The sequence below is a fragment of the Mustela putorius genome, unplaced genomic scaffold, assembly GCF_011764305.1.
Source record: "Mustela putorius furo isolate JIRA1106 unplaced genomic scaffold, ASM1176430v1.1 tig00000145_pilon_pilon_pilon, whole genome shotgun sequence".
Lineage (NCBI taxonomy): Eukaryota > Metazoa > Chordata > Mammalia > Carnivora > Mustelidae > Mustela > Mustela putorius.
In genome coordinates, this window is record NW_025421294.1 from 35,546,689 (window position 1) to 35,618,537 (window position 71,849).

Below are 71,849 nucleotides of genomic sequence, written 5' to 3' on the forward strand. Positions count from 1 at the left end.
ATGTGGTGACATCAGTGAAAATGGTGCAACAGGGAACCCCAAAAAGTGTATCCTTTCAGAAAAGTAGCAATAAACTGATGAAAAACAAAACAAAACAAAGTCAGAATCAAATTTATTAGAACTCTGAAAACAAATCAACAGTTTATAGCAAATAAGTGAGTGTTTGAGGAAGACAAAAACAGCTACTCTTGGTAAGACAGCTTTATGACATTTTAACTCACTCTGGCCCATCCCCTCTCCCAGCTCAGTAGTGACCGTGAAGACAATAGCATAATTATTATAGGGTCCTGGTACCAGAGTAGGCAGGATAGACCCTATTTCTAGTCAACCAACGGTGGTTTTGACCTGTCTGTTGGCTCCCTGAAGGACAGCTCAGAGGGTTATCTTTTACTTCACCTATCACAGAACTCCCCAAGCTGAGGTGACCACAGAGTGGGGGAGGGATGTTTTCCAGAAGTCTTTAAAGGCAAGGATAGCCACAGCCACCCAGGGCAAGGGATAACAATTGAGACAAACCAAATGATAAACTAACTAAAAAGTTTGGGAAGAAAGGCTGAGAAAAGAAATGCTTTGGGGAATAGGGACTTGGAAAATGTACTACAGGTACCTGGAAATCTAGAAGGTTAGATGCATGCCTAGGGCCAGACACCTGCTAGGAAAAGACAAGCTAACCTTCAGGCTTTCACAATCATGAAGAGAAAGCTAAGGCAGAAATGAAAAATCTTGGTTGAGTGCCAGAGGTGCCCACTGACAGACAGACAGACACACACACACACACACCCCGCTGGCCAAGGCTGGGAATTTTGTTTTGTTGGTTCCAGACATTCAGAGAAATTTCTGTTAAATCACTAGTCAACCACAAGTTAATGGAACATAGACTTCAATGGCCACACATAACAAAGAATACAGACTGCAAAATTAGTTCAGGAAATTTCAGGAAAATTAGTTCAGGAAATTCACTAAACAAACCATAACGAGCAGCCACAACAAAGGCCAGGGAGGAAAGAGAAACTGATTTCCAGAATCGCTATATTGAAGTATTCAAATTTTCCATTTTTCAACAAAAAAATTATGAGGCATGCCAATGAACAGGAATGTATGGCCCCACAACATTAAAAAAAAAAAAGGAAAGAAAAAAATTAATAGAAAGTATTGCTAGGAAGCCCAGACATCGGACTTACTAAACAAAGACTTTAAATCAACGAGAATATGCTCAAAGAAGAAACCAAGAGCTGAATTAACTAAAGAACTAAAGTAAACCATGACGATGGTATCTTGTCAAATAGACATTTTCAATAAAGAGAAAGAGATTACTGAATGGAACCAAAAAGAAATGATAAAGTTGAAAAAGACCAATAATTCAAATGACCACGGATGAAATTCTTCAAACAAATGGCACAGGTTAGGGCGATGGTTAGGGAGTGGTGATAGTTGCGCAACTTCTTTGGTGTACTAAAAGAATACTGAATTGTACACTCTTAAAAATGATTAAAGTGGTAATTTTACATTTTGTGAATTTCAGCTCAGATTTTTAAAGTCGTATATGGTCATGGTGAAAATTGTTTAAAATATAGAATAATAGAAATTAAAAGTGAACATTATTCTCCCATTACCCATGGGAATACTCCTATTACCCATGGGAACTGATAAACATGAATGACTTTCTGTGTGTCCTTCTAGACCTTTCTACTACATGCACATGTGTATGAAGATAAACGTTGAGGTTTTGTAAAATGGGAACATAATCATAACCTATGTCTGCAATTGACCTTATTCATTTTCCATGGACAGAAGGAGAAGCTGAGCTCGGATTGCTCATGAATATCTATCTTCAGCAGCCCAGGACCTCACATTCTCTTTTTACCATTTACTTAAGTCTCTGTAGAGTGGAGGTACTATCATTTTTTCTAACTATTGTTCTACAGATAGACACTTAGAATGCACAAGGTTTTCACTGTTACACCAATGGTGCAACTAACAACTCGTGCATATATCTTGGCTTACTTGAAGAGATAACTCTGAAGGATGGGTTGATTACATTTAAATTTTTGATGGTATATATTGTTAGTAGTATATATTGTATGTTCCACAAGGAGTGTTCTGGAAGCCTGGAAGAACCAACTGGCACCTTTCTTTGACACTCCAGTGGCACCTTGGGCAGTCCTGGCAAGAACCTTGAGGGCTGCCGCTATCAGAGAAACAGGACTATGCGGTAAAAAGAACTCAGAACTTGGAGCTGACACCTTCTAGAACTGTGACACCAGCACCAATCAGGGCTTCCATTTTCTAATTCACAAAAATCTAATGATATCAGCACTTAATCACAGAGGTACATCTGGGAAAAGGGACAAACAGTGGCTAGAATTAGAAATACATGTGAAAGCAATGATAATCTAGGGCCCTGGAAAAGGGAAAACTCAGCAACATGCCACTTGCTTCCTTATTTAACTTCAGAGATCTTTTTCAATGTTTTCTAACTTAAACCCTATCTTGTATCTACAAGAATTTAGATGCCTCAGTTCTTCCAACTTCTCTATTTGCCTGCACAAATCCCACCCACCTTTTCAAGCCTGGATGCATGGATGCTAGAACAATGTGAATGCTAACAGGGAATGAACTAGACCCTGAATCCACAGAGTCTCAACCCCAAAGCATAGATACACAGAATTATGGGGTTCCCATAACTGATCAAATGACAGTTGATGAACTAAATTAGAACTTGAGTTTCAGGAATGTTGAATCCCCACTGCTGGCTTTGGGTTTCAACTATCAGTGAGGAAATGACCAGGTTCAGAGAGAGCAGGTGTCCAGACACTCCAGAGTACACCTGATTTCCGAAGTTCAGCAGTAATTCTATTTCATCATTGACCTTGGACCTCACGCTCTGGAAACATGTTGAGGGAAAGAGACCTGCATGGAATCTGACAGACAAGGATTGTAAACCTCACTTTGTCAGGTTAAGAAAAATTATCCAGGACCCCTGGGTGGCTCAGTTGGTTGGGCCACTGCCTTCAGCTCAGGTCATGATCCTGGAGTCCTGGGATTGAGGACCCACATAGGGCTCCCTGCTCAGCAGGGAGTCTGCTTCTCACTCTGACCCTCTCCCATCTCATACTCTCTCTCTCTGTCTCATTCTCTTTCTCTCTCTCAAATAAATAAATAAATAAATCTTTTAAAAAATGTTAAGAAAAACAATCCAAAACATGAAAAAATGCAAAAAGATGGCTATCTAATGAGCTCACCCAATTATTTAGTTTAGTAATAGTAAGAATTATTTAATTCTCTGGGGAATGTTCCTTTGTTTGATTTGCTATTTACTATTTAAGGCTCAAGCTCTGTGAAGTTGTGTGCTAACCTCTAGAACTTTACGCAACAGGCATGCACAATGCCAGTTGCGTTGTCCAGGTTGTTGACTCTGAGACAGAAGCGTACGTGAGGACACTCCGTAGGGGGTGCTCTCAGAATCACCACTGGTGAAAGAAGAAAGAGAAGCAGAATGGAAAGAAGGAGAAGCTGAGCTCGGATTGCTCATGATGCAAATGATTTCCATCTGGAAGAGAGGTAGGTACCCGCAAAAGTTAGGATTGCATTGCCCTATAGGACACAAAGTGGCTTTGTCTCTAACCGAGCAAATTTTTCTCGTCATGCCTTTCTTGAGGGACAGATGGTATCTCAGTTCCTCAAATGTTCTATCATCCTGCTGGTTTCCTCGTTATGTGGGCTCACTATAATATTGGAATAAGAGTCGTGTTTTTAACTATTTTAAAAATTATTTTCCGATGGTGACTTCCTGCTTCAAAGCCTTGGTGGCTTTCCAGGGCTCATAGAATAAAATCCAAACTCCTTCTTGCAGCCCCTGTCTCCCTACCTCCTCCCTGCCGGTCACTCACACCAGTCACAGTACCTTGACATTCCCTAAGTGTGCCCACTCCATCCCTCCCATCTCGGAGCCTCTGAATGAGCTGTTACTTCTGCCCAAATACCCGTTTCCCAAATTATCCCCAATTCCCACTTCCCCATCACTCAGGTCTCAGCTCACAGCCCATCTCCTCGTGGGATGTAATCTGACCGCTAGAGCTACATGTGAGCCCCATCTGCCCACCCCCTCTCCTGCCCCAGCCAGTCTCCAGGACCTCACCCTTCTTCTGCATAGAACTGAGTCATTTCTGATATGATCTTGATCATTTATTTGCCTATTTAAATATCGTCTATCTCCCTGTCAACGTCAGGAGGCCCAAAGACTGCTAGAAAAACCTGTTGATCAGGCAAAGCTGAGTTTATTAGGAGCACTGTGGTCAGGTAGGGCACTGCCTGGACAGAGTCTCTAGAATGTTCTGAAAAGGGAAATTGAGAGGAAGGTCTCTGCAAGGTTTTAGGTCTTCAGTGTCTGATTTTTAAGGCACGTCTTGCAAGATGGAGGCTGGTTGAGACTAGACAGAGTTTATGACGTAACAGCTTTCATGAGTAAGCTGTTAGTTTTCTTCCTTTCTTTTAAAAAATGGAGATATACTTGACATATAACATTGTATTCATTTTAGGTGTACAACATAATGATTGGCTAGATGTATATGTTATGAAATGATCACCACAACGTTATTTAACACCCATCAACACACCTAGCTTTAAAAAAATTTCTTTTTCTTGCAGAAAGTTGTAAGATCTACCCTCTTTGCAACTTTCAAATACACAATACGGTATTGTTAACTGTAGTCACCATGCTGTGTGTCCCATCTCCAGGACCTAAACTTATCTCTTTTTTTTTTAAGATTTTATTTATTTATTTGACAGAGAGAGAGATCACAAGTAGGCAGAGAGGCCGGCAGAGAGAGAAGGGGAAGCAGGCTCCCCGCTGAGCAGAGAGCCCAATGCAGGGCTTGATCCCAGGATCCTGAGATCATGACCTGTCCCAAAGGCAGAGACTTAACCCACTGAGCCATCCAGGTGCCCAGGACTTTCTTCTTTTTATGGCAGAATGACATTCCATTTTGTGTGTGTGTGTGTGTGTGTGTGTGTGTGTGTCCATTTGTCCACTGATGGACACTTTGGTCATTTCCATGTCTCACCTATTGTAAATAATGTTGCAATAAACATGGAAGTACAGGAATCTTTTTGAGACTGTGATTTCATTTTCTTCGTATAAGTACGCAGAAGTAGAATTGCTAGATCTGTTAGTTTTCATGAATAAGCTGATCAGCTTAGTTCACCATCTTCCCTTCCAGAAGCAAATATGTTCTGGACCTTGCCACTATATTTGTTTTGCTGGGGCCCAGCATTGTTTAATGCAGGAACAGGGCGCTCTGTTGGTTTCAACTCTCTTCCCACAAATTGACCAGAAGCTACATGAGAGCAGGAACCTCACCCTTCGTGTTTATCCTACTTGCTTTTGTATGCCCAGACCCTAGCACAGAGCCCACCGTGTAGTAGGTGTTGAATAAATACTTGTTGATTAAAAATTATTACTTTGTCATTAAGGGCTGATTGTGACTGTGGAAAGCCACTTTCCTTCTGCAAAACAAAGATAAATTTACTTTTTTGTCGGAGTACCCATCATGTGCCAGACGCCGTCCTAAGTGCTGCAGACTCAGGGGCGAAGCTAATCAGGTTTCCAGCTTTGCGTGGCTAGTACTCCAGAGCAGAAAGACAGGCAATAAGGAAGCCTACGAATGAATAAACAAAAGAATTGCAGATTGTGTAAGTCCATACTTATGTGCAATTCTTGTTAGAAAGCCAGATGTATTTTCTTGAGAATGAATCCAGAGAAAAGCTACACTCCACTGAAAATCATAATGAAGACAGTTTGCATAAATTATATTTCAGTATTGTTATTATTACAAAAGGAATCTGTGCTTGTTGCATAAGTGAAATAATTTTTGAAGTATACGAAGAAAAACATGAGAAAATCTACCACCAGCACCTCCGAGCATCTGCCTGGTGGAAGCTGTTCCGCATATTTTTCCAGGATTATACAGAAATAAATAAAGATATATACACATATACCAAGTTCAGTGTCATAAAGTTTGAGTATGTGTGTGTGTGTCTGTGTCTGTGTCTGTGTGTTATTCAGTTTGTTGTCAATAAATGAAACCAAGGGCGCCGGGGTGGCTCAGTTGGTTAAGTGTCTGCTTTCAGCTTTGGTCATGATCCCGGGACCCTGGATCAAATCCCGTATTGGCCTCCTTGCTCAGCGGGAAGCCTGCTTCTCCCTCTGCTGCTTCCTCAGCTTGTCTGTGCGCGCGCCCTCTCTCTCTGTCAAATAAATAAATAAATCTGTGATAAATAAATAAATAAATAAATGAACTCGTGCTTTATACATAGTACCATCTTGGTTTTTGCTCCTAAGGATCCATCATGACATTCACTCCAGCCAGTAGATAAAGATCTTCCTTGATCTTTTGAACAGCAATGTGATGGTCCAAAGGGTGCAAGCCGCAGCCCAGGCTCAACCCGTCTTTATTGGGAGTATTAATGCCCCAGCTCAACAAAATCTGAAGCAATCAGTCATAGCATTTCAATCAATCATAACATTTGCCTTCTGTGAGACAGAGCAGGGCCAACAATCTTACTCAGGTGATCACACTCAAATAGCTGGTTTTAGCTATAAGACTTCTGACATGAAAAGTAAGCCCAGAGGCTAACATTGGATCAAAATCTTTTATCATTTAAATTCCATTTTCTTTTTTTAATTTGTTTAAATTCTATTTTCTTTTGATTTGAATTCTAGCTTCAAGAATTAAAAATGTAGCACAAGCATGAGTTAGCTATGATACTATATTTACATTAATGGTTCTGATATGTGTCTGACACCTTCCTTGGAAATCTTGATGTTTAAATATTTTTGAGACATTTGCCTTTTGAACTGGATGGAAAAACAGTAATACCTGCAAGTGGAGATAAATAAAGGGAATTTTTGTTCTGGGCTTTTGAGACTTAGACTGTAGTGCGAATTTAATCAAGAAAAGGGATTTTGTTTGTTTGTTCCTTTCAAGAAAATGCTGACCAAATGTTATTCTTTCTCAATGATTTGTAATATTCATTGTTTTGTCTGGACCTTTTTCTAAATCTTCTTGGGTTACTCTTCACCTTGCCCTGTCTGAGAGCTTTTAAAAGACTCCTTGACTCCTTCAGATTTCTAGGTACTCTGGCTCTTGGTGTGCCAGTGGGAGGAAGCACTAATATCTTCTTCACTTCCTCGTGGGCACCATTAGTGACCAACAGCACAAGGGTGAGCTCAGTTGTTGGTATGGAGTCCAAGCTTGACTCCTGATCCCGCCTTCTCCTAACAGAAACCCTGGACAAGTTCCTTAGCTCTTCTGAATCTCGATTTCCTCTTTAGTAAAATGGATGGGACAAGGAAGCAATGCATGTTGAGGGGGGAGGACACTTTCCGTGTTGTGGGCTTACAATGAGATAATGTCTCTGGAGTGTCTGAACTTACCCATAATTCGTAGCTTTACAAATTTATGTAGTCTTTATTATGAGTAAAACATAATCCCTGAACTCCAGAGCTTACACTCTTTAGGAAAGAGATGTGTAAACAAAAAAATACCATGAATGGATGAGCAAAACTACAGAAGAAAGAAAGACCCATGAAATCTCAACAGAGATATCCAGAGGACGGATATTCAGCTATATTGGTAATGGTAGGTAGGAATTTACAGGGTGGAGAAGGTGGAAAGGGGGAGGTCTGGCATTCTGGCAGTGTGAACGGACTATGAGAAAACATGGAGTTATGAATAAGTAGGTCAAGGTGTGGAAGGGAGGGCATGATGGAAGGACAGACGGAAGCATGATGGAAGGTGGTAGAAAGTAAGAAAACCCTGCTTCCATGGGAACCCTTGAGTTTGACCTCTGCTTTCCCACTGGAAGAGCTTTCCTATCTCCCAGCTATGTTGACCACTGTGGCTAATGCATGGTCCTAGAATCCTAGAGGAGTCCTTAAGGCAACCCAGTGGCCCCATTCAAACTTTTAAGCCTATCCCTGAGAGAGAGGGTGCTGGGCCCGCCTTGCCTCTTGGATATTTGCTATGATTTCTGAAATGCTTCTTGACATTGAAGAGAGGCTGTTTCCACTTACAAATCTGAAGAGGGAATCAGGCCTTTCTGTGTTGAGGCCCAGAGTGGGACATAAGCGTGATTTACACACCATAAACTTTTGTGAGTTTTACTCACCTCAGTCATCCGCTGCTAAATGGGCTCACAGGGGAGCCGTGGTGACTGGCAATTCTTCTGGGCAGCCCAGCACTGGGCATTGAAAGACAGAGGACATTCTGTCCTTCGGATTGCAGGCCACAAAGGCTGAAATGCCAAAAATCCAGCTCACACCCAGTTCTGTATGGACCTGCACCTTCTTGAATGAAAAACTTGTCATACGTAATGTGGAGAGCAAAGTCAGTCAGAGAGTCACTGATGGGGATATACAACCAACTCCAATGTCCTTGGAAGCAAGGCTCCATGAGGAAAAGGACTTGATACATTGGTTGCTGCCTTCATGCCTGTTCTTGATACAGAGCTGGCTTGGAGCTGGGCCATCCGTGCTCCTTGGACACCCAGCGTACCATCCTTCACTGCCTGGTTCCACAGCCTCTGGAAGTCCCAGTTCTTCCCCAACTCCCAGGTGTTCTCTGCCTCCAGCTCTAGGGTCTTCATCACTGCCCTTGGCCTGCCCTCCACTGGCACAGAACATTCTCCCCTGACCACTGGACCTATTGAAGAAGAGCAGCCCTCCCCCAGCTCCTTGTGCCTTCCTTCTTTCTTCCCCACTCATCCTTGTTCCTCTTCCTTCTCTTCAATCACCAAGGAAGCCCCAGGTCGTCCTCTTCTGATATGTTGAGCATTTGGTTCTCCCTGGCACCTGGCCCCAAATCTGTGTACCCAGACCTAAGTGAATATCCCAATGTTTTCATCAGGCCCAACAGTGAAAGGGGGAGACCCAGCTTCAGAGATGGTTGGGATTATAAATAGTAAGAAATGTTTTCCCTTTAAGGAATCCACACTCAGCTCAAAGAGAAGAAGCCAATCCTACCCAGGAGAAACAAAACAGCCAAACTCTTGTCTTCCTGAGATTCATCTGGAACTAATATATTAGTTATATATTACATAACAAATTGCTCCAATACTTAGCGACTGAACATCATAATAATAATTTATTATCTTCCATGATTTCTGTAGGTCAGACACTGGTGAGCAGCTCACCTGGGCAGTGGTGGCCTGGGGGTCTTGCCTGAGGCTGCAGGCAGATGTCAGCCAGGATGACTTCAGTCATCTGAAGGTTTGACTGGGGCTGGAATTTTTGTATCCTCCCAGGGCTGTTGCTAGGAGGCCCCAGTTCCTCTCCCTGTAGCAGCTTAAGTAAACTCACACCATGAGAGCTGGCTTCCTCCAGGGCAAGTCCTCCAAGTGACCAAAGTAGGACCTACAAGGCTTTGTGTGACCTATCCTAGCAAAACACATGCTGTTACTTCGGCCATCCTCTACTGGTCACAAAGACAGCTCTGTCTTTATGTCTGGGGGAGACTACAGAAGGGCGGCAAGAACAGAGGGCTGGGATCACTGCATGGAGGGGAACCATCCTGCAAGCTCATTACCATGAACTCACAGTCTATCCGTGTGCTTTCCCCACCTGTCTGCCAGGTTGACCCCCGGTTTCACTTCCATTCCTTCTGGTTTCTCAGCTTTGTCCATTAGCTCCTCCCACTCTTGACCGTTCCCGGATTCGAGCTTCATCTCCTCTTTCCTCTGACACTTAAAACTAAATGATACACTTGGTAATCATAAAGTGGGGATTTCACACCTCCCTCCATCTAACTGTTGTGTAATAAATCTACATAAACTGCCTAGTGTGGCACTTGGCTCCTATTAGGTAGGCAATAAGTGCTCTGGCTCTTTTTATTACTGTTACTGTTATTATTTCTATTGCATTATTATTAACTCTGCCACGATCAATACAATCGTGCCATTATGAACCGCCTGGTGGAAAGTCTAGCCTGGAACCTCACCCCCGCAGCGGGTAAGGAGCTGGTAGGATCCGTGGGAACCTGTATTGCCCTTTTCTCTGCCTTAGTGCCTTTCATCACAGAGGCTGAATTCAAAAGCATGCTTTGCAGACACCAAAAGCCTTGAAAAGTAACCTCCACTTTTACTGAAGTCTTTGAGGGGGAAGCGGGAAGGATGGGATTTCGTGCCAGAGTCCAAGGACACATCTAAAAACTCTCTCCGGAAGTCCCCCCTCCCCATGGGCAGCATCAGGCAGCTGCTTCTGGAAGCCTTGCTCCCTGCTCTCCCCTCTCCTCTGCACCTCTCCTGCCCGCCTCCCATAGCATCTCCTGCTTAATCTTCCAAATGACCCATCTCCTTTTTTTTTTCCTTCAAAGACTTCAAATTAAAATCACTGACAGCAATTTAACATTGCTATGACATCTAATCACTTTCCAGAAATCACTTACGATCACTCCCTTACAAGTTCATTTTCATTGTCTTCTATAGAAGTATTGGTCCCCATAAGATTAGAAATGGAAAACCAAAAACAAAACAAAGTGACCCTTCACCGAAAATAATTTGAGATGCTCTGGAGTTCCCAAGAAACACCCGAGCTTTGTGTCCAGGTCCCTTGATGAAGGGCCGCAGCCGCGTACCAACACTCCCCTGGGTCGAGGCAGGCAGCTAGCTGAGCCTGGCTTCAAATTTCAGCTCCTGCCACACCGGCTCTTCCAAAGCTGCCTTTTCTGAGCTTCCCTTTCCTTATCAATAAACTGGGGGTCATTATGCCTGTCTCCCAGAAAAGAAGGGGGAGTGCTTGGGTGACTTTGAGAACAAGAGGGGTCTGAGTTCAAGTTTGCTGCCACCCCGTGGACAGTCCCTTCTATATTCTGCCTTTCAATCTATTAATCTATAATACTTTTATTATATATATATATAGCTTGATTATATATATTATATATATTATATATAATATATGGATTATATATATATAATCTATAATACTATTTCACAGGGTGCTGGGAGTTAGAACATGTACATAAAATTCTCGACAAGTAATGAGGTATTAGTTCATTCTCTATGCTTCGATGACCAGACTGTCATTTTCAGGAACAAATTAGAAGACAGGTACTCTTCCTCCAAACTCCCACGGTACCCTGTTGCTGTGTGGGGCTTCTTCATACCTGAGTTCGCTATTACAAGCTGTCTGGAGGGGGTCGCAAAGAAGAAGCATTGGCCATTGTAACATGGGAATATTTGCTCATGCACTGACCACTTAGGAAACTGAGTCCCGCTCAGACGTGGCTTCCGGTGTCACTTCGGAGCCCAAAGGGTCATCTCAGCTGACTGTCCCGTGTTGTCATCTGGTGACACAGTTCAAAATGTCATAGGGTTAAAAAAAAAAAAGTCACAGGGTTGCAGGAGGTCTGAGAGAGTGGTGTCAACAACGGTTTCCATTCTCAGCAAGGCTTCCACAAGCGGCGAGGAGGCGGAGTTAGAACAGCTTCATGACGGAGAGATCTTTCGAGACGATAATACTTCAAAAGAGAATAAATGTGAATACCAACAGGGTAAAAGTGATGCTTAGGAAAACAGATGAAATCTTCCAATATTTTTACAAAACAGATCCTCTGTATGATGCACTGTGAAAGTCAGATGTGACCTGAAGGACTCTGAAAACCAACATCATTCTTGAGGTCTTAGAATCTTCCCTTCAGGGCAGTTATAATGGATACTTTGTTGAAGGCAAGATTTTTAAAAAATCGGTTTTGACTTTTTCATTCCTAAGCAAAAGTCCTCGTCACAACCTTTGTTTTGCTATGTTTGCTATGAAATTCTAGTTCCTTGCTTTAAAAGCGTCTATGTAAGTGGACTTCATCTGCTGTGACTTGTTCTGGAAAAAGGAGAACCTGTTTTTCCTTATCCTGATTTCTGACTTGCTCGGCCCTCCGCCTGGAATGTTCCATCACCCTCCACACCCAGACCCTGAAATCCCTGTGACTCACTTTTTTAGGTAGTGGTCTTCTGCACCTCCCTATCTCCAGAACTCCAGAAGCCTCCTATATGCACACACACACATGACCCTCACCCATACATCTACTCCTCTGGCCCCAATCCTGCTTTTTTCCTCCATTCATCCCCTGGCATGTTAAATACTTTTTTTTTTTTCAATTATTTGTTGGTTATCTGTCCCAAGATCAGGGACTGTAACTATTCAGTTCACTATTTTGTCTTCAGTAATGGGCACGGAGATGGCTGGCTGGATGGTTGGATGGTTGGATGGACGGATGGATTGATCGATCGACAGACAGATGGAAGCAGGCATGCCAGCAAGGAGGGCATTTTGTTGAAATGTGTACCTTAATCCCCTATCTTCAACCCAGACTGAAGATGCTCTGAAAGTGGGGGACTACGGGCTCTTTGTCCTTTTTAACCAGTTTTCCAGGGAGCCAGCGCTGAGGGTTTCCACAGACACCTGCTGGACTGGAATAAAGCCCCAGCAGAGTCCTCCAAATTCCCAACCTCTGAGCATCTTCAAAACACCCATCCCCAACCGTGACATCAGCGGAACGGGGTGCCCCATGCCCCAGGCCTGTGGATTTTGGCACGAGTGTTTCTGTGTAGTAAACCAAAACAAAAGAACACAAAATGCCCTGGAAACCCCCAAATAAGTCCTGCAGGCCAGAGGGTGTGGACAGGAGTGAGATGGCAGTGGCCGCAGAGGGGGCTTGGAGTGACGCTGGTAGCTGCTGGCTGGGAGCACCAAGTTCTTGATGCTGACGCTCTGCTCCAGAGGTATTAAAAATGCCAGTCTAACGAGCCTGCGTGGCTGGCCCATGGAAAGTGGCGTGCTGTGTGTGACCGGCGCGGCTCCTTGGCAGGGCTCTAAATCAGTTCAAGATGTGTGGGGGCGGCGGACGGCAGTCGGCTGGTGCTGTGTGCACGCCCCTCCATCCCCTCTTCGGGGGATGCTTATCAACGGGCCGGTGGCCGTGCAGCCAGCTGCACGCACCAAACCCCCCACACCCCGCAAGTGGGCCACCAAGGGCCTGGTCCTTCCCCTGGACACAACTGACACTCACTCAGCCCAGAGGAGCAGCCCCACGATCCTGGCTCCCATGAGGCTCTTCCCCATGTGTCCTCCAGGAACCCTGCATGAGCTTATGCCAACCCCCTCACCATCCCCACATCTTCTGGGGGACCCAGCTCAAAGGTCTTGCTGGGAACCGGGAACTCAGTGAGGGACGGTGCCAGGACGCAGACACAGAAGTGACAAAACCCAAGTTTGAAGTGAGCTCTTTTGGGGCCATGTACGGTTTGGAGACTAGCCTGGAGAAAGATACTCTCCCCCTCCTGGGATAGCGGGACTCCAGAGGCTGTGGCGGCAGGGGAGACCCACCCCGCCCCCACAGACATGCCAGCCTGGAGCTGAACTGCTCTGCCTCCCCAGTCTCCTTCACCGCCCCCACCAAGGGTAATCGAGGGAGCTTCTTTCCTTGTGGTTATGAAGACCAACTTAAGAGATGCTCTCAAATACCTATTTGCCATAATCATTATGAATAAAAGTTAATTATTCCTATCCCACAAGAATACATGAGAGATACAAGAAAATGTAACTGGGGGTAGCCTGGGTGGCTCAGTGGGTTAAAGCCTCTGCCTTAGTCCCGGGTTGTGATCCCAGGGTCCTGGGATAGAGCTCCACATTGGGCTCTCTGCTCGTCAGGGAGCCTGCTTCTCCCTCTCTCTCTGCCTCTCTCTTGTGATCTCTGCATGTCAAATAAATAAATAAAAATCTTAAAGAAAGAAAGAAAGATAGAAAGAAAGAAAATGCAACTGGTATAAAGGGTGTGAAATGTGCAATGTCAGTCCAGGGTCTTGGGCAAGCCACCCCCTCGGTCTGTCCCTTGGCTTCTGAATGGTACAATGCACCACAGTTCTCAGTGGGTGTCCCTGCAGCTCATGGCACAGATATCCCTGGCCACGTGTAGTCTTCCTTCCGTTCACCAGCCCCAGTGCCCAGCAAACTGCTTTTGCCCACAGGGGAAGGAAGACAGCAACCCCCGGGTCTACCCCCTGCCAGTGACCAGACCAGCCCATTTTCTGAACCCACCCATCCAGCTGTCGCCGCTGCCCTGTGAGCAGGCGCTTTTCCCCATCCCCTTCCCCATTTTAGAGGACGAACGTAAGACCCAGAGATGTGAAGTGACTTGCACAAGAATAGCACCCTGTTTACTCATAGCTGGGGTTCGAGTTGTCAACTGCAGCAGGAGCGGGTGAGTGTTTACTGAGTCTGCAAAACGGAAGAAGAGAGGGGAGAGCTTGAGAAAGGAGAGTGGATTTGGACAGACGAGGGAGGGAGACCATTTTGGACAAGGTTGGTAATAACAGGAAATGACCATAAACAAACAGAGGCTCGCATCTTATTCAGGAAAAAAAAAAGATGTCAATGTGTGTGTGGATGCCACACTTGGCTAGGTCACCTGCACACTTAATGCAGGGAAGCCTCTCAAAAGTCTAAATATAAAGACAAGAGCAGGTTGTCACACATTCTGCCTGTCCTTATCTTCTTTCTGTCATGGCCCAGGGGCCCCTCATTGCTGTCAGTCCAACAACGGGGTAACAATAACTGTGTCCTGAGGACCCTGTCCCCCCAGGAATACAGAGCTTTGGGGACATATACGCATATACATCCATACACGTGCATGTGGCTTTTTTCCTTTCTGGAAGGATTCCTTTTAAGAGTGAACACACAGGGTGCCTGGGTAGTTGGGCGGCAGCCTTTGGCTTGGGTCATGATCCCGAGATCCTGAGGTCGAGTCACGCATCGGGATCTTTGCTTGGCAAAGAGCCTACTTCTCCCTTTGCTTCCTACTTTCCCTGTGGGCGCTTTTCCTCTATCTGACAAATAAGTAAAATATTTAAAAAAAAAAAAAGTGAACACACATCCATGGCCTTGCACATAAAGAAGGCTCAAGGTTTCTTGCAAGCATCTATATTGTCGAGTGGGTTTAGGGGCACACCGGAAGGCTTGGGGACAACCATTTGCCCAGTGAGTTCCTCCCCACTTCTCTCACCTGCCTTAATGAGGGAGCCATGACCTCAGTAAATACGTGTCCTTCCCCTGCTTCTGAAGACAGAAACGGGATCATCACTAACCCTTGGCCAAACCCTCATAGTTCACAGAGGACTCTCACATTCCTTCTTTGATGCAACCCTTGGCCAACCCTGGAAGGTAGGAATCACATGCCCATTTCTCAGATGGGGAATCTGAGACTCTGAAACAGAGTATGCAGCCAGAGCTTGTCCCAGAGGAGCCTCAGCTGGACCTCGTGCCTGTCTGACTCACGAGCTGTCCCCTCCCCAGGGATGGCGCCATAGGCGCTCCAGGAATGGGGCCTCGGTCCAGCCTTGGGCCTGCGGCACTGGGAAAACCTGTGTCACTGAAACCATTACGTCAGAGGCCACTCCGTTCCTTCACCTAAGGTCATGTCCAGCAGCTTCCTGGCAACTGGAAATTCACAACCAGGCTCTGGGTGAGTCAGTCAGCTGGAGACAACTACCAGCACTGTCTGCTGAGGGGCTCACTGGCCCTGCCCTCCTGGGGGCTAACGCCTGTCCCAGCACCTCCCTCAGTAAAAACAACTGGAGGTGGTGAACCTGCTCAGCCCAACTTCTAGCTCCTTCTTTAGCATGCCCCTGGGGTCTTGCCCTTTTGTGTCACCGACCCCAGAGCCTAAACCTCTCATTTTTTAAATGCATAAAATAAAAGACATCAAATTACAGAGGAAACCAATTGAAATACAGTTGCAAAAATAGCTTATTTACAATAAATTAATATACGTGCTTTCTTTATTATTACACTAAATAATGAGATCTAAATAACAAGCTTTAATGTCTGACATAATTTGCAGGAGTGATGCACATAAGTGATATTATATTTGCAAATATCTCACGATAGGAAAATAACTTGGATTCTGTGGATTCTTGGATCCACAGTTGTCAAACCTATTGGTTTGGGGCCTACATTCATCATAGAAGGAAATGCTAAATTTCAGTTAGAAGTTAGTGAAAATAAAGATTTTACTTTTTCCCCAACCAAGTTCATGAACCCCTGGGTGAGGGGATGGGGGCTCAGTAGAGTCAGGGTTAAAAAGTCCTGTATGCCCATTTTATACTTGTATAGTGATTTAATCCCCTGCTGATAAGCAGAATACAGTAGTGGTTGGGAGCTCCAGTCCAACAGGGAGACAACTTGCATCCAAATACCCACTCCGTCCCCTTCATAGTTGCTTGACCCAGAGAAGTTACACAACATCTCTGGGGACCTCAATACTTCATCCCTAACAGAGGGTGGTGATAGTAATCACTACCTCAGGACACTAGTGCTTAGCCCAGTGCCTGACACACAGTAAGGGCTCTATTAATTTTCATTTTGACTGATTGTTTTCATCTGACCTTCCAAGAAAGCCCTAAAGCCAGTAATTAACTCCATTTTTCCTTCTGAAGAAACTGAGACTCAGAGAGGAGAAAGTTAAATGCCCAGCATAACATAGGCTTTTTTAATCATGATACAGCCAGAGGAAAATTCCAGAAAGGTAATCTGAAAGAAACGCAAGTCTGAACAGTGAAGAGATCCTAAGAAGAAAGGCAAAATTATCTAACTACTTGCCAATTAGGTGATGTGTTTAAATTTAAAACACTGTTTTAGAGTTTTTTCCTAAATAGTAAAACTATGCTATTGCTGAATACATATCAGAGCCATCTGATATGTATCTCTCTATTCTCCAAAGTAGGGTTCCACGAACTGTGAGCTGCCACACCAACACCCCTGCCTCTTGGAGAAAGCCCCCATCTCTCTCTCTTAGGCTGTGAGGTACTGTGGAGCAGCCTTCCCATACCTACCCCGCCCCCTGTGATCTATATGAGCCACAATTCAAAGGCTTGCACAAGACCCACACCAAACAAAACCAGGATCAACCTGGTGGTTTCAGTTAGAATACTAAGAAAAGGGCCCTTTCTCTGAGGGTTACTGAGAGCCATTGTCAGCCATCTTCTTCAGCACATGAGGAGAGCCTGTGTGATGAAGAGGACAAAGCTCAGGGGAGCAGGACTGATCATTGGAGAAATAACATCCTCAGGTCAAGACCTAAGGACCTGGATCAAACCATACCTGATGGCTGTTTCTACTGTAAATGTTTTGCTTCTGTTTAATGTGAGTTAGGTGTCTGCCACTTGCATACAAAATCATCTTACCTAACCAAATCTCCTCCTTATTTTCCTGCCTCCAGCCTCCCTAGTTCAGCTCAGTGGTTTCCACTGGGCCCCAAATTCTTATAGACCTAAATCTACCGCAGTTCTTATCCTTCTGGTGGAAAGAGGATGTCTTCAGCCCCTCACCATCCACTGTCTGCCACCACCACTCAGGGGAGCCATTTGCAGATTTAGGGTTCCCGAGAAGTCCCTGAGGCTACATTGTCCTGGAGTTCAGTTCTGGGCTCTCTGCTGTGGTCGCAGGATATCTGGTCTTGAGCCCGGTTCTACATGGTATCTGCAGGCCCTGATATCAAGACCTTCACTCTGCTAGTCCAGTGTCTGAGTACACAAGATGAGTGCTTCCTGAGCCAATCACTTTCCTCCCTGCTATTCACTCCAAGGAAGATCGTCAACACACCAGCATCTTTCCGCGTAGTCCTAGGCTGACTCGTAGCAAATTTTCGACATTGTTTCTATAATTGGCAAAGAAATGGCTTGGAAAGTCAGACATGGGGTAGACTATTAAAGTGAAAATAAATGCCTTATGGAAATCATTTAAACCTAAGCCATTACAAATCCCAACTATAAGGAGGAGGGCTAAGACTTTCTAATGCCCTGACAGTTAAAATAGTCATTAAAATCCAGCTTGATTCTCTAAGCCATGATTTTAAAGTCCTATCGGGAAAACTCGAGAGGACAGAGTGGGTTTGTGTGGCGATGGGGACAGTTATGGGGAAAAGGAAAGTGAGTTTTCTCCTCCTAGCTTCAGGGCAGCCCCTTTGTGCAGCCAGCACGGTCACAGAGAACTAACTGTTTCTGAAAGCTTCCTTAAAGACGGATTTCCAGGTGAGACCACAGGAGGCTCAGAATAACTTGGGAGTGGAGAGCATTTCCCCCTTTGGGCACCAGAGAAAGGAACAGAGCTCAGAGGATGATGGCCACAGGACCATGACTATGGGTGGCCCTTCTGGGCCAGGAGTTTAGCCCTGGGCACTGCCTTGGGTGAGGCATACCTAAGGTAAAGTCACAGATCTGAAATTCAATGGCCGTAGCCCTCATGGTCTGAGCACATCCTCTGTGTGGGGCACCGTTCTGAGACTTGGTGTGCCCTACCTCGGTTTCACCTCAGAGTAGACCCACGGAGTCACAGGGCTTATACAAGGAAGCTCAGGCTTTAGAAGGTCAATTCTCATGTCCATTATTTGTTGCTGTGTTCAGAATTACCTCAGGACTTAGTAGCTTAAACCACTTTTATTTATCGTCTCAGATTTTCTGTGGATCAGGAATTTAGAAACATCCTAGTGAGGTGGTATCGGCCTGGGGGCTCCAAAAAGGTTGTAGCGTAGATATTGGTCATGATTGTCATTGGCTAAAAGCTGGTCTGCAGCTGGGGGAATCCCCTGACAGGATGGCTTGCTTGCGCGGCTGGCGGCGGGAGGCTTCAGTCCCTCGTCTTGTAGACCTCTCCACAGTGCTGCTGGGAGGCACCAGCAACGTGGTGGCCAGCCATGCCCAACGTGGGTGATCAAGGAAAGAGACCAAGGACGAAGCCACCATGCCTTGTACATCCTAACCTCAAATGTTGTGCCAGAAGCTTCTGCCACACTCTGTACCCTCTGAAGTCAGTCACCTAGAACAGCTCAGCTCACACTTAAGGGCACAGGACTTGGGCTCTACTTCGTGAGAGAAGAAGTATCAAAGAGTTTGTGGACATCTGCTATAACTACCACAGTACATTATACAAGATCACCACATGGCTGCACCAGAGAAGGAGGCCTGGCTTCAAGGCACGACACTATTTTGCCCCTCAGCGAACAAGAGGAAAACCTTCCCCCGATGTGTCTGTGACACAAATGTCAGTTACGCCGTTGGAACAGAGAAGACCTGCACATGGTACAATATTCAAAATTATCTAAAAAGGGTGTATAGTAGAAAGAAGTCCTGCCTTCCCACCCCAGGCCCCTAATTTCTTCTTCTCACATGCAACTGTTGCTGATGGTTTTGCCCAAATCCTTCCAGACCTCATTTAAGCCAGTGGTTCTCAGTGTGACTTCAGCCAGCAGAAACAGCATCACCTGGGAACTTGCAGGAAATAGAAGTTCTCCGGCCTCACCTCAGACCTAATGAATCAAAAACTCTGGGGCTGGGGCCCAGCCCTCCGTTAAAAGCCTTCCAGGTAAGCCTGGTGAGCATCAAGGGTTAAGAACCACTCCTCTGTGCATGTATAAGCAAGGCAGCGAGCAATCCACTCCCAGCCCCTTACACGTTCCCCCCGTCTAGAGTGTCTTCAGTGAACTTTCGTACATCCTAAAATTATCTCATCCATAGCGATTTCAGATGCATTGTATTATCCCTGAGTGAAAACTATGAGACCTTGATATCATTTGTCATGTTTCAGTAATTCCTTTTTTTTCTTAATGTAGTGGGAACTCACCACCCCCCAACTCGGAAAACAGCCAGCGTGCACCTTGATCTCTGGGAGATCCTGGGCCTTGCCTGCAGTTGAAGAAGTCCATTCAAGAAGGCTCCACAAGTCGTCTCTTATGTCCAGATTCCATAGTATTTCTTTTTTTTTTTTTTAAGATTTTATTTATATATTTGACAGAGAGAGACCGCAAGAGCGGGAACCCAAGCAGGGGGAGTGGGAGAAGGAGAAGCAGGCTCCCCACCGAGCAGGGAGCCCGATGTGGGCTTGATCCCAGGACCCTGGGATTGTGACCTGAGCCAAAGGCAGACACTTAATGACTGAGCCACCCAGGCGCCCCTCCATAGTATTTCTCCTGCTGATATCCTACACTTTTCTTCTGCGTGCAGACAAGGTATGATGGCCAGATGTCACCGGGAGATCTCGTTTCTGCCGATGACTTTTTGATTATTGTAGAACTCCCTGTTCATACAAATATGATTGAGGCCTGTAAATTTTGCTCCCAATAGTTATACTAATGATAATAATAATGGCAATAGGAATAAGGTGGTTGTACCCTAAAGAAAATGAAACACACCCAAGAAAATAAAATACTCTAAATTCTAATCCGGACAAATCAGGAAATGCCTCTTTATTTTACCAAATGTATTCCAACTACAAAAGAGCCCACTAGAGGCTTCCTTCAGCTAGCAGCTCTAGTTAACTTTAAGCATGATTCGATTTACAAAGAGCCATTATTCACTTATGCAATGTTCTGGGAACGCATCCATGGAATAAAGTGACGTCTGCTGGACAGCCGGGTCGTGATGACAGTGCTGATGTCCTCAAATTGTGTTAATAACAAGCAGCACATCTTACCTTTTTATATTCCATGTATTCAAAAAGCAGTAACTAAAATTAAACATCACATTTCGTTCTTTTCTAGGCATTATATCAACAAGCAAGCATCTGGGACTTCTGGCCATGGGTCAGAATATAGATACTATGGGTATTCATGTGTTTCTAGAGCACGTTATCTGTAGCAAGTTGGTTCATGTTATCTTGGGCGTATGAGTTATCTATTACGGCATAACAAATTACCCCCAAACTTAGCACCTTTGACAACAAATATCTATTATCTCATACATCTTCTGAGGGTCAAGAATCGAGAGTGGCCTGGTCCAGGGTTTCTGGTTGGGTTGCAGTCAGGCTGTTGCCCAGGACTGTGAACTCTCTAGTCCTGGGCTAGTGCTACGGGGTTTCCTTCCAAGCTCACTCTCATGGCTGCAAGTAGAAGGCTTCAGTTCCTTGCCACATGAACTTCTCCATAAGACTACTACTGATACGGGTTTCCTCAGAGCAAGGGATGTACAAGAAAGAAACAGAAAGACAATGATATCACCCTGCCTTTTATGACCTGCTCCCCTGTTTCCGCCTTATTCTGTTCATTAGAAATAACATTAGATCCAGTATGCACTCAAAACAAGGGACGAGTGTGTGTGTGTGTGCACGTGCATGCACGTGCACGTGTGTGTGTAATGTATGTGAATCTGTGCATGTAAGATGTTCCAAGTATTTGAAATAATACTGTCTTCTCATCAAAAATGACTATTTTATGTTTAAAATCATTAGTCGGCTATTCCGGTTATGTCATTTACCCAGCCTGGCATCCAGCTAGGATAAAAAAAAGGAAAGAGCGTTGGTAACCTGACAAAAATCAAAGGATTTAATTTGGGGGTGGGGGAAATTAGTCTAAACACCCACCAATAAGGGGTTATTTAAATAAAGCCTGCCTGTTGGGTCATTGTTAAAAATAACCATACTGTCAAATAATTCATGGTACTATGAGAAGATGCTCATTATATAATCTTAATTAAAGGCTACAAAAAAAGGGGCACCTGGGTAGCTCATTCGGAAGCAGCTGCCTTCAGCTCAGGTCATGATCCCAGGGTCCTAGGATCAAGCCCTACGTCAGGCTCCTTGCTCAGTGGGGAGCCTGCTTCTGCCTCTCCCTCTGCCTGCCTCTCTGCCTACTTGTGTGCTCGCTCCATCTCTCCATCTCTCTGGCAAATAAATAAATAAAATTGGAAAAAAGAAAAAAACCTACAAAAAAAAAAAGAAAGACTATGAACCCAAGTTATGTAAGAATGATGCCTATGAATTCACAAGTAACATTTCTTGACTACGCACTGTACACCAGGCATAATACTGATGTTTTAAATCAATCCTTTCATTTAACCCTCACAATTGTCCTGTGATGTTCGTATTACTGTCTTTTAGATGAGGAAATTGAAGCACAGCAAGGTTAAGAACTTGCCCAAGAATGGAACAAAATATTTGCAAATCACATATCTGATATGGGTCTAGTGTCCAGAATATACAAAGAACTCTTACAAATCAACAGCAATGAAAACCACCCAAATATAAAATGGATAAAGAACTTAGACAGACATTTCTCCAGAGAAGATGTACAAATGGTCAATAAGCATACAAAAAGATGTTCAATATTGTTAGTTACTAGGGAAATGCTGTTCAAAATCACCGTGAGACAACACTTTATACCTACTAGGATAGTAATAATAATAATAATAATAATAATAATAATAATAAATTCATTCTTAAAAATAAAATTCAGAAGAACATAACAAGTGTTGGTGAAAAGATGGAAAAATTGGAACCCCCTCCCGGTGCATTGTTGGTATGATGATAATATGATGCAGCTGCTTTGGAAAAGAGTTCAGTGGTTTCTCAGAAAGTTAAATATAGAACACCCATATGACTCAGCAATCCCACTCTGAAGTATATACATCCAAGAGAATTAAAATCAGGCATCCAAACAAAACTGTGTACAAGAAAATTTATTTGTGCAAAAATCTGTGCAGTAGGGGTGCCTGGGTGGCTCAGTGGGTTAAAGCCTCTGCCTTCATCTCAGGTCATGATCCCAGGGTCCTGGGATCAGGCTCTCTGCTCAGCGGGAGCCTGCTTCTCACTCTCCTTCTGCCTGCCACTCTGCCTACTTGTGATCTCTGTCAGTTGCATAAATAAATAAAATCTTTTAAAAAAAAAATTTATGCAGTGCTATTCACAATAGCCAACAGATGGAAACAACCAAATGTCTATCAGCTGGTGGATGGATAAGGAAAATATCGTATAGCCTTACAACAGAAAAAGCAATGAAGCTCTGGGACATACTATACTACAGACTAGCCTTGAAAACATTATACCAAGTGAAAGAAGCCAGACACAAAGATCACATATTATATGTTCCATGTATAGGAAATGTCCAGAATAAGAAATCTATAGAGACAGAAAGCAGACTAGTGCTTGCCAGGGCCTGGGCGGTGAGGAATGGACAGTGTGCTTCATGCATACGGTGTTTCCTTTTTTAGGTGATGAAATGTTTTGGAACTATATACAGGTGAAGGTTGTACAACATTATAAATGCACTACCTGCCACTGAATTGTACACTTTTAAATGGTTCATTTTATCCTTGTATCTTTTGTGAATTTCAACTCAATTTTTAAAATAAAATAAAGGGACTCCTGGCAGGGCTCAGTCGGTTAGGCATCTGCCTTCGGCCAGAATCATGATCCTGGGGTCCTGGGATCAAGTCCCACATCGGACTCCTTGCTCAGCAGGAAGCCTGCTTTTCCCCCTGCCTGCTGCTCCCCCTGCTTGTGCTTGCCCTCTCTCGGACAAATAAGTAAATAAAATCTTAAAAATAAAATAAGATAAAGTACTCCCCAAAGTCACACAGCTAAGATATGGAAGTATTTGGACCCAGGTGGTCTGGGTCCCAGATCCTACACTCTTCACTAGATCAAGAGGAAAATTAACAGAAGTTTCCTGGATGACGGGACTAATTTGTATTCTTTTTAAAAATATTCTTCCCCGATTTTTCCTAATAATGATAATAAATATACATATAATTTAAGGATGGGGATCTCTGGGTGTCCCGTGTGTCACCACATGACCAAAGGCTAGTCCAGGGGAATTAAGAAGGCAGATTAGCACAGGTTTGTCCCTGAGTTCCCAGAACTCACAGCTCTTCATACTCCGCTGCCCAGCCACACCACACCACACCCATCCAGCTATAGAAGAGACCAGAGATCTGGCCAAATCTACAAGCTGCATGGAGATCCGCACAAACCTGGGCACTGTGGCAATGCGTAGTCACTTCCCCCCAGGAGGGCCTTTCTCCTAGGTTACTTACTGGGGGTTCCAAAGAGGGATCCTTGAAAGAGTCCTCCAGAAACCATAGACATCTCACAGTTTTCTTTCGCTTCCATGGAGAAGTGCCTCGGAAACTCGGGGATTTATTCTATGCCTGGCTGGTATTTGCAAGTTGGGCAAAAATGCATAAATGAGTATGTTTACTGCAGTATTGTCTCCTAACAGGACAAATCTGGGAACAGCGTAAACATCTATTAGTGGAGAACAAGAAAATCCATCAGGGCACCTCTGCACAGCCTTTATCAAAAACTAGAGTTCCCCCAAGGCCAGCTATGGAAAGACCTCGACACCTCCTGGGCTGAAAAATGATGACAACAGTGGGCAGAAAAATTTGAAATGAAGATCATTCTTGGGTTATTTAAAAAGGTTATGTCCAATATTCTTAGAGAACTACTATACTGTTTTGATCTTCTTTTGTGAAATGTGTACATTTGACTTGTGTAATAAAAATCAAGTTTTAATAAAATAACTGTGATACCTAATTGCAATGAAGCAGGAGAATAAACCAGTGCGTACATGCATGCTGCTATATACTTTAGGAGAAAAAACACAACTAGCAAGAGAACCAAATTTGCATTTGAAAAATGAGTCCTCTGTTGTTTGTTGTTCCTGAGTCTGCAGAGAGAATTCCTGGCCCTTCCCAAATTTTTAGGAATGGGGCCAGGATTCCATATTAAAAAGAAGTCCCCTACTGATTCTAAGGGACCACCTCCTGTCTGCCTCCACGCTCCCTACACACACAGCAAAGAGCACTGGCTTTCGCTCTGCCACTACTAGATGCCATGAAGCTGGGGAATTAAAATCTGGGGCCCTCAGTTTCTTTATCTGTTAAACAGTGAGAAGAAAAAGTGCATGAAAGGTCCAGCTCTACTGGTAGAGGATAAAGAGGAGGCCATGGGCATGACCAGAAGAAAGAACTTGAGAATCATTCCCACTGGGGTTCAAATGCCCCCATTTATTAACCAACCATGATTCTTACCTCCTTCAGGACTAATATAGTACGTGCCTCCTGGGGGTTTTGTGAAGATTAAGCTGAGCACATAGCAGGTCTGCAGCAAAAAATCGCAGATGTATTTGATCAATCTTTGCTCCTTCCTGTTCCAAGGAGGGGGCTGGATAGTGAGTAGGGGCCACTGTGAATGGGGGCACTTTGCCCCCAGACTTTCAAAAATCAAACTATAAATGGTGTGTTCCATTCTCTCCAGGTATAACGAAAAGTCATGCCCTGACCTGGCTCCAGGGTCATCCTATTCCGTGCCCTGCTTTACCAAGTAAAAAGGAGGCAGGAGAGGAATGAGGGGGAAATGCATCACTCTGGAGGCAGCCAGGCGCCTGCTAAGGTCCTGTCGGTATTGGGACTCAAGAATCGAAGCGGCTCTAGAGAATGTCTGAGCCTCTGTGCTACAGGTGCGGGTCGGGAAGGTATTTGTCCCAAAGACACTTTACCATTGAGATACTCTCCCCAAACGAGGCTACACAATCAGCTGCAGAAATACTTGGTCCCATTTGCAGATAAATAGGTATTTTTCCCCTAAATCCTGTAATCATCTTATGATTCATATACATTGTGCTTGTATTTTAAAAAGCACATTAAAAAAAAATCAAGTCGCCAACGCCAGTATTTTACATATAGCGTAATATATTTTACTTGGTTTTGGCATTTCTTCTTCTTTTCTTGTTTTAATTACTGCAGGGAGCCTCACAATCCGGGTGCGGCCAGGCCCCCTGGAGATGCCCGGACAGCTCCTCCCGGGGCCCCGCAGTCCTGGGAAGGGACCCAGCCCGCCGCCGGAACGGATCTCACGGCGGGCAGAAGGGACCACGGGCCTCCGGCACCTGACAGGCCTGACACCCTGGCCAGGGCGAGCCCAACAAAAGGCGCCGTGAAATGCAGCAGGAGAAAGGGGCTGCAGCCCCCGTCGGATGGGAAACACTGCTGCCAACCAGCCCCGGGGCCGTGCCGCCCTTGTCCCCGGAGTGAACTCTCCCTCTCTGCGCCCAGCTAATGGCGGGGCGCGCGGCCGCGGCCCCTCTTCTCCCTCCCTTTAAAGAGAAGGGCGCGATTGTGTGGATTTCACAGTCTGAGCACAGCTGAAAGGGAGAGAATTAAGTCTCCCTCACGGCTCTTTTCAAGGAGGCCGAGGCTGCGATTCGCCTTCATTCAGAATATATGAAGCTTTTGTGCGTCGGGGCCGGGCAGCCGCCGCGGCCCCGCTCCCCGGCTGACTCTCTTTACAGTGGAAACGTACAGTAATTAACACGGGTTCCGCTCCCGCCCGCGCCCCGAGTTGAAGGGGGCCGCCGCCTCCGCGCGCCTGGGAACCGGAGCCGCCGGGGCCCGCGTTTGTCCACCTGAGAACGCCGCGGCGCATTTGTAACCGTGGCCTTGCTGCCCGAGAGCCATCCATTCTGGCTCGGGGCTGCCCGGCTGTCAGGGTGCGCCGCGGGCCCCGCATGTGTTGCTAATAAAAACCCAGCCCCGCCGCTCCACCTAGCAAGCTCACGACAGGGGCACTGCCTGGGCAGGGGGGGGAGGAAACCCTGGGGCCAGTCGGGGTGACCCTCGGGGGGGGGGGCTTCTCCATCTCTGATTGCGGGGAGTCTGTGACTCCGAGGGGGGCAGGAGGGATGTAGACAAAATACTTAAGCCTTCCTCCATGGGAATTGTCACCATGAGATTAAAATTTAATTTAATTTAATGGGTTGGGGTTTTTTTGGGGGGGGAGGGGTTTGTGGTTTTCTTTTTCTTCTTCTTCTTCTTTTTTTTTTTTTTTTTTTTGGTCTGAAGGAGATGAAATCTGAAATCTGGCCCGAGTGGCGGAGGCCTGCCAATATTTTGGCGGTGCTTAGTTTTCAAGCTTCTTTTTTGTCACTCTACTCAGATGATTCATGCTGGAAAGCATGTTGTATCATTTATCCAGTAACGCAACCTAATAAACCCCCCCCTTCGAAAATGTTCCTTAAAGAGCCAGAAGAATTTGTTCCTGTAGACTCAAACCTATGTTCTTAATAAAGCCTGATTGAAGAAATGGAGCTCTCAAAAAAAAAAAAAAAAAAAAAAAAAAAGTTGTGGCTTGGAGAGAGGAGCTAATCTGATGCTTGCTGATAAAACTGGAACACTGCTCCCTTGTCCCCTTCCTTCCCTCTCTCTCCTGATGGGGTTAAGATGCATAGCTTGACCCAAAATTTTGAAAGCAAAGTTAATATTTAAAGACCATCTTTCTCCCAGTGTGAGCAGGAGAGTGATGCCCATGATCTAATTTGAGTTCTGTAGGAATGAAGGCGATATGCTATGAGACAAGTAATTACTGAAGTAATTCAGCGGCCGCCCATGGTTCGCTGTCATGGTAAAGGCGGCTTCTACCCTGGGCTGCTGAGCTTTCTAGAATGGTGTTCAATAGGCTCTTTGAAAGGTGGGTCACCTGCGTCGACCAGCAGTAGGCCTCTCAAAGCAGGTACCTCCATCTCTAGGCAAAATTCCCCTCCCTTTCAGTGAGGTGGGTTCAAGTGCCAAGGTCCCAAGGCTAAAGTGGCAGGCCCCTACTGGACAAGACTCCCCAGGGAGGCAGTCGAGCATGGTGCTTAATAAGGTCCAAAGGCTCTCTTTGGGTTCAAATGTTGGTGCTTCCATTTACTCTGTGTCATCTTAGACAAGGGAATTCTCCTTACTGTGTCTTAGTTTCCCCCTCTATAAAATATGGAGAATATACCTACTGGTCTAGGTGTAATGGCCACCAAATGACATAACACATGTTAGCTTTTGCTTCATTATTTTCAAAAACGGTAACCATTGGGCACCTGGGTAACTCAGTCGTTAAGCATCTGCCTTTAGCTCAAGTCATGATGCTAGGGTCCTGGGATCTAGTCCTGTATGGGGCTCCCTGCTCAGCGGGAAGCTGCTTCTCCCTCTGCCACTCCCCCTGTTTGTGTTCCTTCTCTGACTGGATCTCTCTGTCAGATAAATAAATAAAATCTTTAAAAAAAATTAAACATTAAAAAAAAACATTAAAAAAATCTTTTAAAAAATTAAACATTAAAAATTAAAAACAAACAAACAAAAAACCAGGGACCATTTATTTAGCATTCATCCTGTTCTTTCCCTATATCATTTCATCGTATCCTCAATGGAGCGTATTACCCCCATTTCACTGATAAGGAAAATGAAGCTCAGAGAAACAAAAGTGAAGGAACTGGATCTATGTCACACCATGACTTTAAGGGCCATCGTGCAATTTCAAGTTGTCCTGGGAGGAGGGGACAAGGGAACAATCTGGTCAAGGGTGAGATAAGATGGTAAGATTCAGGCTCTCAGCTGGTTGAGAAGTAAGTGATTTTTTAACCCTTTAATGAGGAGCCTTAAAACCTGTATATGCTCTCTCCCCTTTCTGCTGTTGTGGCGTGTGCGGTTGACTGTTCCTTATCATGTCTTCTCGAAACTTTCCAGATCCAGTGATCCCTGGTCAAGAAACAAAAATAGAACCGTTGCATCCACATTGGATTTGGATGAAAATGGCGATAAAATCAGGTACAGCGCCAGGAAGAGACACTGAAGAAGAGCCAGACTGGGTCTACAAAGAATCACAATGACATGGCAAGCATAGGCATGCCCTATCAAGGTCATGTGAGATGGCAGATCAAGCTCACAATCAGACGGTACAGGTATTCATGCTCTAGTAAGCTCACTTGCTCGCAAAGTATCACTCTGTAAACATCTCTACGATCTGAGCAACTGGGCATGTCTTGTTGGAAAAATGACTTTCCTCTGTTTCTGTGCTTTCATGCTAATAGATTGGTTCAGTAATATGTGACACATTTTTTGGAGGGAAAAAAAAAAAGCACTTGTATGTGAATACACTTTGGGTGTTAGGGTGCAGCAGAGTGGTTAAGAGGCTTATCTCTGGCATCAGAAAGTCCTGCATTCAAATCCCGTTTCCACCAATTACTATCAGTCACCTTCAGCAAATTCTTTAATTTCACATAAACTATAGACTTGTCATCTCTCACATGGGAATAACAATAGTCCTTGGCTCAATGGGGTCCTGGGAAGCAAACCCTTCCCCATTGGCTGAGTGTTTTGAATTCCACCACTAGAGGTTCCTTGCCTAGGATGTTAACATTTACATGTCAGTGTCATGACCTACTCATTTAATCCTCCTTCTGAGGATTCAACACGTAGTTACAGGCTGAGCAAGAAGTATTTCTTCTCTAGTCCCACCCCTTCTCCCCATCCTTGCCTCCTTTTGCTCCTGAACCCTCATCTTGGACCAGGCCTGCCATAGTACTCACATGACCCCATAGACTTGCTCTTCCTAACACTTTACACCCCTCTACCATGTGCTCTACTCCTGTCTTCCAGGTCTGGTTAGAGAGCCATGACGAGAGGCACCATATCAGTCCTCTTCATGCCTTGCTAAGCTCTGGTCTAGCAACGGGCACCTCTGTTACCCAGACGGTGGCCTTGAATCTGCTCCCCAGCAAAAGGCACCAGCACTCCTTTAGAGAAATGACTGAATCCATGCCTGAAACAGGAAATGTCCAAGTTGAACTTGGATCATCTTTTACCGGAAAACAAGGAAGCTTTCAAAGATGACTGAAGTTACATCAAAAAGAAGCCAACTTTAAAAAGCTCTCATTGGCCAAAGAGGGACCATTTGTTCATCAAAAAATACTGGAATAGACTGAGATACATAAAATACTTTGAAAGCCATAAACCTGTTGACCTTGATGAAGGCTATATAACTAACCCATTCTTCTGAAAAATGGTAACTAAAGAGAAAGGATCAAACATTATTCCTGTCTTTCGATACTGGCTGTGCCATGGGCAACCAAATAGTTGATGTAGAGAAGCTTCTTTTTATATAATTATTATGGCTAATAAATGAATAGAGAATGATAGGATTAGGATGTTACTTCATCACCTCTAAAGAAGTAATGAATCTAGGAACTGATCATCACTGAGAGATAACCAGCTGCTGGCTTGTAATGGAAGAATATAATGTCATCCATAAAATAGCCTTTCCAAAAATAGAACTTGAACCTGACCAAACCTCTATATCTAACTAACAATGTTTAGGAATTACAGGGGACAGAGGAACCTATTGTATGACACCACGGGGATGCAGATGGGTGGGAAAACATATAGACAGGAGCCCTGGTGTTGGACAAACAAATGCATTGGAAGAAAAACAAAGAGAAGGGGAAGGAAACCTAGGCACTAACAGAAATTTTGAGAGACATAACAGCAGATTGCAATGTATGGACCTTATTTTCATATTAATTTCAATAAATTGTCATTTTTAAAATAAATAAGGCAATACATTTTAACACTGCCTGGATATTTAATGATATTAAGAAATTAATGTTAATTTTTTACTTGGGATAGTGACAATGTGCTTATTTTTTTAAATAATTTTTTATTTGGGGGCACCTGGCTGGTTAATAGGCTGTCATTGGCTCAGGTCATGAACCTGGAGTCTCAGGATCAAGTCCCACATCGGGCTCCCTGCTTGGCAGGGAGTCTGCTTCTCCTTCTGACTTCTCCCCTCTCATGCCCGTGTTCTCTCTCTCTCACAAATTAAACAAACAAACAAACAAACAAAACTTAAAGAAAAACTAATAATAATTTATCTTTAGAGATAGATGGCAAAATGTTTATGGGTTAAATGATACTATGTCTGAGATTTGTTTCAAAATAGTCCTGGGAAAGAGGAGAAGTGGGTGGGAATAGTTTAGACAGAACAATTTTGGGGATGCACTGGTAACTGGTAAAGCAGAGTGATGGGAAGTTCTTTATACTATTCTCTCTCTTTCATATAGGTTTGAAAATTTCTGTAATAAAAAGGGGGAAAAAAAAAAAGCATCGCAGTTATCAGCTTCTATCAGAAGAGACATTTGGTTGTCAGGCCCTCTGATGTCAGGGGATGACCACGCTCTTTGCACCAACTGGGGCTGATTTCACATAATGAAGAAATGTGTCCATTTATTCATTTGTGTTAATTCTATTGTCTATTTTCTCTGTTAGAATGTGAGCTCCAAAAGGCCACTGGTCAGCCTGAGGGTCCATTATTGTGACACTGAGGAAGTCCTCTGTAAATCCTTACTAATGGAGTTCTCCTCACACGAAAGGCCAGGACCAATATCTCCATTTTACAGAGGAGAACACTGAGGCAGAGGGAGCTGACCTTCTCGTCCAGGGTCGCCTAGCAGGCTAGTGGCGGAGCTGGGACTCATACCGCAGTGTCTGCAAGGCTCCCATGCAATATGTTTTCGTCAGTCAGGACATCTCAACCCAGTGAAGGAAGCTGAAATGAGGTCTACAGGTCCTGGCGTTTTCAAGTACATACTATCTCTCCTTCTTAGGTGTCCTGCATGAGAGAGATGGGGAGTGGGAGAAGTGGGAATAATAGTAACAGCTCGTATTTCTTAGGGCTAGACGCCATTTTGAGCACTCTACCACAGTGAACTCACTTAATGCTCACAACAACCTGAGAGGGGAGTTCTACTGGCTACCGTAGGAGACCAAGGCCCGGAGAGCACACACAGTCTGACCCTAGAGCCTCAGACCTTAATCCTGACATTAGAACTTTAACCCCTTCAAAAGGCCATTGAAAACTCTAATGTAGGGGGCTGGGGCTTCTGCTGGCCTGAAGGTTGGACTCTGAGGACAGGCAGATGGAATGCTCACCTGACAGTAACCGTAGGATAACAGGTTAATAGGTTAACAGCAGATAACTACAGGGTCACATTGTCCTCAATTATCTAGCACTCTTAGGACAGGGGGTCACAAATCCTCCAGTAAATTCTAACTCAGCCACTAACTTACTCCGCGAGCCCCAGGCAGGTCCCTATCCCCTCTCTGGACCTCAGTTTCTCCTATTTCAAACCAAGAGAGTTGGACTAGACAGATGTTCCCAAAGGACACCGTGAGGTCTGACATCCTTTCATTCGACACCGAAATTCTATGATCCCACCAAGGGAGCCATGGTGTGTCTGGGACATCTCCACATCAAGCAGTTGGAGGCTCATTTTTAACCTCTCATAGATGTCTCTTACAAATTATCCAGGGTCATGGATTAGTTTAAATACAAAAGCTTAATTTCCTCTGCTTGGCTACTGTTATAAGCAATGATCAAAAGGAGTCAAGGAACAAACACAGTTGGCCGGAGAGAGAATACCCGGGATGAACTGAGGGACGTCCTCTCCCCGGACCCCTCCGGGTTTGGAAATCTCTGGGGCTTGTAATTCACTGCTGCATTAGGCAGTGCTGAGATGAATCATAACATTTGGAGCCGTCAAAAGAAGGGAGAAGAAAGGAGACAGAGGCCAGGGAGAGAGTGAAGGCTCAGTGTTTTCTCAGTTAAATACATGTTTTCACTGCAGTGTGATGGGCTGAGAGCAATGAATGGCCATGATTTAGTTATCTTTTGGATGGATGATTTTAAATGCATGCTGGAAAGGCTTTCATGAGACTGACTTTTAAAGCCGAGGCACAGAGTGGAAGTCTTTGGTGGGGGAGCCGCTGCTTGTCTTTCAGAGGTTGTGAAAGCCCAGGGCCTGGAGATTCCTGGTGCAGGCATTTTGTTTCTAGGTTTTCCACTGGCACACGATCACTTCCACCCCGGAATCCTTCAGACTGTGGTGAGACACCTTGACATAAGCCAAAGGAGAGGAGTGAGATGACTTTGAGAAAAGATGGAGACAGGACTTGAAGGCAAAAGGTGTGGCTGTAGAATTCTTTGAAGCCTGGTGATGTTTGTTTAGAGCTTCTATGTGCCCATTGCTCTGGTGGGCAGCGTGACGTTTTGGAGGAGACAATGAGGGATGACCAGTGCTAGATAAATTGTTAAAATGACAGTTCTGCCCAACCGTTCATGAGCAAAAGGGGTCACGACCACCTGCTTCAACACTGAGAGGTTTGGTTTTATCCCCCCTACTATCCAAAAGAACACTGGGGAAGATGGCTAGGTTAGCCTTTTGAAGTACCCCACTCCACCCCTGCAGTTAAGACCCCACCTTGTCATTACCTGCTTGAAAAGCTTTGGCAGCTCCTCAGTGCCCAGGGAAAGGACCAGAATCCTTACCATGAGGTATAAGCTCACCACCAAGCCCTGAGGACAATCTCCAGGTCAAGCATCATGAGTAGCATTTTATATCTGTTGTCTCATTCTATCCTCACAACACCATCCAAGATAAATACTGGGGTCCTCCACATGTTACATATAAACAAATCAAGTTCCAGAGAGGTTAAGTGCCCTGCCCAAAGTTAGTGGAGTGAGGATTTGAACCCAGGAGTCTGACCTAGAGTCTGAACACTTGTTAAGCCCCTTTGCTCCTCCTGGGCCTCTGTCCTTCTGCACAATTCTGTTCCCCCCTCTTCCATCTGTCTGTGCTCTTCCTCCGCACCTCCCTCTGCCTGGAAAGAGACGTTCATGCTTCAAGACATGGTTAGAAGTTTACCTTCTCCGCAAAGCCACTGCACCAGCCCTGGCGACTTGGTTTCTCCTTTCTGCCAACTCCCATGGCTCTGAAGCTTTCCTCGATGACTGTACCGAGCCCCTCTGGGCAGCAATTGTAGCTCCTTGGTTCTTTCCTCACCAAACTAGAAGCTTCTTAAAGGCAAGACCCCAAGGGCTGGTGCAGCCTGGAGGAGGAGACAGACATAAATCCTTACAGAAACATCTACTTTAAAAGGGAATTGGGGGGGGGGTGAAATAGGTGAAGGAGGCAAAAATTGGAAACTGAAGCTCACACAGATTCACGTAGTCATGTTCATAACAGCGTTATCCACGATAGCCAAAGGTGAAAACAACCCACATGTCCAATGACGGATGAATGGACAAACCGAACGTGGTACGCATACAATGGACTATCATTTGGCCTTAAAAAAAGGAAGAAAATTCTGCAACATGCTACAACAGGAATGAATCTTGAAAACATGCTTAGTGAAATAAGCCAGACACAAAAGGACACATAGTGTCTGTTTACATTTACATGAGGTATGTAGGGTAGGCAAAGGCATAGAGACAGAGAATAGAGAGGGGGTTCCCAGGGGCTGGGGGTCAGGGGGTGGGGAGTTAGTGTTCAATTGAGCACAGAGTTTCAGTTTGGAAAGAAGAAAAATTTCTGGAGATGGTTGGTGGTGATGGTTGCCCAGCACTGAGAAGGTACTTAATGCTGTTGAATTGTACACTTAATGGTTAGAATGGTAGATTTTATGTTATGGGTATTTTACCACTAAAGGAAGGAAGGGGTTGGAGGGAGGGAGGAAGAACTACGTGTTAGGAAAAGAACTAATTTCTATGCCAAGCACTCATTGTAAATAACACTGATTTCTGTACCATTCCTCTCAATTTTAAAATAGTGAAACTAAAAAGAAATCCTGAGAGAGCAGTTGGCAGCCCCCGAATGTGGAGGTATGTGTTCCTACTTTGTCCGATCTCCTTGCCTGGGGAGTCTGTAAATTAACCAGGCACGTAAGATGCTGATCTTACTGGAAGGGATGTAATTGCTGTGAGTGGCCACAGCCGCCACTCACCTGCCAGGATCAGCCTCTAAAGGCTGCACGAATATTCATACATTATCCCCCATCTCCCAAGCTGTAGGACTGACTTAGCCCCTAACTCCTTTGAAAAATAAACCAGGTGCCCTTTGGCTTGGATTTCCTGTTTGCAGCAGAAGGCTCAACTCTTCTGAGGACTTAGGGACCCTCCCCACACATACGACCCTCTTTCCTCCTCCACAGAATGTTCTTTGCTTCAAAGACAGAATGTATGTGACAGAACTTTTCATCGTAAAGTGGCACTTACTCGTTCGTTTCGAAGGGGCTCTGTACCAAGCTTCGCAGCCAGAGTCCTGTATGCCTACCATCACATCTACCATCTATTTCGAGCAGTGGGGTTATCTGGGTTACCTAGCTTCTTGAAATCCTCTAAATACCCAAATACATGAACCAACACAATCAAACTAGAGCCCTTGACGTCACAAAGTGCTCTTTGTCCATTTATTTTATGTGAGCCATTTAGTTTTAATTTACGATCATATTTCATAACCTACCAGCAAATGGCTTGCAGTATATTTGCAAAAAGTGATGAAGTCCCAGTAATGTGAGACCTTACTCTGGCCCGGAGTTTAGAAATCTGGGCTCTGATAAGTGTAGGGCAACTGTCAAACTTGGGGGAGATTTTTACAATCTCCAAATTAGCAATACGTGAAAGGTCAGGTTTCTTCACAATCACCTCAAAAATCAAGATAAATTTCACGAAGGCTTACTGCACCTCCAGATCTGGGTTCTGTGAGCTGTATGATGATGTCCTTGAGAAAGTCATTGTCTCCCGAGCCCTGAACAGACTTCCAGTTGAAGACAGTTCCATTGTCCAAGGGATGAACCTTTTTAACCCTAAAACTAGTATTTTTTTTTTTTAATTTCCCACCTGATTCCCAGAAGCTTTTTACTTTAAATGTTATCATTGGTCTCACGGTCTCTAGAAAGTTAATTATGCCTACATTAGGCCTCTGGAAAAAACACATCCAAAGACTATGGAAGCAAAGACCATAAGTCCCATATTACAGAAGAGAACATTGAGGCTCTCAAGACAATAGAAGAAAGTTTTCTGGGGATTCTCCTCTCCTTCCAAACTCCCTGCCATTCAGAGCCAGAACCCCACCCCCTGCACTCCTATCAATGAGTGCATTCATTAACCTCTGGACCACACTGTTAAACAAACTCTAGAGAAGTGTCCTACATCCACTTAGACAATTTTATAACTCAGGAGGGTTTCATTTAATGCAATGTCTTAAACGTGTTTTCGCCCATGAAATATAAGGACAAGTAGAACCAAGTCTGTGGAGTCTGGCTAACATACCAGTCGGGGTCATGAAAATTTCTTTAATTTTCTTCTGTGACTAGTCACCAGGGACCTCGAACCGATCCAGAATTTTTCATAACTGCCTTGATAGCACTACCTGACCCATCTTGGCAAATGAAAATCATTTTTTATTGTCTTGTGAACTGAACCAACTATTTAAAAGTTTGAACTCGTGACATTTTCTGAAACATTCAAAGTCAGTTCAACCCAGAGCCCCCAAATGTTGCCAGAACTGTTAGGTCCTTTGGTCAGACGTTCACCTCTTAAAATCAACGTTGTTTGTTATTCAGTCAACAATGGTTACTGGGTACCTACTTGGGCCACACCCTGTTCCAAGCACCAGATAGAGGGCTGAGGGCAGACAGTGCGCAAACGTTTTCCCTCATAGGTTTCCTGTATTCCCCCACTGCTAACTCCTGCCTCAGTTTACAGGATTTAAATCCAGACCCAGAGAGCCACTGGTGGCTCATTTGGACTTGAACTAGGTAACTCGGTTATCTCATTTGTTGGTAACTTTGGTGGAAGCGCCAAAATCTCAGTTAAAGGAGGACAGGACCAGAGCATCAGAAGGGAGTATGATGGGGTTGGAGACATACGTTGTTGCCCAGCAAGAATGCTATTTTTACCAGCATGGCATGTTACAAGATGAATAAAAATAGCAAAATCTTCTTTAAAAAAAAAAATGTTTTTACTCACACTTTCTCTAAGCTTGGGAAAATATGATTTGATCAGATCATATAATACACACATGCTTTTAATTTGGAGTGGCTGTGAGAGATAGATATTATTGGGGACCAAAACCCATCCCCCCCCATCCTGGTGTCCTTGATCCAGGCTGCCTTTCCTAGTGGGCTACAAACATTTAAGGTATCATAGACCTGGGTTTCAGGTTGCTAAGAAATCAAAGTTTCTAAGACACATTTGAGCTCAGATCTGCTGAGCTGAACTAGAAATGTAACTCTTCCTCTATTTTTTCCTCCTTTTTTTTTTTTTTGTTGGTTTATTTCAATATTGCTCTCCACACAGCTGCTGCTATGTAACGTGGGACAACTCACTTGCCCTCTGAAGTTCTTATACCATATCCTCACACCACTCCCTTCTACCTTGAGATTCGACAGCATTATCCTTCAGTGTTACTTGACCCCAGTTCAAGATATTAACCTGAAAAGTCCTTTGGCTTCCGTTGGCAACTTATTTTAAATCAATTCAGAACACAATGGGCCCCAGGACAATCTCTTTCACCCTGGTTTCTGCTCCTGGAAGCGATACAAACCCAAAATTTTTGATGAAACCGTGAACGCTCTGCAAAGAGGACTTTTGAGAACATGTTCCTTGGAGTTCAACAATTCAAATCCAGCTCTGCCATTCACCCGTGGTGAAACCACAGGCAAGTAACATAATCTCTCAGGGTCTCAGTTTCCTTATCTACAAAATGGGGATGACACATTACTGTGTTGCTATATGGATTAAAATGAAATTAGGTAAAGGACTTGATCTTGCCTCGGCACACAAGAGTGCTCATTTAATCTAGGAATTATCCAAAGAGATGAACAACATCATCTTTTTCTTCTTAGCTGTAGTGAATCTGAGTAATTCTGTTTGGAGAAGTTCAGGAAAGTCCTGGGGTGCGATAGGATAAATGTTCAGGTGTGTCCTGAGTCCTGCCTGGGGGAAAATATGCTTCACTTTCTGCTGATTTAGGGAGAAAGAAGGTTTAGTTTGTATAGTAACAATGTTGCAGTTTTGAACCCCAGAGACGCATCACATACTCCTTTTCTTTATGATGTTCTGAAAAGCACATGATTTCCACTTTCTAGCCCCAGACTTAGCCAGAGATCATGCGTGAAGGGAAATCTGGGCATTACTGCTCCTGAAAAAGACATTTGAGGCTGCTCAGCTTTCATCAGTCCCCGACTTGGGAGATCTTCTGCCTTCTCTAATTGTGTCTTTCTTTCTGAGACCTAATTTCCTTGGCATTTGCCTATTATTCTCTGCTCATCAAAATGGCTGTGACTTAGAGATGGCCCTAACCCTAGGAATCACTTAGATCTGAAGGTCCAGTCCCAAAAGCAGGGCCCCGTCATACTGCGCTGTGCCAGCACAGGGGGCAGGCACTGACGCGGCAGGAGCGTTGGCCCGTCCCCACCCCACATCCGTTAGGGATGACTTCACTGCCCAGTTGCTTTCCTGGAATGCTCAAGTCTGAGATCTTATTCCCCACACCCACCCCTGGGACTTTTTATGTTGTCTTCTTGGCTCTTCTCTGTTCCCATTGCTCAACAAAGAGAAATCCAACTGGAAAGACTAGACAGGGTGAATGGCTGATGTGGTGGGAGGGAGGAGAAATGAACATTTTGCAGCCCTCAGACTTTCCCTAAATTGGCCAATTTCACATCAATAAGTGCCTCATCCATCACCACCACCTTTCAGGTGATTTTCTGCGATGGGATTTCAGGAGGCACTTAGCGTCTTATATACAATTTCTTTACAAAGTCAGTTTTTCCATCATCAAGCATTCTCAGCATTGAAATATAAATAGGCAGAGCTTTGCTATTTTAAAAGCTCTTTTTATATCAGGTCCTGCAACCCAGAAACCTTTTTCAGGGAGCTGTACACTTTCTTGAGTTCACAAAAAAACAAGAGAGAGAGAGTATGAGACTGAGAGAGGGAGAGGGGGAGAGAGAGAAGGAAGGAAGGAAGGAAGGAAGGAAGGAAGAAAACAGCCAGACAGATCTCTAGTCCCCGGAGAACTTAATTTTACTCAGATGGGAGGAAACTACATAATGAATTTTCAAGCCTGACTCTGCTTCTTTGCTGGGTGATCTCAGGGAAGTCACTTTACCTCTCTGGGTGCCCTTCTTATCTTCTAAGACATGGGGATAATAATATTTCATTTATTACCTTGAGGGCCAGATGAGGATGTGAGTGTTTTGGGCACTGGAATATATTTTATAAATATAATAACGGATCAAGGAAGGGTATAAAGGGAATAAAGAAAGTCAAAGATTGACTTTGGATGACTCTTGTCCTTTTCATTTTTTTTTTTTAATTTAGAAAAGCTCTTAATAATAAGACCTATTAAAATAAGTACAAAATAAAATTCTGGGTAATTAAACATTACATCATAGTTGGCAAGTGTTTTCTTTTTAGCAAAATATAAATGCATATTTTAATTGATGGTATCTTTGATTAGATGAAATACATAGTATATATTTAACATGACATATATAGGTGTATGTGTGTGTGTGTAAAATATATATATACATATATGTATATATGTATATATATATATATATATATATTCATTCCTGCTTTTTTTCACTAAGCATCTTACATCACCGTTATTGCAAACTGACCTAAGCTAATCTGGCCATTTGGCCTCATTTGGTAAACCAGTGGCCCCCTATTCATTTTTGTTTAAATGTGTAGTTATTGCTTCCCCATGAATGCTAAACTGCATAAAATATAAACACAAGGTGCCTTTTTTTTTTTTTTTTTAAAGTAAAGGCTCTTGATAGCAGCAGAGCAGTATCATGGAGAGGGTTAAGACTGACATGGATTTAGGAACTCAGAGCTCACCAGCTGAGTGATCTCAGCATCATGGTATCCCCTTTCTGGGCACTCTGCTGTCAGAGGTGTACAGTCCTGCTCTATGGAAATGGGAAATGGGTCTTGAATTTCAAGGTTTCTGGAGAGAAAATGGGAGTGAGGGATGGCATTCAGGCAGAAGGCATGTCAGGGCCTCAGTTACAGGACAAACTCCCTTCAAGCTCACATGGGGGTCAGGCCCCGGTGTCCTCACCTAGGAAATGTTGACAAGAAAATGGGGATCCTTCACAAAGTTGTAGGGAGATGTAAATAAGATTCCTTAGGAAGCACCTGGCTAGAGGTGCCTGCGGACACACCTTAGCTCAGGGCCCCAGGTAAATCTCCGGCCTCTGGGAGGCACTATTGCCTCGTGCTTTCGCTCATGGCCGGCGGAATTGCTGGGTCGGTAGGTCTAGTCCCCGTGGGGCCCTGCTTACCTTTGCCACCTCGGGCACGTTAATGAAAGAACCTACGTTCCTTCAGCTCAGATGGAGATGGTGACTCCATCTCGGGACGGTGCCGAGACTCCACCCAGCTGATGCGTGTAATTCGCTGGGCACCCGTGTCCCGCACTTGGGAAGCGCTCAGTAAGAGGGGTCTGTTATCTGCTTGGCTTGCTCCTCCTGCGTCGAGGTGTAAGTTTAATGATGGGGGATGGGGTGCGGGGGTGGGGATATGCGGGCGCCTGGCGGGCTGAGGTCTCCTGGGCCAGCGGAGCGGGCCCGGCCGCTGTCAGCGCGCATTTATTGATGGCAGGTATTTGGGGAGTAATTGAGCGCGGCGGCCGGCCCGGGGCGAGAGTGGGCCTCCACGAGCAATTAAATGTGATTAGGCCGAGACCTTCGGGATCCAGCTGGGTGATTGATAACCCGGCCGCATTCCTGCCGGGCCCGCGACATCAAACGGGCGGCCGGCGGCGGGCGGGGCAGAGGGGCCGAGCGCGGGGACCCGGCCCTTCTCCGCCCGGCGCTGCCCTTCTCGCCCGCGACGACCGCTGTTCCAGGGACAAAACGGGTGACGCGCCCTCCTCCCGCCCAGGGGTCTCTCCCTTGCTCGCTGGCCAGGTGCAGCAGGGGAGTGAAGGGCGCGGAAGGGACTTGGTGTCGAGGAGCCCCCTGCGCGAGGGCCCCGCGCGCTCAGAGAGGCCAGGCCAGACCCGCCCTGGCCAGACTCCGGGAATCCCGCACGAAATCGCTGGACCCGGGGGTAGAAAGAAAGGCAACAGAGAAGCAGAAGGGGAGAAATAGGTGAGAGTGGGGATGAGAATAAATCGAAAAAGTAAAGATCTTGAGAGAGGCAATGGGGGAGCAAAGCGGCAGGAAAAGAAGAGGGAGGAAGGGGGCGGGGGTAAAAGAGAAAGTTGAGAATGGGAGTGCTAGAAGGAATTGCATAGACGGTGAGAAAGTAGAGAACAAGAAAAAAGCTGAAGATGTAAAGTGGAACAAACATGAAAAAGAATGAAGGGTAGGGACAGGGAAACAAAGGAGACAGCCCAAAAGGACAAGAAAGAGGAGATAAAGGGGGGAGGGAAGAAGCCAAAGATGAGGTGGGGAAGGAGAGAGAAACAATGGGGAAACAGAGGAGGAAAGAAGTGAGAAGGGAAGGGGAGGCCGCGCTGGCCTGGGTCCCTCCCCAGCTTTACCCGTTGGGTCCCAGCCCTGCCTCCATCTCAGCCAGTTCTGTGCCCAGAGCCAGGCCCTGGCATTTGCCCCCATCAGCCTAACTCCCGCCCAACCCAAGCCCAGGCCAGCTCCTTCTCCCTCCAGGCTGAATGAGGGGGTCCCCACCCCAAGCCCAGAGTGATTGGTGGGCTGCCTGCACCCCAAGCCTGGACCCCACAAGCCATAAATCGCAAGTGGAGGTTCTGAGGTTCCGGCCCGTTGTCTCGGGATCCCTGGAGTCTCCCGGGCCAGGGAGCAGTTTCTGTCTGTGCTGACTCCACAGACAGGATCAAAACAGCATGAAAGAAATCAGAGCGAGAACGTCGTCGGCAGGAGCTGGACTTCTAAAACCCCCTTCCGCCCCCATAGGCTTCAATATTAAAAAAACCCCTAGGAGCCTCAGACACTGTATTAATTAGTGCAACCACCCATGAAAAGTTGGGTTTGGAGCGGCATTCTTTGCCCTGTGTGAAAAACCAAGTCTAATAAACAATTGTTAAGTTGGCCTGTTGCCGCTGGTAAATTACATAGCATTAAAAAAATAATGCTTTTCATATTAGGCACTAATTAAAGGTTGGGACAGCTTTAAAACAAGAGAGGGAGGGGGGAAATCAAAGAAAATATAAAAATGTTCTTTCAAGAGTTATGGGAGGTTAACAAAGTATGTCTGTTAGAGTGAGCCTACTTTGCCCCTAGCTACAGCCATGCTGGAGCCACCACAATTGGGTCTCAATAAGATAATGATATTCCTTTCTCTGCTATTAAAAGCCTCCCAGTGCAAACTTAAAATGATTTATTTAATTTAGGAAATTATGAGGTGTAACTTCAAAGCTCGAGCCGTTAGTAATGGAAAATACCAGGTTGTTTAAAATTATAATAATAATTGTTTGGAGGACTCAGGACATCAAAGTGTTTTCATCAACAAATGCAGAGGGGTCCGGAGGAGGTTGGAAAGAGTCAGGGGAGGTGGATGGAGTTTGGATTTGATTATTACGAACCTTATCAAGGCAGGGACTCAGGATTCCTGAAGCCTGGTCCTCTGTTCCGCTTTGAAGCGGGCTATTTTGGAAAGTAATTTTAACTGCTTTTTATTTAGTTTCTAGCAAGGAGGAGGGGAGGAGGGGGCGGCTGGGAAGTTGGGGGTGGGAGAGGGGTAGAGGGGTCCAGGAGTTGACAGCAGACTTTTCTTCACCACTCTCTGACCAATTTCATTAAAGAGGCCTACAGCATCACCAATCTGGAAATGTTTTGTTTTGTTTTGTTTTGTTTTTCTTACACTGAAGGAGGACACAGGCACAATCAACTTCACCAACTGGGCCCTGTGCTTTCGGAGAGGGTGTGTGTGTGTGTGTGTGTGTGACGTGGGTTCTTTTATAAATGAGGTTTATGTTTATTCCAAACCCAGCAGCAGAGAGGGAGTGGGGGTGGGGGAATGGCTCTCCAACCCGTGGCAAATGAGCGGCTTTTATAGGGAAGAATGGCCGTGGGAGTTTTCATTCGGTCAGACAAGGTTCTGCTCAAAGGCAAGGATCCTCTTTTCAGTCAGGTCAGGCAGACGTTTTACCAGTGCCTGCTCTCAGCCAGCCGGTCCTTTGCTGCCTACCTCCCGCGGGCCCTGCCCAGGCGCTGTCTCCGCAGGGCTGCTGTGGGGGAGCGGGGTGAGGCTGAGACCCAGGTCCCCAGTGATGGAGAAGCAGGCACTTAGTGGCAAGGCTCCCCCCTCCACTTTGCCCAAGTAAGGTGGGGAAGGGGATGCAGAGAGATGCTGCAGAGATGAGCTCTCAGGGTTTGGGAATCTGGGGAGCTCTAGAGACCCCTACATCACGTCTAAGACAGCTCCCCCAGGGCTTGCCAGCCCTCATGCCCGCCACCAGGCTCCCGCTTAGGCCTGAATTCTGCTGTTGCCCCTTACTGGCTCTGTGACCCTCCTGAGCAACTTCTCTGAGACTCAGTTTCCGGGACTATAAGATGGCATCAATGACATCTCCCCCAGGCGTGTGCAAGGATTAAATGAGACTTTCGAGAAAATGCCTACTTCTGGCCACACTGAGCAGGAGCTCAAAGAAATGTGATTTCTTCTCCTTTCTTCCCCTCTGTCCCTAAAGCAGTGCTGTCTTTCTAGAAAAGTTTGGTGGAAAGCCTTGAACATATGGGAAGATGCGCAGATGGGTGTGCCAGGCTACTGGCCACCTGGGCGAGGATGTCCAAGGTCAGCAGCCCGCTGGCATCTTGGGCTTTCATTCTGCAGGCATGACTGGGAGGTTCCTGGGTGAGTCCCGGTCTTCCCACCGCCCCAGGTTGTTTGGTCCAGTCTCTGGAACTTCTGTAACGCCCGGCACACACCAAGCCCGAGTAAGGTGGGGACTCTGGCAACGCCGACTCAAAAGCCCGGCAGAAGTCTTGGAGGGAGCACCAAAGCCAGGCCCACCGCAGCGGGGGCCCCGGGACCTGTGGCTGTGGTCTAAGTCCCGACAATCTGGCCTCATTTGGCCTCATTCTCACTTGGGTCACCCCATCTACCTAGTAGCGCCCAGGGTGTGCATGCTTGAGCCCGAGGCACTTTTCTCTCTCTCTCTCTCTCTCTCTCTCTCTCCAGGACTCATTTTTCCTTTGGGATTTGAGGCGATTGGGGTAATGCACAGTCGCCCAGACCGTTTACAATCCACCCCATTGGCCACGCAGGTCACAGCCCCTATTCTCCCAGTCGCACCCTGGTTTGCGAAGCCCTCCTCACGGGACAAGCTGTCTTAACCCGGAGCTGGAGTCTCCCGATCCCCCATCCGGGCTGAGATCGCCCGAGGCTGCGGGGTCGAGCGGCGCCGGAAAGGAAGCTCGGTGGACGGGGTAATTAGGGACCCAACTTGGTGGCTGATGACGAAACCAGGAAGGGCTTTGGCCTTTGGAAAACGCATCCCATAAATGAGAATGGCTGGATTCCGGACTGGAATTAGGAGTTGGGGGCTAGGGAAGCCCAGCGGGATAAAACTGGGGAGGTTCGGGACACTCCTGGGGCTCAGCTCGCGAGTACATTGGTGGAGCAACAAAAAATGGCCCCCAGCTTCGGAGCAAGTCCCTGCGCTTCGATCTCGCTCGCAGTCGAGCTGGGACATCTGAGACTCCTTGCCTGACGCCTGGGAGCTTTCACCCGACCGGGAAATGGAGTTTCTGACACCCACCTCCAAAATGGGTGTCAGCGCAGTGAGAACGTGAGACGAAAGCGCCAGTCCTCGGTAGATGTCCGGTGCTAGTGAGCCCCTGAGCTCCCCACCGCTCAGCCTCCGCAGCAAGTTCTCCATTCCCTTCTGCCCGCGTTCCCGGGGTCACCGGGGCTTCTCATCGGAAAACAGACCTCCCAAAGGTATCATCATCAGTAGCCATTTATGATTTATTTGTGCAATAAAAAGCGGAATTTAAGATCCATCTTAGCCTCCCCCACCCATTGCCGATTTTTTTTTCTTTCTAATGGTTATGCCACAAAACTGAAGTCTGACCCTGTTCTGTACCCAGTGGAAAGGAAAGCTGCAAAGCAAACGGGACTTCAATGAACCACCTTCCCCCTTCAAACCGAAAAGAGCATTTGTTCGGGGTCCATCTCCTTGGAAGGAGTTAGGAATGGTAAACGGAATGCGATTTGACACACTCCTGAAAGGGCAGCAGGCATCCACCCCCACCCCCCCAACCCAGGGAATGCTTTTAGTTACAATATCCATTTGCAAAGAGCTATAGGTCCCTTTCCCCCAGTTTTAAATCTGTTGCTGTTATGGTTAACCGGGAGATTTCAAGTTCAAGATTTTCCCTTGATCATCTACAAACCTGCCGGATCCCTCAGCCCCTCCACTTCTTCTAAGCTCATCTTTCACCAGAGTTTGAAAAAGGAATAGCAATTCCACTTCTTTTCCATGAGTAACACAAACTGCCAGAGGAAATGTTTCAAAGTATTTCGTTGGCTATTTTCAATCCACTCCCCCACCCCAGGCTGAATCTGGGCACAAATCTTAATTGATTCACACTAATATCATAATAAAAACCACTGGCCCCCTCCCCCAGTCTTGGTGGGTTTTTTTGTTTGTTTGTTGTTGTTTTAACTGAATCCAGCTAGGAACAGAGAGCCCCCTTTAAAATAACTGTCTTTGGACAAACTTTACTGCAATAAAACAAATGTTTAATTTAATTCAGAATAAGAGATAAGAAATAACTCTTCAATAAAATATATAAAATTATACAAGGCACCCTTTCAAAGGGATAAAAGTATACTGGGTGGTGGGGGGTGGGGGGAGATGGAAAGAAAGATGAAATACCAGGGAGCTAAATGGGCTGTTTGACAACACCATTTTTAGCAAGTCAAAACATGGCTTTACCCTCTGCCCCCAACATGTTAAAAAGTATATAAATTTTTCTAATAAGTTTAGCACATACAATAGGTACACACACAGAGAAAGCATGATTTTTTTTTTCTTTCTGGATCTATTCATTGTTTAAGAATATTTAGCATATAGGTAATGGTTACAATGTATTTATTTTTTTAAGCAGAGAATTAACTACACTCCCCGCCCCCACCATCACCTTTGCAGTGTGTGAGGACTGACTTGTACCTAGTATTTCACAGAAACCATCAATTCCCCAGGCTTGCTTTAAACTTTTCACTCTCCAATTATCTGAAATGGAGTTAAGCAACAGCCTTGAGAGGAATTAGGAAGTACTTCCAGGTCCCACCTTACCCCCAAGGCATTCTCAGGATTCTTCTCATCCCCCCTTTTATTGATCTTACAAAAAAAAAAAGTTAAAACTTTAACAATCTGTAACAATGTGGACAGAAGGAAAAATATAGGGCCACAGAGGGTAGTACCTAATGAGTTTTTTAATGCATGTAAAAATGCAAAAAACACGATGTGTCCTGGTCATTTTGAAGAATCTCTCCATCTCTACTTCCTATGCATCCTGTCTAATTCTAACCTTTGTTTTCCATAAGCAAAAGGCAATCATCCCATCAAAATCACCAAATGTCAGCAATTTTTGCAAATTATTGGTCTCTCCTATAAGAAAAAAACAACTGGACTTATGCAGTCTCTTTTAGGAAAGTGATAGGTAGAAAAAGTATACATATGTGCATAATATAAATTTTGCCTTTCAAAATAATCTGCATTTTTATGGCTGCTGTATAAAAATGTCATTATATTTTATTATATATATATTTATATATAAAAACCACCAGAGCCAATCTTTGTGGAAGGAGAAGGGGGCATGTAGAAGATCACACCAAGAAAATGGGGCTTGGTGCCTCAGCCTAAACAACAAATTCGAACTAAGGCTGTGGCCATAGTTCTTAGGCCTCTTAGGGTGGAGCATGCATGCAAGGTTTGCAGAGCAGGCCTAAGGGCTTGGTACTGCCATTTGGGGGGGGGACCCACTTAAACAAACATCCATCATGGAGTCTATGGAGCTGGTGTTCCTTAGGATAGATGGTACATGCCATATCCAACTGGAGTCGCATAGAGTCCGACGGGTGGGATGGGGAGCACGGGTCTATGGAAAGGGTAGGAGGCTCCGTATATGGATGCTGCTTGCAGGGGCGAGTTGATGGGGAAAGGGAGGCTGAAGCCAGAGGGCAGCATAGGTTTTGCAGCCATTTTCAGCTTTTCTAGTTCGGCCTCCTGCAGTCTTTTCGCCTTGGCCCTTCGGTTCTGGAACCAGATTTTGACCTGGGTCTCTGTGAGGTTCAGAGAGCTGGAGAACTCTGCTCGCTCTGCAATGGAGAGGTACTGTTTCTGGCGGAACTTGCGCTCCAGAGCGAGGAGCTGGGACGTGGTAAAGGGCGTCCGCGGCTTCCGGTTGGTCTTGTGCTTGCGCAGGGTGCAGGTGGTGGGGCTCATGTGTCCTAGAGAACAGAGAGGGAGGGAATTAGCAAAAGTGGCTTTCTCCCAGGTATGCCAGCAAGGACCTCCCTCTTCAGCTTTCAAAAAGGGACTTCCAGTCAAATCCATATGGGAGGTGGGGGGGGGGCGGGAGGAGCATATTTAAATGGCTAAATGGCTTTATTTAAGAAATGGAGTCTTTTTACAAAATATTTGGAAATTTCACAGTGTATGGAACTTTCCATATGGGAAACAACAGCTTTACGGATAATGGAACTAGAACAGCTATGAACCGACTTCAAGGGCGCTGGGAGTATTCTCTGCGAAACAAAACCCCATTTAAGTTCTCTGGTCTTTCAAATGGGGAACTGGGTTCCTGACAATCTTCGCTTCTCTAAGATGATGAGATAAGCCCGTAAGAAGAGAAGTAAAAAAGGGTCTTATTAAACTGGGTCAGTCCCCTCTCCATGTCAGGAAAAGCTGGAGTGCGCCAGCATATTTATGAAGGACAATCGTGCAGATAAAGTTCTGTGGTACATTAATAGCATCTCCTGATCAGGAGCAGCCCCATGCAATAAACAACCGCAGAGCTGTCATCCCATCCAGTCTACAGATTCTAAAACCTGAACATCATTTTACAGATCTGGATGTGGGAGAAGTTTCTTGGCCGGGTGCTTCTGTAATATAAAGTTTACTAAGAAGGAGGACAAAATCAGCTTGCTCATAAATGTAAATGTCAGGGGAAATCAAGCTGCCTTGGAGCTGAGAGCATGTGATGACATTTTAGTCATCTCTAACCATTCTCTGGTTTAGAGCAAATGTGTAAATGATTAGTTTGTCAACAGAATTTAGAAAGAGGGAATAACAAGCAAAATAAAGGTACGCCAACCGCATGCAGACCCCGTATTTGAAATGGATTTGGTGAGAGGAAGTATAGGACTGGGCATCCTTCTGATTCCACAACATCAACTAACTCGGGGGCTTCTTTTCCTCAAAGGGAGGCGGGGGCAGGAATGCAGAGCTGTGGGATAGAAGGCTAAACAATTAATTTTCTGCATTTGGCTTTTATGAGCTACACTAATTTTCCAAAAGCAGCCACAATAGTAACTCCGCAGTACTCATGGGGAGAATGTGGCATTTCTTGTTTAGTTACTTCGACGGCCCAAGAAAGAGTTTACACTTCATACTTGAGGGTGACACAGTAAGTCCCACCCAGCCTCCATTTCCAACAAGAAAAGGGATTCCTCCTAGTGTGACATTATTAACCATCACTGTAGTGACTAAAAAGTTAAGAGGTAGTAGCTTCTAGGAGACGATCAAAAACAGAAACCTGACAGAGGGATGGGGTACACAGAAGTCTAAACTTTTGCATAGGCTAATCCCTAAATAAGCCAGAGAGCTTGGGCACCTACTTCTTGATTTACACATAAAGTACAACCCTGTCTGTTGATGACTCCCGGAGATCTGCTTCCACCCTTCACTAACCAGACCTAGCGCGCTGTTTCAAGGCACAGACCAAGCTCCTAGTGTCTATCCTGGATCCTGCTCGCTGTTTGCAGGAACTCTGTGCCCTAAACGGTCATCCCGGCTGCTCCTAGAGGGTACATGTGAACTAGGAAACCCAGGCTACAGAGATTACCCAAAATATCAAAGCCATAAAGCTAAGAGGCTTCCGCTCAACACTCCTCACACCCCCCCACCCCCACAACCATTTTAAGTCAAAGAATGGATGCGATTATACAAAGCAAAACAGCTTCCTCCAAATAACAAACCTGGCCAGACCAGTGGCTCCCTCCTGCCCCAGGCTCTGGTGCTAGGTGCTCCTTGGACCCACCATTCTAATCACACCGCTTCTGCTGCCCTTTCTAGGCCCAAAGAGCTAATGAACCACTTTGTTTTAAAACTAAATCCCTTCTCCAGAATCTTGGATTTTTATCATGGAATGTCAAACCCAGGGCCCCCCAAACACCTCCCCAAATTCCTCCTCACTGTGGGGGGAGGGGAGTGGTTTACAGAGCAAGAGGGGAATTGCCATCCCAAAACCCGAAGGCCTAGGGAAATGGGGATTTCTGACCTCTGGACACCGTTCCCTGAAAGACGAATCCTTCATGTGCTGATGGGCACATCATGGACAAATACTGACCCAGGCCTAGAAACACATGTGCACTCAGTATTTGTCCAACAAATTAAGTTCCTTTAAGTTTCTGAGCCTCTATTTCACCATCAATAAAATGGGTAATACTGTGCTGTGTGGTTCAGAGTACTATATTTTAGAATACTCAGAGCCCTGTCTACCACCAGACAGGTGATCATTAAATATTGCCAAGGTGTTTTTGTTTTTGTTCTGGGGTGGGGGGTGGGGGAGGGCTGTTCGTCAAGCCCAAACTCAGTGTGTGCTGATTCCTCTGAACTCTTCTGAAATGTCCTAGTCTGTTACCAGGAGGCCAGCTGCAGCCACACAGAGATCAGATAAGATAATACGGTGAAAAGTGCTATAAAGCACTGTGCAAACTTGAGTTTAAATTCTTTGAGTCCTTAATCTCCACACCCTTTGAATCTTTTGGAGTTTCTAACAGGGTGGAGAGCTATGCCTGAGGGGACAGCCGTTGCCCCTGGGGTATATGGCCTTGTTTTGTTCACCAAATACTATGCATCTCAGTCTTGAGGGCTGACCCAAGGAAATGAAGGAAGGTGTGTGGGTCTCCCAGCTTTGGAAAAAGTCCCTGGGCAGACTCTTCTTTCTCACCTTTTCTATAGGTGCAGTGGGGGTAGAGAAATCTTAAAGGCCAGGAGATAGAAATAGAAATAAAAGGGGCTATAGGGAATGACTTCTCCAAATTGCACAAAGACCCAGACCCCAAAATAAGTGCTAAAGCTGGAAGAGAATCAATTCTCCTGGGCCTGCATGCCATCCTGCTTCATTGGCAGGAAGCGGGGTGCTGGTGTGGGGACCTCTGCTTGGTTTCTCTGGGGACAGGGATCAAAGATGGTCAGGACATCCTAGAGAGGAACCAAGCTTAGACACCAGGGCCCCTTGCCCAATTCAGCCATTGCTGGTAACCTGGGTCAAGCAAGTTCAGTCCTTTTCAAGTCCAGGTGTCTGGGAATAACCACTTCTCCTGTGCTTCTCCCTACACTTGAGGATTCCAGTGATATTAGGATCTGGTGAACTAACGAGCATCATTTTGTGAACTCTCAAGCGCTGTTGGAATGCTGTTAATTATTACTATGAGCCGAGGGAGCCCTCGCTCTCTTCTGACCCGCTCTGGGCGAAGGTGCTAGCTGCCAGGACGACAGAGAGACAGTTCCTCCCGGCCTCAGTCTCTGCCGCCATCCCTTCATGGGATCCTACTCGGAAACCCGCGGGACCCGGGGAAGATGATGATTTCTACCCAATACCGGGGGTTAGAATTCAGCTAGTCTTATCTGTAAGAGGGCCCATCTCGCTGGGCTGGGAACTCTGAAAGGAGGTAAGGCACCTCCGACTCTGTATGGCGTATATTCGAGTGCTCATTAAAAGTGGATCCCTCTTCACTCTCCAGACAGAAACCCGCCGGACGGCGAGACAAAAATAAGCAAAGTGGGTGGAGCGCGGGGCTGAGGGCTAGAGAAGCGGGTAACCGAGCGACCCGGCAAACCTGCTGGGCTTCGCCCTTCGGAGACCGGCGAATCCTCCACTGTGTCGGACACTTTGCACGGCTAGGGGATCCCGAACGCGCGCTGCGCGGACCTGACCCAGAGGGTGTCTTGGCTCCCGCCGGCTCGCGGAACGCTGGAGACAACAAGCCACGAATCGCCGGCTCGCTCTCCCGGGAGCAGAGTGCAGAGGGGTGTCCGTACCCCCCGGCCTGGAATACTGGCCCCCTAGCTCCCTCCAGAAATCCGCGGACCCGCCTGTCCTTTGTCGGGCACGGACGCTCACTCACTTGGCGGCGGCGAGTATCTGCCGGGTTCCTGCATCCACGCGGCTCCGTCTTCTGAGTTTTCCGACTTGACCGAAGCGGTCTCGAAGGGCTTGACCAGCGGCCCGGGGCTGTGGGCTTCCCGGGCGCCGTGTCCGGGCAGCAGCAGTGGCCGCAGGGTGGCCCCGGCGGAGGCGCTTTCGGCTGGCAGTGGGGACGCCTCCTTGGGCGGCTTCTTGTCCGACATGAGCGCCTCCACGCTGAAGGGCAGGCTGGAGACCTTGACGCGGTGCTCCTCGGCGGCCCCCTCGGCTCCCCCGGGCCCCGGGCCCGGCCCAGCCACCATCGCCGGGCCCTCCTCATCAGACGAAAACAGGTCATTGCCTTTGGACGGAGAAGCCATGACTTCTCTGCCCTACGTAGCTCCCCGCGCGCGACTCCGCTGGCAACCCGGCAGCGGCGACTCAAACTTTTTTGGGGGGGAGACGGGAGGGGCGCGCCCGGAGCCGAGCCTTTCCTCCAAGGGGAAGTGGGAGACTCGGCTCAGCCAATCGGCGCCGGCTCTGGCGCTGACGCCACAGACGCTCGTCTCTGATTGGCTCTCCTGGAAGAGGCTGAGGCCTTTTTTTTTTTTTCCTGTTTGAAATAAATTAGGAGTTAATTACAGGAGCAGTCAGCAGAGTTGTTATTAGGCGATCCCTCAAGGGTTATAATCACGCCAAAACTGAAAAGTCCATGGCGTAATTAAGGCCGATTATTTAAAGAGGAAGTTCGCCGAGTCCCATTTCTTCTCTCTTTTGACCCCTTTTTAAAAAGGCACCTCGCGCCCATCCCACTTCCCCCAACCCCCCTCGCCAGAGCACGTTTAAAATCTACAACTGACGTTGCAAAAAACATTTGTGAAGCTCCTACTATACGCGGAAACTGGACTGACTTTACAACTTAGGAGTCAGCACTGAAAACACGGGCCAGCATCCCTGCTAAAAGCAGTAACACATCCATGAAGCTTATAAGAGTATTTGGCCGCTGGCAAAACTTCTACAAGGAAAGCTATTACCCCTAGAAGAAGAAACGGAGAGAGCCCAAGAGGTGGTCAAGAGGGGCTGGTCTTCCAAAGCTCCGACTGGAAGATTTAAAGCAGTGGCCCCCATCCCTTCCACTCGAAACAAAACCAGCGTGCTCTTAGAAAAACCATCCCGCGTGTTTTCTTTCCCTTAAGTCTCCTCTCTGGGCGATACCCGGATCCGACCTTTTTCTCAGGACTACGTGTATTGTGTGTTCCTGCGTTTGTTTGAGCCTATGTTTGTCATGTGTTTGGGTGCCAGTGTTTGCCTTCAAGGGGGAGGAGGAAGGAAAAGGTGCCGGTAATACCTAGTGCTTCCCTTCCTCTTGCAAATCTCAGAAATACCGGGTTCTGAGTTTGCACACCCAAGGCCTGTGTACACTTTTGAGAAGCACATTTTTATTCATTGCACCTGGTTAAAAAAAAAAAAAGGCATATATATCCCCACCCCACCCCAAATTATACCCTGGGTAATTACATCTCAAAGCCTTAGTGATGACTGTACCAGCCCAGGGACAGGGGAGAGGGAGCTATGGGTGCGCAGAGGCCTTGGATCTCTCCGCAGGCCGCCAGGCCAAGACCAAAGTGCTTCAAGTGACCCTGTCCAGGCTGCATCTGCTCTTTCATATATCTCAACGATTAACCCGGAATGATGAGATAAATAGAAGTCTCCGAGTGCGGCCTCGCACACAGCAGATGCTTACTAAACAGTTCCCAGATCCTTGGAAGGAAGGCACATTGTTTTTAATTACTAAAATGATAAAGGCTTGGAGGCTACCTCCCAGTTCAAGAGTCTTAGAAACTTGACCCCCAGACTGATCATGATGATGCACTCTTTCCTTCACCGTAAACTCCTGCAGGGAGTGAAACTCTGTGGCTTGAGGATACCCTGAATAGGCATGATCTGAATCTTAGGGGGTAAAAACAGTCTGTACTGCCCCATTAATTCAGTTTGATTAGAAATGGTTCTGAAAAAGTTAAAAAGTGAAGAAGTTCTAACCACTGTCTTCTAAAACCTCTGGGTCTCTCTCCAATCAAGCACATCCCCCCACTCCCAACCCCCAACAACTTGGAAGCTCAGAGAAAGTTTAAAAAAAAAAATTAAACTATCTGGAGATGCATACATTTTCCCCTTGAGTCATACTTGATGATAGTTGGCTTGATATGCATCTCAAATACAGTACAGGTAAATCCAGATTAAGCCCTGTGCCTTCTGAGGTACCCAGCAAGGTGCAGGCTATATATTTTGGAAGCAAACCTAAAATTCGTTTAGCCTTAAGCTGCCAAAGTGTACAAAAGGGTTCAGCTTTCAGTTGGGCTGTACCCAGATGCTGTTTTATAATTGTTCCTGAAAACTCACTGTTAATATTTGCTAGTTTAGGGGCACACAGGCTCATTCCTGGGAAATTTTTAAAAATACATACTACTAGAGCTTTATTTGTTTTGTTTTAATGAACTCTTCTGGGACAGAAGAAGCCAGGTTCCCCCTCACTACTTTCAGGTCCCGATGTCCAGATAGAGAAGGAAAATTCAGATGCTAGAAGGAGGAAAATAGTAGAAACAAAACAAACAAACAAACAAACAAACAAACTGGTGTTCAAAACAGGGATGCCAAGCTCTGGCTATAAAATGAGCAGGAGAGATGCCCAGAGGGCAACCAGCCTGCCCACCTTTTCCTCTACCTTGTCCATGCCCATCTCCCTTCTCGGGTGGGAAAATTCAGGAAAGGGTCTCAGTTCTGCTGGAAAAAAAGTCGACCCTCAACAGAATCCTAGCCCTTTATGGAAAGCCTGATCTGTGCATTTGCTTTTGCGTTGGTTGTGTTTTCTAGACTTTTTATTCACCTCTTCCTGGCCGCGGGAACTTAGTCGCGTTACTTTGCCTCTCTCAAACTGCTTTTTTATTTCTAAAATGAGATATAATAATCCTTACCTGGCACGGCTCTTGTAGTAATTAAATTCAATAGGCTACGGAAAGTAACTAGGTGTAGAGGATCAATAAAAAAATACTATATATCAAAAGCAGGAGTAGTGTATCGCATGCTTTCTCCCTGCTGGATATCCAAAATGAGGCTCATCGCCAGCCATCACGGAGTTCAAGATAGGTTCTTCCTAAAATCTCCGGGGCTCAGAATTTTGCGCAGCCTTAAAAGTGCGCGGTGGAGGTATCGTCCCTTGGCGCAGCACTGACTTTGGCGCTTAGGGGAACTTACTAAGGTTTGTTCCCAGTGACGTTGACGTAGCTGCAGTGCTTGTAGGAAGAACAGTGGGGTTTCAGATGGAACCCCAGCGCGAAACGTCAACTCTGAAAGATACTTTATAGTACCTGTCCCCCCAGGATCTCATTTGTTTCTTCCAACACACCGCTCCGGGCGGATATTATTTTCCCCATTTTACAGGGAAAGCCTAAGGCTAGGAAGCACTGAATATGGTACCCAAAGTGACGCAGGTTGGAAGTGGAGGACCCGGGATCCCCACGCGCAGCACGTGGCCGCACCTCACAGACCCTCATCCTTCTGAAGTCTTGCGTTCCCGCGAGGATTTCGCAGGTTTCAGGGCCCTGCACCCGGCAGCCGCGCACGCGCACCGCAGATCCCAATGCAAAAACACTACTTGCAGACTGCGGCGGGCCGGGCGCGGACTCTAGCGTTTGCAAGCCCCAGGACCGATCGCTGGATCCCGGCGGCAGGGCGGAGGCGGGGGAGGGGCGGGGAGGGGGCTGTAGACAGGCCAGGGCTGCGGGCAGGCGCCAGGCGCGGGGAGATGAAAGGCGGGCTCCAGGGGAAGGGGCTGCGCCGGGTGACCGGCTCCAGCCGCGCCGGGCGCCCCGCCCCCGCCCCGCCCCGCCCCCGCTGCCCGGGGCAGAGGCGGCTGCCCGCGCCGGAGCCGCGTTAATTGCTCTCGGCCCCGGCACTCAGCCTGCGCGGAGCCGGGACAACCTCGCTCCAGGAGGAATGACAATTCGCCCTAATGGGACAACCTCGCTCCCAGAGGAGTGACAATTCCTCCTAATGGGCCTCTCGTTAGCGGCCTATTCTTCCGAACCCGGTATCAGAAGCGGGCAGACACGCGGGCGCCAATGTCCGCCTGAAATTCCACAGTGCGTCTCCCCCATCGCCCCCACTCTCCCAGGCAATCGCTGTGTGACCTCGGGAAAAGGCGGATCCTCTCTGAGCTCCTGTCTTACCTGTGCCGTGGGAAGTGTGTTTCCAGGCATTTAAGAGATCGCTTTCAGTTACAGAGCGGGAGAAGGGCTAACTGGCATTCAGGGTTGCTGCTTGAAGTTGTTGGTGAGGGAGAGGGGGGTACAAATCCCATACGTTAGAAGTTCTGGACGCTCAAACCGGTTTTCCGGGGCCCCCGCCCACTGGGATCCCGACCTGGGCTCCAGCCGGGGCTGGAGAAAAGGGTCCTTTGCCAAAGTGCTCTGCAGATTGCGCAAGGCTGCCCGGAGCCCGAACTTTCATTGGTTTCCCATTTTATAGATGAAGAAGTCGAGGCGCTGACAGAGGGAGGCTGGCCTGAGATCTGCTGTGGGACCCTGGAAGAAGCCTACAGTGAGGATCCTCTGGCTGGTGGCCGGGTTGAAGGGGAGAGGGCGAGAAAAAATCGCAGTAGCCACCTAAGGTGCCACTTGTCCTCCCCACAAGCCTGGAGAGGGATGGGCCAGGCCATGGAGACTTCCAGCGGTTTGTCTGCACCTCAAATGTGAGGGTTGTTCCATTCCTTCTCTAGCTCTAGATTCAAATCCATGCCCTACTTCTTGCCATTTGCCATCCAGCTGGGCCTCGGGGTAACCTCTTTCAGAAGAGGCATCCTAGCGGGCAGCTCACAGAGTTGCTGCTGGTGAGGACTAGGTGAGAAGCCTTAGCAGAAAAACAAGTAGCACGAAGTGTGGCTGCAGCAGGCACCACACTCAGAAGGGTCTGTAGCAATTCTGCCTCGAATCCTGAAGCTGCCCTGGCTTTAAACAGGGTTGAACCCTGTATTTCTTGTGCAACTTGGGACAAATCCCTTCATCTCCTTGGTTTTCTCATCTGTACTATGGAAATGCCTAGCATTCAGTGAGTGTTGGATATTATCATTTCTTAAGTCGTTAGCAATATTTTTGCCTCCTATTCAATAGATTGAATAGACCCAATGACCCAGTGCCGGAGAATAAGAGGCCATGAATCTGCAACTTTTTCCAGCTTTGCCCCTGCACCCCCATCCCAACTGGTAAAATGCTTCAGAAGGAAGCAGATTGGCAACTCTGGAGTGAGGGGTAGGAATTGAGGGAAGAAGAAACCCTTTAAACCTCTGAGTCACTTCTGTTTCCCAGTCCCATGGTACTGGGTACTGGTGCTTGCTGGCACCTTCCCAACCCATGTTCCAACCAGAGGAAGATTCCCAGGGGCAGGGCCAGGCTCTGATGGTTCTGCATGAAAGAGATGGTTTCAGGAAGCTGGGTACCTGCCATCCTATGGAACCAGTCTAGCCATCCAGGATGGCACCCAAGGGATCTTGCCCTGCCATTCACAAACCCACCCACCCTTCTCAGTTGGCCCATCTGTAAAGCCAGAAAAACCACTCCTCCTGGGCTTGGGCTGAGGTGAGGTTTGAACCGAGGTTTACTGTCAGCTTTATCTTATTCCTCAAGCAACCCTAAAATGTAGGGCTCCTGATGGTTCCCTAAGGAGGAGAAAATTGAAACTTAAGGCTGGATAAGACTTTCTCATAACCAGTAAATACCAGGGTTTTGCTGATTTTTAAATTTATGTATTTTGCCTGAGGCAGAAGTTGCTCTAAAGGTGGGACGGGAGGCATCTGGAATCGCTCATGGTCATGAAGTATCTACTATTTCCACCTCCTTCCACCTTCTTCCACCTTGACAGATGGCACCGCTGAGATTGGGATGGGCTAAATAACTAGCAAAGGGACACAGAGAAAGGGCACCCTGGATTGTGGGTTCCTGAATCCTGGGGTAGGAATCTCTGATCTTTCCTATTTGGTGGCTTCCAGAATCCTTTCAGCTTCAAACCTCAGTCAGCTGGGCATGGGAGGGGGTGGAGGTGAGGGTAGGGGAAAAGGAAGTGTGGGGAGTTGTTTAATGGACATAACTATATTTTTTAATTAAGGAAGAAGGAATCTCTTTCAGCTACCCCACCCCTAGTGGCCTGGTGGGAAGTAAGCAAGATTCGCTTTACCTGTAGGATGAAGACAACTAGAAGCAATCATTCCGAATTTTGTTAGTCATTTTGGGGAGGTGACGGGGGAGGACACTGGAGCTGCGCCCGGGGCTTGTCTCAGTCTGGGGAGGGGGCTGCAAGTTGCCACAGGCAGGCGGACCTTTGAGGGGGTAACAGAAACTGCGCTGGAGGAGCTGGAGGCGGGGCAAAGCGCTTTCAAGTCCAAGACTTGGCTCGCTCCTTAGGATCGCACTGGGCGCAGAGATTCCCGCTCTGCCCGAGTCCCTCTTGGCCTTTGCTCCCTGTAGTTCGTCATTCTGCTTCATAGAAGGCGGAACTGCAGCTCAGAGAGGCACATCTACTTGCCCAGAGTTAAAAAAAAAAAAAAAAAAAAGTCGGACTGGAAAGCGCATGGGGCCCCAGAACCGAGCGCTGCGCCTTCGGAACCCTCGGATGCAGACATCCCGCCTCCTGGATCTGGATCCACGAAGGTCTGATTTCAGAGTCCCTGCGGTAGGAGCTGTGTCCAGCACCCGGAAGAGCCCCTTAGCTCAGCGAAGGTCTCAATAAATAACCAGTTGACTAAATGAATAGATCGGGGAGTCTAAGTCCTGGCGGAGTCCTGGCTGAGAACCTGGGGGGCCCCAACAGGGTTCAGAAGGTCCCCTGCAGCAGTGACTTGGGGTGAACCTTAAGTTGTGAGGAGTGGTCTCTGCGTCTTGACGGTTGGAACGAAAGTTGGGCTTTCGTGAGAGGGGACAGAGTTTTTGATTGTCCACAGAGAAAAATAGGGCTCATTCTACCCCAGACCCTGAACTCACCAGACTCTGAACCGACCTTCACACTCCCCCGTAAGTAGCTCCACATTTCACAGCCTGAGAAAGAGTTGGGGAGGTTTTCCCCTGCACAAAGTCAGGTGTCAACTAAGTGAACCGGTCAGCACTGTTCCCCAGGTGAATCTGACCCCAAACCCCAAACCGGTTTCCCTTTATTTTTCTCCCATTGCATTTCTCTTGTTCCTGGCTTGACACAGGGAGACACCCAGCATTCCACCATTAACTTCATCTGCTCCTTTTAGCGATAGCATCATTTCGTTGCATTTCCCAGATTTTATAAAACAAGCCTGTGTTTACACAGTAGGAAAAAGAAAAGGACCTAAATGTATTTAGAAAATTACAAACTGAGTTTCAGGTTCTCTTCCCTCTAGTAAGAGCAGTTATTGGACACTTGCTATTTACCAGACCATGTACTCAGCGTGAGACCCACACTAACTCACTGAATCCTCACTAGAACTCTCTCTAGTCACTGGTATTATTATCCTCATGTTTCCGACAGGGTAATCTGACTTTAGACACAGAAAATTCTAGATAAATAGAATTTCTGTTTTTAATTATGTTATTTATAAAGAAATCCTTCTCTCCCTATCCTCTACCTTCCTCCAAACCTAGCAAATAATAGTCACCACCATTTAAATAGGAAAAATAATTTTATTAGATACAAACTTTAAATATAGTTAAACCTCCCTCTGCTCATAACTTTAATTGGCTGTGTGTCCTTCAGGTTGATAAAATTGGCACTTTTCCCCCTTTTCACCTTTCCCTGGCTAGGGCTTTTTGCAAATGGGCTTTCAGTTTCTGTGAGGAGGGCAGGAGAGTGAAGGGACAGGCCCCTGTCCACAGCCAAGAAGCAAGGGTCCTGATCCCCTTGGGTCCCTCACTTGCTGGGTGACTGAGCAGGTCCTCCTCCCCTCTCAGGATTCCTGGTTTTCCTCACAGGCAAAATGAGGGGGGGGGCAGTTGCATTTCCTGTCCCTCCTGGTTCCTTGGCTTTATGATAAGGGAGCAGGAGAGTGAAAAGTTCAGTCTGCTCCTGGTTCTGTCTACCCCCAGACTGAATGAAGTCTCCAGAAAAGTGGAGACATAGCATAGAAAGATCATGGAGGGGACGGGGAAGCACTGGTTGGAACCCCTTTTTATCCTCTACCAGCTGTGTGTTCTGGGACAAGTTCTCCCACATCTCTGAGCCTAGCCTCCTTCTCCCAGTCTGAAAACTGGGGCTAATGAGCCTTATCTCAGGGAGTCAGGAGGATGAAATGGGCTCCTGGATATAAAATGTGAAGAGAAGTCAGGCCAGCAAGTCCCCACACACACCCCCCCCACCCTCGCCCCATGCTGGTCATCTTCATGAGAAAGGAGAGGGCCTGACTCAGCAGAAGAGAGGCCTAGGAGGTAACCTGGAGGGTAATTGTTAATGATACAGTTAGCACTAAGGCTGCTGTTTTGGACCACTGCAAAGAGGCTTGTGAAAATTGTGCTTGCTAAGAATCCTCAGGACCCTGGGGGCAGCACAGGGAAGCTTGGCCCAAAGGGTGGCACAGCCCTTCCCAGAGAAAATTGCTCAGAGTTCCTGGACCCATTAAGACGGCAGGACAGAACATCTAAGCACATGCCAAGAAAGTCATTCCATTTTCAGGGATCTGTTAATTCTCCCATTATACTCAGGAGACTGTCTTGGTACAACTTTAACATCTTGACAATGATTGCTGACGTCCTGTGGACAAAGGGCCAGGCTGTGATCTTCAGGAGGCAATCTAGGATCTAGTTGGAAAACACCAGCATCTGCTCCCTCCAATCTACTTATTTTCAGAGGGAAGCCCTCTATGGTGGATGGCAGATACTGTGACATAAATTTCCCTTTATAAATCTTTTCTTGGTTTGTTTTTTAAAACAAGTTTATTTCAAGTTAAACATTAGTTAAAGAATACCACTGTTGGTACTAGGATAAGGCCAACAATCATAACAATTGTTCTTAGACAAGGGAACAATCATGCAGGTGGTTGCCTGAAATTTGAGTTGACACTGATTTACAGGGGGGAGCCCTGCATTTCCAACAGCACAGAGTCTGGTTGGAATGCTGTTCCACCTCCTCAGAGCTGGATGGCCTTGGGCGAGTTACTTACCCTCTCTGGACCTTGGATTCCTTATCTGCAAAGCTCTGGGGATAGCGATCATTCCGATCTTCTAGGTTTGCAGAGAAAAATCTCCTAGAGAGATAGTAGATGGAGGACCAAGCACATTGGATGTATGGGGTTGTTTGTAGCATTAGTAAACAACAGATAGGAGAATTTGTTCAAAACACTAGCTTGTTTCCCCCCCGGACCAGGCTCTCTGCTAGCTTAATAGTAATTGTAAAGGAGGGAAAGAATTCTTTGAAAGCAGGAGTTCTGTTTAGAAATCACTTACCCTGTTTAACTTGCTCCGCGTTAGTGCCTGCTATGAGACTGTCATTTCCCTAGGGGACACTTTTTCAGAATCTTCACAGAACATCACTATACTCTGTAGGCAAAATTAAGACACCTGTAAATTGCAAATAGGGCAGAAAATGTTTTCACTTGTCCTTTTCAAACATGACTAAACTCTTCGTGCGGTCCTTTTTCCTTCATCATACCTTCCTATTCCACTCCCTTACGCCCTTCATTTCTCTCCTTTTTCCCCCAGGCAGCTTTTCTGTGGTGTTACTCCCAGAAAATAGGTGCTACTCACCCATCTGTCCCGCCCTCTAGAGTCCCCCATTCCGTGGGCAAGTACCCGAGTACCCCGTGACCCATGTCGTCAAAGGACAGTCCCAGTCAGTGCCAGCCTCGGCAGCAGAACTCTTTCCCTTCATGTTCTTGGTGTCGTCTGAACACAGCTTATTACATATCTGAATAAGGGGCCAACATTTACAAACAAGGAAACATTCCATAGACCTCTGGGATCCTGGCTTCTCTGCATCAGTCTGCAGGTGAGAGGACCTAGGTGTGTTCTCTTTAGATGGAGCATGGGTGCCCAAAGGGACAAGGGACAGGAGAGGGCTGTTGGAGGAGGTGGCATTTGGACTGAGCAGAGAAGGATTTGCCAGGTTGTGAAGGGGAGCTCCTCTGGCCAAGGGGGCAGTATGTGAAAGGGGGTAAGAACTGAAATGACTTAGTCTGTGTGTTTGAGTGTCACAAGAGTTGGGAGGGAGTAGGGGTGCATACGGGCGGGGTAGAAGGGTGATGGGGTAGAGAGCAAGAACCCTGAGGGTTTCAGTGAGACAGTGAAGGGTCTTTCTTCTTTTCTTTCCTTTCCTTCTGTCCCCTTTCATTAAATTCTCCCTTTAGAATTTCAAAAGCAATAGATAGTCACTCTAACCAATAAAACGGATCGGGTATGTAAGCAATTAATAATCTCCTTCATTCTCTCAGTATAACTAGGATTAACAATTTCATCTGAATCCTTAGATACTCCTCATTACATATAAATACAAAATAGCCTGGATAAGTAAACATAGACATTGACTGTGTCTTTGTGTGTGTGTATGTGACTCTATCAATCTATTCATATATCTGTCACTTGCTTTTTTTGTCTAATTCATGTCATAGACACTTAAGCATTTCAATAGATGTAAATCTAACCCATTCCTGTGGCTCAGTTGGTTAAGCGGCTGCCTTCCGTTCAGGTCATGATCCTAGGATCCTAGGATCAAGCCCCGCATTGGTCTCCCTCACCCTGCTCAGCAGAAAGCTTTATTCTCCCTGCCGTTCTGCCTACTTGGGCTCTGTATCTCTCTGTCAAATAAATAAATTCCAACCCTTTCCTTTTATACTTCATAGTGGGGATGTACTGCAGCTCATTTAACCATTTTCTTATTGACAGACAATTTTCTCCAAAGCGTTACTACTACCAACAATTCTTTTTTTTTTTTTTTTTTTACTTATTTTATTTGTTAGTAATCTCTACGCCCAACGTAGGGCTCAAACTCACAACCCTGAGGTCAAGAGTCATATGCTCTTCTGACTCAGTCAGCCAGGCACCCCATTACTAACAACTCTCGGAAAAAAAAAAAAAAGAAAAAAGAAAGAAAGAAATCCTTGCAAACCTTCAGACTCAAACTCTTAGCTTAAAGGTTTAATTTCTAAAACTGAGATTGCTAGAGCCAACTGAATGTACTTCGAATTTGAACAGATATGGCCAGATTATTTTTTAAACGTTTTTTTTTTTAAGATTTTATTTATTTATTTGACAGGCAGAGATCACAGGTAGGCAGAGAGGCAGGCAGAGAGAGAGGAAGGGAAGCAGGCTCCCTGCTGAGCAGAGAGCCTGACACTGGGATCATGACCTGAGCAGAAGGCAGAGGCTTTAACCCAACGAGCCACCCAGGCGCCCTGCCAGATTATTTTTTAAAACCCCTGTTCCAGGGTGCATTTCCAGGAGCAGAAGCCATCTCTCCCTCAGCTCTGCCGGCCCTCGATAGATAGCACTGCTCTGTACTCATTTCTGCCAAGGACAGTTTTGAACAGGGGACTAATAGGATTCCGTACCCCTTTGGGAAACTCTCTGGGAGCATACTGTGGAAAATGGGGAGCAGTGGTAAGGAGAGGTATGCTGGAATCAGTGAGGAAAGCCGGGCTGGGGGGGGTGGTTGGAGATTGCTGTGGAGTGCAGGCATAGCACTGGGAATGGAGAGGTGGGGAGGGAAGAGAGAAGTGAAATGCACAGAGGTACCCATGCTATTTACTCCCTCCCAGGGCTGAAGCTAACCATCTCCAACCTCCTGACCTCTGAGATCAATTTCAGCAGCTTCTCATGTCTGGAGTGCTGGGCCAGGGCAGCGGGCCACTGAGAACAGCAGTGTGGCCTTGCTCTCTCCATCAGGGTCTGGGCAAGAGGGCAGGGCCTGGTGGATGGACAGACATGCTTCCTTGTAGGGCAGGCCTTAGGACCAGGGTTGCCAATGACGTCACCAGTGATGTCACAACGTAGCTTAATAATTAGCAGTGTTGTTTCATTTAATCCTCACTGATTTGCTTTTTCGCCTATGTAGCACCTGGCCACAGATGTGTTAGAAGTAACAATAGCCTTCTGAGGCTTGCATCTGTAGAAGAGGGCCAGGAAGGCCCGGCCTGCTGAGACTGGGGCGTGGAGTCCTGCTTGTGCTCCCTGGATGCCCTTGAAGTCTTTGCCCAGCTCCATCTGCCCCTCATTCTTTCCCTTTCTCTATCTCCATCTTTCTCCTCAGCCTTGGATTGAACAGCAGACTTCTTTTCTCACAGGCCACCACAGGGAAGCCCAGAAGCCCACGGCTGACGCCATCTTGTTCTAAAGGATTTCCCCAAACCTGCGGGAAGCTGAGGCAGTGCTTCAGGGCCTCAGGAGAATCTGAGATTGTCATCAGTACAGAACAGCTCGTCCAACCAGCATGTTTGCTCAGCTCCTAAATAGTCCAAGACAGTGTGGTAAGCTTTCCTGGACAATGGATCCATCTGACTTTGTAATTAGCCCCATTCTCCATGGAGCAGAATGTGGGCCAGCTAGAGACTAATTGCTGAGATTTCTCTCCTTGTATGATCTCCTGATTCTTGAGTAGTCATAAGGATGTCCAACCTTACGGGCATAGGATAGAAGTATTTAGCAATCCAGGGTGTGGCCTAAAGTGTGAGGGGTGGGATGGAAATTAAGTCTCCATTCTGGCTTTGACAGCGGGTCCTCAAACCAACAGCCAGGTCTTCTCTTGGAAGAAGCAGAGCCCATCCTTCACTTCCTCGGCACTGGCCCAGGACATGGTCGCACAAGGTCAGAGGAAGAGGGTCAACTTCGGAGTCACCTGGATCAAAATGTGGGACTGTGTGATCTAGGGCAAGTCACTTAGTCTCTCTGAACCTCAGTCTCCTTATCTGTAGAATGGGGTGGTTGTTGTTGGCACATAACGGCACTGAGTTATAATGATGTCGGATTTTTATGATGAGGTGAGCAAGCACCTGCTGTCTCAGCTCTCAGCACGGAGAAGGCACTTCATAAGTGGAAGTGAGTTTGGTTTTCGAAAACCATTGACTGAAAGACCGACAGAGACCAGCTGACTCTGGGAGGAGGAGGGGTGATGGGAACTGCTTCCTCACTGCCACCCAGGTCCATTTCTGCGTCTGACTACTGGTTACCTAGGCGATGCCAGGTCACGGACGCCAAGCATGGCGAGAACGTGCACAGCTGCAGAGATGCCGGGGCGGCATGTGTGGCTCAAGAAGAAGCCAGCCTGGCCATTTCCAGACACCACCAATGTCAGCCCAGGAGACAGGCAGAGGTGGTTAGGACAAGGAGCTTAAATCTCGTGGCAAAAGGCAGCTCGAAAACCAGTTGGTGTCACATTAGAAAGGAAATAAATAAATACAGTTTTTTAAGTTAAAAATTAAATTCCATTTGACAACCAAAAAAGGTCTGTGTCAAGGGGAGGGGAGGTCCTCAGATTTGTTTATAAACTCAGTAAAATAAATACATAAAGGGAAGCAGCTCAGAGTGTTTTGGGGGCTGATCTTGTCTGTTTTTCATGGAGCGTGTTTCCCATTATGAGGGGAAAATGCAGGCCACACATGGGCAGAGAGGAAATATGCAGACGGGAGAATAACTGGGGGTGCTTGGGTCGTGGGATAATCCATGAATTTGTTTTCAAAATCTTCTTGAATGTTCCACTACTTTTATAATTAAAAAAAAAAAAAAGTGTAACAAAATCAACTCTAAGTTGAATTCAGCTGGAACTAACTTCATCTGTTGGTGTGATTTCCTGTAAGATGCACCCTTCCGCGGACTCCAGGAAAGGACCGTGGTGGTTCCTACCTTTCTCCCTCTATTCAACCATCCCAGGGAGTCAGGTCAAGTTCGAGTCTAGGTACCTGTTTCAGAGAAGGTTCCTTTGTTGGTGGCTCATAGCACGCGTGGTGGTAAGGTGTGGGGGCAATGTGCCCACAACCTCACAGCCTTGACTTTATCATCCCTATTTACAGGAGGGGAAACTGAGGCTCATGGGCGAGCCAGCCATCAGGGTGGAGTAGGTTTCAAACTTCAGTCTCCTGGATTTGCCCAGTTCTCCCGTAACCCAAAACAACTCCCTTCCTTGGAAAATATCTCCTTCTAGAGTGTTCCTGGTAAAATGGGAATCAAGAGAACAGTAGGTACACCCCTATCACTGGCATGAATTTGGGTGCAAACATATAAAAATCCCTCTTCTTTCAATCTCTTTCCCACTCTTGGACAACCGAGCATTTTCCTTGTTGAGAAAACCCAAGTGTCATAAAAGTGATTTGGATAGAAAGCAAATAAAGATCTGGTTTGGGAAGGAAAGCCAAAATTCCTCATTATCAACAACACTGCTCCTTTAGATAAATATTTACCTAATCCAATTCTTCTTCCTTTTTTCTCTCTTCCCTTGACAAGAATGTTCCTCCATCTCAGTGGCTGCAGTGGCCCCTGTTGGAACAGACCACGTTCAATGTTTCCATCATAAGGCATGTTTTTCTGGGGTTTATTACTCAGCTGTAAAAATGTGCTCTAGGCAAGAACTTGGCATATTAAGTCTCATCTCAGAGGTAATTGGTGGGGATTTTTTTAAAAACCTTTTTTCTTTTTACAGACAAACTTGGAAAGAGAAACAAAAAGGTCAAGAATTTACTGTTGGAAACTATGGGTTTTGCCCCCATGAGTTTTCCCCTTTGGTTTGGTTTGTTCTGTATTATTTTTGATCTCCTCCAACCAGATATTTGGGGCACAGTTATAGAGGCTATAATCCCAGACATTCACTTAGTCTTCCTTCAACAAATATTTACTGAGTGCCTACTATGTGTCCGACACTGTTATAGACTTTGGAAATTCTTGGGCAAAAATACCCCCATGTGGTCTAGGTTCTCACGGGGCTGATGCGCACACACATTCACACACAAACCCCACGTGCCACCAGTTGGGGAAAAAAACAAAAAATCTTCCATGTGGAGAAGAAACAGGGAAGAGGGTACAGGCAGTGGGGCTCTTGCTCTGGACAAGCTGGCCTGGGAGGACCCTCTAAAGGGGACAATGTTTGCTCCAAGACACTGAGGCGAAGAGGAGTGCCATGTCAAGTCTGGGAAGAGGGAAAGTCAGGAAGAGACGGAAAGCAGATCTGAAGGCTGCAAAGAGGTTGGCGTGTTGGGGGCGCACGATGAAGACCTCCATTTCTGGACTGCGTGGAACTAGAGCATGGTAGAAGGCAGTATCCGGCACACACCCATGGGGGCCCAGGCAGATCATAAAGAGGCATTTTAGTTTTTCTCTTAAGTGCAAGAGAAAGCCGGGGAAAGAGGCTCAGAAGAGCAGGAAATGAGAGAACTCTGTCGCTGGAAGATCTTTCCAGCCTCTGCGTGGAGGATGGATTGAGAGGGGCACCGTGGAAGTGGGAGAAGCATTCTGGTAGCTGCTACAGTGGCCCGGATTGGGGCAGGGCTGAGAGAGGGGCAGAGGAGGCTCAGGAAAGGGTGTGGATTTCAGCACCGTGGAAGGGACGACTGGACCTGACCTGCCTGTGGGTGGGGTGCTGGAAGGAGGGCTGGGGAGGAGCCGGGATGGAGGCGACCCAGCCAGGGCTCTATGTGGTGCCCTGACCCGAGGTGGGGAAGGAGCTAGAAGGTGAAGAGAGGGAAGGGGTTGAGAAGGACTCTCGGTTTCTGGCCCTGGCCCACGGGGTGGTTCTGATGTTGAATGAACACTGAGAAGAAGAAGAGTTCCAGGAGCTGAGCCGATGTCACAATCGCCCAGCCTGGGTGGGCTCCCTGCTCCACCATCTACCACTCGTCAGCTGGGCAACCCTGGAGAAGTGACTTTCCCTCACTGGGCCTCAGTTTCCTTCTCTCAAAAATGGCAATAGTAGGGTGCCTGGGTGGTTCCGTGGGTTAAGCCTCTGCCTTCGACTTGGGTCATGATCCCAGGGTCCTGGGATCGAGCCCCGCATTGGGCTCTCTGCTCAGCAGGGAGCCTGCTTCCCTTCCTCTCTCTCTGCCTGCCTCTCTGTCTACTTGTGATCTCTGTCTGTCAAATAAATAAAGAAAATCTTTTTTTAAAAAAAGGCAATAGTAATAGAATCTGCCTCATGGGGTTGTTGTAAGGGTCAGTCGGGCTCATCAGTGTGCTCAGGTCAGACCCCACACGTGTTATGCACAGATTGATGCTAGGAGAAGAGCACGTTACAGGCTGTCCATGAACAGACCTCCATTTTGGACACACGTTGATTGAAGGATTCCTTCAGTAAGCACTTCTGGCCTCTGTGCCCTCATGGGGCTTGCTCTCTGCTGGAGAACCTAGCCGTTAAGTAAATAGTTAGAATACACTGTGCCCGGCACTCCTGAGGAAGGCAACAGGGACCTATATGAGAGAATAACAGAGAGAACAGAAATTGTGCTGGGTGGTTGGGAGTGTACTTCTGGGGGAGTCACACATCAGCTGAAGAGAGGTTTTAGCAAGAAAAACAGGGGGATCATTCTCCATCTAGGGAACAGTAGAAAGCAGGGGGTATGATAGGACGTGGTGTGCTGACAAACTGAGTGTGAGACAGTGTTTGGAGCAGACAAAGCAGGGGGGAAGATGGTGGGAGAGGCAGCAGGCCCAGATGGCCCAGGGCTTGCTGGTCATGGGCAGGAGTTGAGGTTTTATTCTAAATGGAGTGGAGATATGATACAAATGTCTCAGGCAGGAAGTGAGAAGCTCTGACTTGCATTTTTAAACAAACACTCTGGCTGCCCTGTGAACTGGGTATGTGTTGGGAGGTAGGGCAGGTAACCCCAGTAGATTTAGAGAAAGCACAGGCACATGGTTGAGGCTGTGGGTCTCTAAGAGATGATGGTGGTCCGCTTGAATGGGGTGGTGACGGACCCTGCAAATGGAGAAGCGGATGTGCCGGAGAAAAACTTCCAAAAGTAAAACCAACTTCTTCTCTACAAGACCATAGAGATTCACTAAAATCACAGATTTGATCTACTCGCTCCCCTGCTCAAATCTGGTCAATGGCTTTCCGGAACTCTTGGCGCCCCCAAGTCCCCCCACATCTCCCCAAATCTCTTGCCATGGTCCATCCCTTCTCTCTCTCCATAATGCTCCTGGACACTTGTCATCCATCCCTCTCTGAGCCCCAGCTCCACTCTCTCTGCCTCCCTCTCTCTGAGGTCCATCTCAGTGCCCTCCCAACCTCAGTCCAGACTCCAGAACCAGGGTCTAGGTGTGCCCCCTGCAGTTACTGAAATGAAAAGTTGGGTTAGGTTTCATAGATCAAACTAAACGGATCAAGAAACTATCATTTATCCAACAGGTACAGTCATCTGAAAGTCCTCCATAGTGAATTTCCATTCTCTCAACTCACACTTGGTGCTACTTGCTCTTTGGGCTGGGGGAGGGGGCACTAACATTTGACTGAGAATGTAGGCAGGGACTGTGCTTCACTCACCTCATCTTGTCTCAGTGTCGCAAGAAGCCTGTGAAGGAGACGTGGCCTATGAGGACACAGAGGCTCCAAGAGGTGAAATGAGTTGCCCAAGGTCATTCAGGTAAATAGAGGTGGTGGGCTGGATTCCATACCATGTCTGAGGGAAAGTCTTCTCAAGGCCTGAATGTCCCCCTCCTTGCACACCCAGGCCCAACACCCTTATCTTCCTCGGCTGGTTCTACTGAAGAAGGTACACTCAGATTCAAGAGGAAAAGTCTGAGAATATGTCTGTTAGGGACTGAACTGTGTTTGTCCCAGACTCCATGTTGAAACCCTAGCATCCCATATGATGGCATCTGGAGATGAGGCCTTTGGGAGGTCACTAGAGCTAGATGAGGCCACGCAGGTGGACCCCTGTGATGGAGCTAGAGGTTTCATAAGAAAAGGAAGCTCTTTGTCAGCCGTGGGAGGGCCCAGCAAGAAGGCAGCCAACTGCAAAGCAGGAAGAGGGCTCTTTCCAAGGACAGAAGCTATAGCACCTTGATCTTGGACCTCTCAGACCTTAAAACTAAAAAATAAATCTGTAATTTCAATCACCTAGCCCATGGTATTTTGTTATAACAACCCAAGCAGACTAACACACTGTCCTTCTTGGTGACAGTCCATTGTCCCTTGGGAGGACTCAGGTCCTTTCCTCTTCTAGACCTTCAATCTTGTCTTCTGTTGAGCTGGTAAGGAGGCGATGCCTCCATCAGATGGATGTTTGGCTCCCCTCAGAACCCAACCTATAATCCCACAAATTCGTGGGTGGAACAAGAAGAATCAGAATTGTTTTGGTCCCCATGCTTCCCATTTCCCAGGTGGCAATGTTAAGGCAGAGTGAGGTCAAGGTCAGTTCTAACCTAACTCAACCTCTCTCAGTCATGGTCCTGGCAGCCTTTAAATGCAGTCCAGGCAGACCCTGTTGGAGCCCATTCTCAGTGGGCATTTGTCAGAGTAGGCTGGGCCATAGACAGGCCCAAACACAGTGGTATGTATGTATGTCTAGAATGAGTCATGGAGACTTGGCCCTGGGAACTCAATGCCCATGAACCTTGGCCCAGTGCAGCTGTCACCTCCCCCTCTCTGTCAGGCCCTCCTGATCTCCAGATTGGATGCAAGACCTTGCTGAGCTCCCCTGACTTCCTTCTAGCTCTTGCCTCTGAGAGGCTTGGCCCTCCAGCCCCACCACACTCTGCAGGGACCTGGGAGCACCCGCAGCTCTGCCTGGGAGCGTGGCTTACGGAGTGTTATGTGTGACGAGTTCCACACTTCTGCAGGGACTGTCCTGCCCCCAACCCCACCCTGAGACTATTAAATCAGAGTCCTCTGGATAGATATCATGAATCTACTTTTAGCAGCTTCCTGAGAAGTGCCTTTTAAAAACAAGATACAAAGCCAGAGATCACAACAAAAAGGATTGAGAACCTAGTCATATATAAATGAAAGATTCTTTAAGAAAAAAAAGTCAAAACACCAACCACAAAACTGCAAAGGCAATTTGTAACATAAAGGCAAAAGGAACACTTTTGTTGTTGTTGTTTTATAAGATACTGAAACAAATAAAAAACAATCCAATAGCAAAATAGGGAAAAGATGTAATCTGGCAATTTTACAGAAGTGGAAATACAGGCGTACAAAATATAAATGAATAATTTTATTCTCTTTTGTGATTAGAGAGATGTGAAGGGAAACTAAGCTCCAACACTATTTTTTCCCCCTAACATGTCTTCAGCAACAGTAAATCTTCAGGAAGGATATGGAGGAATAGTTACTTTCTTGTTCTCCTGGCCAGTTAGCTACTATCTATCAAAATGTAAACTACACATGTCCTTTGATCCAGCAGTTCTCCTGTGAGGTCTTGATTGGCCTTGAAGGATCTACTCACAAAAGAATGTGAACATATGTGCCCAAGGATATTTGTAACAGCAGGTTTGTAATAACAGAGAGTATAAACAATTTAACTGGCCATTAGTCGGGATGTGTTAAATGAGCGATGAGCCATCGTTCAATAGAACCATGAGCCATCTATATAATGAAAAACTGGGATTACAGGAAAAAAATAAAAAAAGAGCTAGAAGTAATGATCCCTGTTATAAATAAAAGAAATATTTGTTTGGGCGCCTGGGTGGCTCAGTGGGTTAAGCCTCTGCCTTCGACTCAGGTCATGATCTCAGGGTCCTGGGATAGAGTCCTGCATCAGGCTCTCTGCTCATCAGGGAGCCTGCCTCCTAACTGGCTCTGCCGGCTTCTTTGCCATATCTCTTTGTGTGGTGATCTCTCTGTCGAATAAACAAATTAAATCGTTTTTTTTTAGTAGTTCCTTTTTTCTTTTTAAATATTTATTTATTTATTTATTTGAGAGAGAGAGAGAGAGAGAATGAGAGGGAGAGAAAGCATGAAAAAGGAGAGGTCAGAGGTCCCTGCGGAGCTGGGAGCCTGATGCGGGACTTAATTGCCGGACTCCAGGATCGTGACCTGAGCCAAAGGCAGCTGTTAACCAACGGAGCCACCCAGGCGCCCCCTGAATAAATAAAATCTTAAAAATAAAATAAAATTAAAAAAAAAAAAACTTTAAAAGAGAGAGAGAGAGATTTGTTTAACAGATATTTGCTGAGCGCCTCTTAGGTACTTGGTACGACCAAGTCCTTGGAACTGATGGACTAATGGAGGAAGTCAGATAATAAGGAAGCAATACACTTATAATATTATGTTAAGGAGTGGTAAGTGCTGTGAAGACAACGAGAGCAGAGCAAGGGAATAGGAGTGGGAGAAACAGGAAGGGACAGGAGAGTGCAAGGAGTAGGAGAATGTGAAGAGACAGGAGGGGGTGACTTAACTAGGGTGGCTCAAGGAAGCCTCTCGGATGAGATGTCACGTGAGCAGGAACCTGAAAGAAGTGAGGGAGTGAGCCATATGCTGTCTCTGTCGGAAGAGCATGCCAGGTAGATGGGGACCGCATGTGTAGAGGTCCTGAGGCAGAACTGGCTAGGTTTATTAAAGAAAGCACCAGAGGATCAGAGAGCTGGAAAGCTGTAAGTGACAGACAGGTAAGAGGAGACAGCTGGGGCCAGATCTTGGGCAAAGAGACACTGGAGAGTGAGTCAAGCTTATTTTCTGGAAAGATATATTTTAACACTTTACATTTAGTTAGATCCCAGTGTAGGAAGAAAAGGGGCATAGTTTTTGCTTTATATTTGCTACACCATCTGCATGTCCCTGTTACATGAATATAATTATCATTACTTAACTTATACTACTGTCAAAGTTGTAATCTGGCTGGGAGGATTGTGGGCTAATTTTGTTCACATATGAAAAAATCCTAATGTTTTAAACAAACAAACAAACAAACTGCTTCCTGTGTATTTCCTACACAGAGCTGGTGCTGGGAACCACTACCCTGAGATACCCTTACCAGGTACTCCCAAGGTCACAGCAAAGATGAGCTCTGCCAGGTCCTGTGGTGAGGAACTTCACCTTCTCAGTTCAAAAACCTATGGGTAATGGAAGTGAGTGGAAACGTATTGCTTCCAGGAACGATCCGAGGTCATTCAGTGACTTTGGTAATATAGCGCTAATCTCAACCACTCATCACTTATTGGAGATCTCTTGTG

General features: G+C 46.5%; 1 protein-coding gene across 1 annotated transcript; it reads right to left on the reverse strand.

The window, feature by feature from the left end:
• Window positions 1–45,128: 45,128 nt before the first annotated feature.
• Window positions 45,129–51,253, reverse strand: MSX2 (msh homeobox 2). Its single transcript, XM_004737577.3, has 2 exons — window positions 50,759–51,253; window positions 45,129–46,855 (listed from the first exon to the last, which is right to left on the reverse strand). Exons 1-2 carry the CDS (start codon window positions 51,135–51,137, stop codon window positions 46,431–46,433), a joined length of 804 nt encoding a protein of 267 aa, XP_004737634.1. The 5' UTR covers window positions 51,138–51,253; the 3' UTR covers window positions 45,129–46,430.
• Window positions 51,254–71,849: the final 20,596 nt, after the last annotated feature.

Coding starts and splice junctions, on each gene's coding strand:
- MSX2 (XM_004737577.3), bottom strand. CDS start 51,137: ATGGCTTCTCCGTCCAAAGGCAATGACCTGTTTTCGTCTGATGAGGAG. Junction 46,856..50,758: donor CAGATACTCGCCGCCGCCAA/GTGAGTGAGCGT, acceptor TCTGTTCTCTAG/GACACATGAGCCCCACCACC.